The 72,089-nt window shown below is 40.8% G+C and overlaps 1 long non-coding RNA gene across 9 annotated transcripts; it reads right to left on the reverse strand.

Moving 5' to 3' along the window:
- Positions 1–20,044: 20,044 nt before the first annotated feature.
- LOC149125373 (uncharacterized) lies at positions 20,045–37,435 on the reverse strand. Of its 9 annotated transcripts, XR_016237032.1 has the most exons (6): positions 37,202–37,435; positions 36,198–36,299; positions 35,934–36,100; positions 35,355–35,521; positions 26,709–26,835; positions 20,591–22,093 (listed from the first exon to the last, which is right to left on the reverse strand). It is a non-coding gene; the product is annotated as an uncharacterized LOC149125373 (long non-coding RNA). The 9 variants fall into 9 exon arrangements; XR_016237035.1 differs by lacking the exon at positions 35,934–36,100 and having other exon boundaries at positions 37,202–37,433; XR_016237033.1 differs by lacking the exon at positions 35,355–35,521 and having other exon boundaries at positions 37,202–37,431.
- Positions 37,436–72,089: the final 34,654 nt, after the last annotated feature.

The raw sequence follows: 72,089 nt of genomic DNA on the forward strand, positions 1-72,089 counted from the left end.
GAACTGACACCCATATGGCTTGCCAGCACTGCAGGCAGCAACTTTATCTGCTATGCCACAGCACCTGCCCCACATTACATCACTTTAAGATGATATGGATTTAAGTTCATGAGAAATTATTAGCATAGTGGGAACTGATAGATATGAATGAAGCAGGATGGACTTGTTAGGAATGGTGATGTTAATTTTCTTATAAAATAAATAAATAAGAAATTAAATATGGTCAGACATAAATGAAGACTAAATTTTATTAGTGGTGATCCAGAAAACACTGATCTCAGGTCTTTTTCTTCCAGTGTCCAGTTTATATTTTTAAATGCATATTAAGTGAACAAACTTCATGTAATTTATATATACAGATTGAAGAGCAAACTGATAACATCCTACCCTATCTTCCCTTGGTCTCATATTTCCAACCCCCTCCTTCTTGTTTTATTTTCTTTTAATTTTTACAGCTGCATGCTTTGATTTTATTTTAGAATCACAAGCTTTACCCTCTACAAAATAAAGAATTCAGCAAGTAGTAGCAGAAATATCAATGAGTATATGTTGTATACTCTATCAAAGAGTTCAGAAAAGTGCTATGCACAATACTCAAATCTCAAAATATCAATTTAACTCATATGCTACTTTTTGTTGTCTATATATTAATTACCACCAGTCAGAGAAAACATATGGTATTTGTGTTTTGGGGGCTGGCTTCTTTCATGAAGCATACTTATTTCCAGTTAATCCATTTAGTTACAAAAGATAGGATTTCAATCTCAATTATGGCTGAATAGTATTTTACACTGTATATATACCTCATATTCTTTTTCCAGTCAGCAGTTGATGGTCTTCTGGGTTGATTCCATGTTAGCTATTGTGAATTGAGCTGTAATAAACATGAGGGTACAGATAACTCATGCCTATGCATATTCTATTTCATTTCATGTGGATAAATTCCCAGCAGTCAGATGGCAGGATCATATGGTACGTTTGTTTTCAGATTTCTGAGCAACTTTGATACTGCCTTCCATAATGGCTGTACTAGCTTCATTCCCACCAACAGTGGGTTAGGGTACCTTTTTCTCTCCTTCTCCACCAGCCTTTATTGTTTGTTGACTTTTTCAAAAGAATTATTTATTTGAAAGGTGGAGTTACAGAGAGGGAGAGGCAGAGGCAGAGAGACATAAGTATTTTATCTGCTTGTTTATTCTCCATATGGCCCAACAGGTGGTGCTGGTGCAATCGGAAGCCAGAGTTAGGAGCATCTCCCTGGTGACCCAAGTGGGTGCAAGGACCCAGGCACTTGGGCCATCCTCCACTGCCCTCCCAGTCCAGAGCAGAAAGCTGGACTGGAAGAGGAGCAACCGGGACCAGAACTGGCGCCCATAGGGGATGCCAGCTCCACGGGTGGTGGATCAACCCAGTGTGCCACAGCACTGGCCCCCATCAGGGATATTTTTCTATACTTCTCTCTCTCCACTGTATCTTTTTCTAGTTGAAGAATTAGGGTGATGCAGGATTAATTGAAGGAGTTTGAGAGGATTGTCTCTCTTTCAATTGTGTTGAATAGTTTGAGAAGCATTAGTTCTTTAAAAGACTTATAGAATTCAATAGTGAGTCTGTCTGATCCTGGAATTTTCTTTCTTGGGAGGGTCTTTATTACTCATCCAATCTCTGTCTTGGTTTTTGATTTGTTTAGCTTTTCTATGTGTCTTCATGACTCAGTTTTGGTATATTGTGTATGTCCAGGAATCTGTTGATTTTTCCTCTAGGATTTCCAATTTTTTAGCCATCACAACAGATGCCCACATCCTATATTGCAGTGCTAATCTGAGTTTTGGGTACTCCACTTCCAAACCAATTTCATGTTAATACCCCTAGGAAGCAACGGATAATAGCTCAAATTCTTTCCTTCCTGTCGTCAATTTGGAGAACTGTAACCTCAATGGGGACATGAGAACCTGGTCTTGCACAGTTGTAGCCATATAGAAAGTGAACCAGCAGATGGGAGATCTCTCTGCTTCTCTTTCCTTCTTTCTTTATCTCTGTGTCTCTCTGCCTTTTTTTATCATATTTAAATATTTAATTACTTATTTGAAAGAGTTACAGAGAGAGGGAGAGAGAGAAATCTTCCACCAGGTAATTCATTTTTGAGATGACTTTAATAGCCAGAGTGTGGCCAGGTTGAAGCCAGGAGCTTTTCCTCCGATATGTGTGGCAGCATGCCAGCACTTGGGCCATCTTTCCCTGCTTTTTCAGTCCATTGGTAAGGAGCTGGATCAGAAATGGAATAGCTGGTACTTGAACTGGTGCACGTAGAGGATGCCAATGTAACAGATAGCAGCTTTGTCCACTGCACCACAACCACCAGCTCCTCTTTCTGCCTTTCCAATAAATAAATCTTTTGAAAAAGAACTTAAGGTAGTAAAAGTCATCATGACTGAGCAATGGCAAATTTATTGATGTGATCGACTTTCTTAAAGATCTATTTATGAATTTGAAAGGCAGCACTAGAAAGAGAGAATGGGAGAGATGGATCTTCCTCCTGGTTTGTTCACTCCTCAAATGGCTGCAGTGACTGTGGCTAGGCCAGACTGATATCAGGAGCCAGGGGCTTCTTCCAGGTCTCTCACATGGGTGCAGGAGCCCCGATATTTGAGTCACCCTGTGCTGCTTTTACAGACACATTAGCAGGGAACTGGATCCGTTTGGAGCATTAATGTCTATGATACTCTCCTTGCAGTTGAAGGATTTAGAATCCATTTCAATTATGGGTGGCCCAAGTACAACAGCTCCCAATTGTCCAAGGTTTGGATTAGATGGGTTCTGAGAAATTTTGTTAAAATAGTTATTAAAAATATATATATTATATATATAATACTTATAATAAATTATATAATATTATCTCTCTATAATTAACATATATAATATATTATATATAAATTATAATATATTTATATATGAATATATTTATATACATAAATATATTTAAATAAATGTAAATATATATATAGAATTTATTTATGTAGTTGACAGGTGTACTTACAGATAGTGAGAGGAAGAGACAGAGAGAAAGTTCTTCCATATGCTCATTTACTCCCCTAATGACTGCAATGTCTGGAGCTGGGCCAATCTGAGCTAGGAGCTTCCAGGTCTCCCACATTTTGGCAGGGACCAAAGCACTTGGAACAGCTTCTACTGCTTTCCCAGGCTATTGCAGAGAGCTGGATGGGAAAAGGAGAAATGGGGACTAGAACTGGTGCACATATGGGGTGGCAGCACTGCAGGTAAAGGATTACACCACTGCACCACAGTGCTGGCCCCAGTCTATCCTTTATTAAGGAGATCTCAGTAATCATGTTCAGGTATTGCTGTCCTATATTTATGGCCAAAGTCCTAGCAGACAACATGGTTTGGAGAATCATAAGCACAAGGTGTGTAGGAGACTTCATTTCTCATACAACACAGTTAATCACAAGGTTCCAAGAGGGGAAATTACTTGCATTGTAGTCTTTGAGAACTAATGGACATCACAGGTGATCTAAAGAATTTAGAAGGTTTGTGAGCCCCTAGAGTGAAAAAGTCACTGGGAACACAAGGACAGTGCCTAGAGTTTATTTTGATGGATTTTAGCCCCTTTCATTGGAGGGAGGCCCGAAGAAGCTGGACTGATTAGTAAACCTCAGAAGTGTCTTTTCAAAGTGAAGGCAAACTGAGACTGAGGGGTTTTTGGAAAAACTTTGAACAAAACGCATTTGTCACACTTGGTTAAGACACATCATTTATCTATTGATTTTCATCAGATCTGTTAACATTAGGTATAAGGTACAGTGGACATGGTGGATGGCATATAGCAATATGATTTTAGTAATATATAATGAAGTGCTTTTTTTATTGGATTTAGCAGGTAAAATTGGGTTACCTAATGGGATATAGCTGGAATAATCACCTTTTTGTTAAATACATCTGAGGTAATAAATGTTAGTGTATGAAGACATTTAGTTTTCTTTTATTGGGCCTTCTTGGTTATTTTAATCTGGGATCTGCGAATTCTCATTTACTCTAGGCAAGTTGTAACTGAAAAACTAATTGTATTCCTCATCATGTTGGACCAACTCTGCTGCTTCTGGGATTTTTTTAGTACATCTGACAATTGGAAATTTAGATAATAGTATAGTTAAAAAGAGATGTACCAAGTAAAGTATTTGTTTTTATTCTGATACATATTTTTGAATTCTTCTAAAATACCTATTGAGTATCCTTGTTAAATTTAGTTGCAACCCAGGTTAAGAGTTATTGGAGGCTGGCGCCATGGCTCAATAGGCTAATCCTCCACCTGCAGCGCAGGCACACCGAGTTCTAGTCCTGCTGGGAGTGCGAGATTCTGTCCCAGTTGCTCCTCTTCAAGTCCAGCAAACTGGCCGCAGCAGCCACTGGGGGGTAATCCAACAGAAAAAAAGGAAGACCTTTCTCTCTGTCTCTCTCCCTCACTGTCCACTCTGTCTGTCAAAATAAAAAATAATTTTTATAAAAAGACTTATTGGAGTCACTCTAGTGATTATACCCATGTAACTTTGTTAATAAATGCAAATAGAACCTGGGAAAATTGATGTATATCTTATGCTGTAGAGACTTAAGATTGAACATCTTTTTTATCTTTTTTAATTATATAATTTAACGACAAATTTTTGATTTTTTTTGACTTTAATAAGCCACAGCTCTGGCCCCATTAATATGTCTTAACAATGTTTTTTCCTCTCAGACTTATCTCTATTGTTTCAGTTAACTGCATGCCTTTTCTTTACATTCAGATTCTCTCAGCTGTCAAAGCTTATTCATCTTAATTCTGTTGTTCCTATTTCCTCCATTTTATTCTGTCCCTAGGCTAATTGAGGTCATGATTCTCCATTTCTTCTGTGTGGTGTCACAGTAGCCTTGAAGTGTTCTTTTTCTCTTCTGATTTCTAAAGAAAGAAATTATGTATTCCCCCAGTTTAGATATTTTAATAATTCACTCTAAAACAAAGGTTAAATGTTCTTAATTTGACAAGAATTTTCAGGGCCAGCGGTGTGGCATAGTGGGTAGAGCCACCACTTGCAGTGCTGGCATCTCATATGGATCCAGATCTCTGCTATAGCCTGGGAAAGCAGTAGAAGATGGCCCAAGTCCTGGGCCCCTGCACCCACGTGGGAGACCTGGAAGAAGCTCTTTGCTCCTGGCTTTGGATCGGCGCAACTCTGGCCATTGCAGCCAACTGGGCAGTAAACCAGTGAATGCAAGACCCCTCTCTCTTCTCTGCCTCTCTCTATGTAACTCTGACTTTCAAATAAATAAATAAATCTTTAAGAAAAAGAATTTTTTCTAATTTTAGATTTGTTCTACTTCATTGCCACTTCAGGGTGTGTGTAAGGAGTGCATATCCAGTTTTTCTATTTTGGATTTTTGGGATTTTGTATTAGCTCTGCTGTCTATTCATTTTTCTTGAGCATTGGTGATATCTTCTCCTAGTTGTATTAAGAGAGAGAGAGCAATAGCCCTCATGTCTTTTTAGGTAAGTAAGACATATTAAAAACAGAGCATTCAGTATACATTCATAGTATTTTGACTTGTTCAATTGATTTTCCTGACCTCCCTTGGATATTCTTGGTTTTTGCTGTACAACTTCCTATACTGATTAATTCTTTGATATTCCCAAATCCAGAAAATGAATGATTCAACAGCTGTGTTCCTGTATTTGCTGGGACTCAGGGTAAGAAGCAAAGTGGAGGTGTTCAGGAATCTAAAGGTACATGCTACATAGCAAAGCACATCATTTCCTATACAAAGTGACTGGGAAATCCAGAATCTTTTGCACACTATATTGGATCCTGAACTATTACTGACCTATTCAGTAAGATTTTAATGTATTTATTTTCCGTGTGTGTGTTTGTATTTCTAAATAAACTCTGCTGGGCTACTTAACATTAACATGTATTGCAGAATTCTTTCATCAGTTTTTATTTTTAAAAAGTTTCTCTTTCAGTTTTATGGGAGAGGGTAGAAGTTTTCTGCTATGTAACTGAAAATTCATTCATTCATTAAAGTTAAAAATATTTGTTGGAAATGGGTGGAATACTATTAATTTTTGTGTGATTTTCATGAAACTAAATACATTCTCTATTTTGTTTTGCTTAAAATTTCTGCATGTGTGGACTTCTTTTTTCCTTCTTGCCCCAAATCCCTTTGTGTATTGGGATGGCAAACGGGTTTTACACTGGACAAAACATGTTATTTTGGCAAAGAAGTACTTAGCTTTCCTGCTTCAAGTATTCAAATATTGCATTTGAAATCAGTATTTGTTTACTGTACAAATGTCCTTCATACAATTTTGTAATATTCTGGGATATGGGAGGGAGCAGGAAATAGGAGGTTTATGGGTGGAAGGGAAGATATGGGGTAGGGGAAGCCACTGTAATCCAAAAGCTGTACTTTGGAAATTTATATTTATTAAATATAAAAGTTAAAGAATTTTATAATATTCATCTTCCTTTTCATTTAGTCCTTTTTTATAAAAAAAGATTCATTTATTTTCCTTGAAAGTCAGCGTTACACACACAGAGAAGGAGAGAGTGAGAGAGAGCAGTCTTCCAACCGCTGGTTCACTCCCCATTTGGCCACCATGGCTGGAGCTGTCCCGATCCATAGCCAGGAGCTAGCAGCATCTTTTGGGTCTCCTATGCAGGTGCATGAGCCCAAGGGCCTGGGCCATCCTCTACTGCTGGATAGTAAGTCTTACTTGCCTAAAAAGCTGGATAGTAATTTGAGTAGCCAGGACTTGAACTGGCACCCATGTGGGATGTCAGCACTGCAAGCCACAGCTTTACTTGCTACTCCACAGCATCGGATCCTTTATTCTTATGACTATTGCTATGCTATTGGAATTTATAATTGATAATGCTGAACAATTGAAACTGTCTTATTTACAATTGTAGGACTGGATATGGCAATTTTACTTGAAGTAAAGTATGTAGCCTGCTTATTTTATGATTTTCAGAAAAGCATGTATTTATATATAACAGCAGATCTGTTAATCATTTAAAAGTGAATTATCATGATTACCCAGATGCAAAGAATGCAATATGTGCTAATGAGTTAGCAGTCACAGACATTTAGAATTAGAGGGATTTTAGAACCTTTTCAATACTGCAGTTTTTATGAAAAACTAGTAATTTTTTATTTGACAGGTAGAGTTATAGACAGTGATTAAGACAGAAAGGTCTTCCTTCCATTGGTTCACTCCCCAAATGGCCACCACAGTTGGAGCTGTGCCCATCCAAAGCCAGGAGTCAGGTGCTTTCTCCTGGTCTCCCATGCAGGAGCAGGGCCCAAGCATTTGGGCCATCCTCCACTGCCTTCCTGGGCCATAGCAGAGAGCTGGACTGAAAGAGGAGCAACCAGGACTAGAACCCTTTACCCATATGGGATACCCACACCACAGGCAGAGAATTAACCAAGTGAGCCATGGCGCTGGCCCCCGATAAATTTACTCTTAACAAAATATCAAAATATCTTATTCAGTATAAAGTTAGTAGTGAAAAAGGGACTACCTTGTTGAACACAGAAATTTGAGATTATATTTCTTGGTATTAATTTGCATCTTAAGGCTTATTGCCTAGTTTATTTCAACATTTCAATCTAATATTACTAATAATATCTTGTACTTAGTGGTTCACTGTGTGCAAGACAATATTCTTTTAATTTTTTAAAAGATTTATTTATTTATTTATTTGGAAGTCAGAGTTACACAGATAGTGAACAAGAGGAAGAGAGAGAGCGAGAGGTCCTCCATCTGCTGGTTCACTCCCCAGATGGCCTAAAAGGTCAGAGATATGCCAATCTGAAGCCAGGAGCCAGGACCTCTTCAGGGTCTCCCATGCGGATTCAGGGGCCCAAGGACTTGGGCCAACTTCCTACTGCTCTCCCAGGCTATACCAGAGAGATGGATGGAAAGTGGAGCAGCTGGGACTTGAACCGGCCTACATATGGGATGCCCCCACTGCATGCAGTGGCTTTGCTAGCTACACCACAGCACTGGCCTCAAGACAATGCTCTAAAATGATGCATTAATTATTCCCAAATATTGAAAAGTGGCATGGTACACATTTGAATGTGTTGTTTTGTACTAGTTGTAGAAACAGTTTAATATATATTTATATTTAAAAATGTAAGCTTTGATCTAAAGGTTTACTTTCCCCTAAGGTGCCTGTTTGGTAACTGAGAGATCATTGAAGTCTCAAGATAGAGTACAACTGATCTTATCCAAGCCTCCTTTATCACATGAGGATGCTAAATGCCAAGGCCCAGAGAAGTAAAGTGAATTGTTCGAGGTCACATAGGTAAGTTGTAGCAGGGATAATTCTGTATTAGCATTAGGTATCCTGATACATAGGCCACTGTTCTGTCAATTTCATACTCCTTCTGGAGTTAAAGATTCTAAGTTGTGGAAAATTAAGTTTGGAAATTTACCGTCCCTCCCACCCACTACCCTCCCCTTTCCCACTCCCTCTCCCCTTCCATTCACATCAAGATTCATTTTCGATTATCTTAATATACAGATCAGCTTAGTATACATTAAGTAAGGATTTCAACAGTTTGCTCCCACACAGAAACATAAAGTGAAAAATAATAGATGATTTTTTTAAATGATGATGAAATCAGATCAGACCTATTGTGTTGTTTAATCCCAGTGAGAGTCAAGTTGGGAGTTGATAATTTCTTTCTTTTTTTTTTTTACAGAGGATCAGTTTAGTATACATTAAGTAAAGATTTCAACAGTTTGCACCCCCATAGAAACACAAAGTGAAATATATTGTTTGCGTACTCATTATAGCATTAAATCTCAATACACAGCACATTAAGGACAGAGATTCTACATGAGGAGTAAGTGCACAGTGTCTCCTGTTGTTGACTTTACCAATTGACACTCCTGTCTATGGCATCAGTAGTCTCCCTATGCTCCAATCATGAGTTTCCAAGGCTATGGAAGCCCTCTGAGTTCTCCGATTCTTATCTTGTTTAGACAAGGTCATAGTCAAAGTGGAGGTTCTCTCCTCCCTTCAGAGAAGGTCTTCTTTGAAGACCTGTTCTTTCCACTGGGATCTCACTCGCAGAGATCTTTTGTCAGAGTGTCTTGGCTTTCTATGCCTGAAATACTCTCATGGGCTTTTCAGCCAGATCGGAATGCCTTTAGGGCTGATTCTGAGTCCAGAGTGCTATTTAGGACATCTGCCATTCTATGAGTCTGCTAAGTATCTCACTTCCCATGTTGGATCACTCTCCCCTTTATTTATTCCATCGGTTAGTGTTAGCAGGTACTAGACTTGTTTATGTGCTCCCTTTGACTCTTAGTCCTTTCATTATGATCAATTGTGAACTGAAATTGATCACTTGGAATAGTGAGATGGCATTGGTACATGCCACCTTGATGGGATTGAATTGGAATCCCCTGGTATGTTTCTAACTCTACCATTTGGGGCAAGTCAGCTTGAGCATGTCCCAAATTATACATCTCTTCCCTCTCTTATTCCCACTCTTATGTTTAACAGGGATCACATTTCAGTTAATTTTTAACACTTAAGAATAACTGTGTATTAATTACAGAATTAAACCAGTCATATTAAGTAGAACAGACAAAAAATCTACTAAGAGGGATAATGTATTAAGTTGTTCATTAACAGTCAGGGCTATGCTGATCAAGTCACTGTTTCCCATAGTGTCCATTTCACTTCAGGAGGTTTCCTTTTTGGTGTTCAGTCAGTTGTCACTGATCAGGGAGAACATACGGTATTTGTCCCTTTGGGACTGGCTTATTTCACTCAGCATGATATGTTCCAGATTCCTCCATTTTGTTGCAAATGACTGGATTTCGTTGTTTCTTACTGCGGTATAGTATTCTAAAGAGTACATATCCCATAATTTCTTTATCCAGTCTACCGTTGATGGGCATTTAGGTTGGTTCCAGGTCTTAGTTATTGTGAATTGAGCTGCAATAAACATTAGGCTGCAGACCGCTTTTTTGTTTGCCAATTTAAATTCCTTTGGGTAAATTCCAAGGGTGGGATGGCTGGGTTGAACGGTAGGGTTATCTTCAGGTTTCTGAGGAATCTCCAGACTGACTTTCATAGTGGCTTGAACAGTTTGCATTCCCACCAACAGTGGGTTAGTGTCCCTTTTTCCCCACATCCTCGCCAGCATCTGTTGTTGGTAGATTTCTGCATGTGAGCCATTCTAACCGGGGTGAGGTGAAACCTCATTGTGGTTTTGATTTGCATTTCCCTGATTGCTAATGACCTTGAACATTTTTTCATGTGCCTGTTGGCCATTTGGATTTCCTCTTTTGAAAAATGTCTATTGAGGTCCTTGGCCCATCTCTTAAGTGGGTTGTTGGTTTTGTTGTTGTGGAGTTTCTTGATCTCTTTGTAGATTCTGGTTATCAACCCTTTATCAGTTGCATAGTTTGCAAATATTTTTTCCCATTCTGTCAGTTGTCTCTTCACTCTCCTGACTGTTTCTTTTGCAGTACAGAAACTTCTCAATTTGATGCAATCCTAATAGTTCATTTTGGCTTTGACTGCCTGTGCCTCCCGGGTCTTTTCCAGAAATTCTTTGCCTGTGCCAATATCTTGAAGGGTTTCTCCAATGTTCTCTAGTAACTTGATGGTGTCAGGTCGTAGATTTAGGTCTTTAATCCATGTTGAGTGGATTTTTGTGTAAGGTGTAAGGTAGGGGTCTTGCTTCATGATTCTGTACGTGGAAATCCAGTTTTCCCAGCACCATTTATTGAATAGACTGTCCTTGCTCCAGGAATTAGTTTTAGATCCTTGATCAAATATAAGTTGGCTGTGGATGTTTGGGTTGATTTCTGGTGTTTCAATTCTGTTCCATTGGTCTATCCATCTGTTTCTGTACCAGTACCATGCTGTTTTGATTACAACTGCCCTGTAGTATGTCCTGAAATTTGGTATTGTGATGCCTCCGGCTTTGTTTTTGTTGTACAAGATTGCTTTACCTATTCGAGGTCTCTTGTGCCTCCATATAAATTTCAGCACCAATTTTTCCAGATCTGAGAAGAAGGTCTTCGGTATCTTGATTGGTATTGCATTGAATTTATTAATTGCTTTTGGGAGAATGGACATTTTGATGATATTGATTCTTCCAATCCATGAGCATGGAAGATTTTTCCATTTCTTGGTATCCTCTTCTATTTCTTTCTTTAAGGTTTTGTAATTTTCATCGTAGAGATCTTTAACGTCCTTGGTTAAGTTTATTCCAAGGTATTTGATTGTTTTTGTAGCTATTGTGAATGGGATTGAACTTAGAAGTTCTTCCTCAGCCATGGCATTGTCTGTGTATACAAAGGCTGTTGATTTTTGTGCATTGATTTTATACCCTGCTACTTTGCCAAACTCTTCTATGAGTTCCAACAGTCTCTTAGTAGAATTCTTTGGGTCCCCTAAATAAAGAATCATGTCATCTGCAAAGAGGGATAGTTTGAGTTCTTCCTTCCCAATTTGTATCCCTTTAATTTCTTTTTCTTGCCTAATAGCTCTGGCTACAACCTCCAGAACTGTATTGAATAGCAGTGGTGAGAGTGGACATCCCTGTCTGATACCAGATCTCAGTGGAAATGCTTCCAACTTTTCCCCATTCAATAGGATGTTGGCTGTGAGTTTTTCATAGCTTGCTTTGATTGTATTGAGGAATGTTCCTTCCAAACCCAGTTTGCTTAGAGTTTTCATCATGAATGGGTGTTGTATTTTATCAAATGCTTTCTCGGCATCTATTGAGATAATCATATGGTTTTTCTTCTGCAGTCTGTTAATGTGGTGTATCACATTGATTGTTTTGCGCACATTGAACCATCCCTGCATACCAGGGATAAATCCCACTTGGTCTGGGTGGATGATCTTTCTGATGTGTTGTTGCATTCTATTGGCGAGAATTTTATTGAGGATTTTTGCATCTATGTTCATCAGGGATATTGGTCTGTAATTCTCTTTCAGTGCTGCATCTTTTTCTGGCTTAGGAATTAAGGTGATGCTGGCTTCATAGAAAGAATTTGGGAGGATTCCCTCTTCTTCGATTGTTCTGAATAGTTTGAGAAGAATTGGAGTTAGTTCTTCTTTAAATGTCTGGTAGAATTCAGCAGTGAATCCATCTGGTCCTGGGCTTTTCTTTGTTGGGAGGGCCTTTATTACTGTTTCAATTTCTGTCTCAGTTATGGGTCTGTTTAGGTTTTCGATGTCTTCCTGGTTCAATTTAGGTAGGTTGCATGTGTCCAGGAATCTATCCATTTCTGATAGGTTTCCCTGTTTGCAGGCATACAAGTCCTTGTAGTAATTTCTGATGATTCTTTTTATTTCTGTGGTGTCTGTTGTTACGTTTCCTTTTTCATCTCTGATTTTATTGATTTGGGTCTTTTCTCTTCTTTTTTTAGTTAGTTGGGCCAATGGGGTGTCAATTTTGTTTCTTTTTTCAAACAACCAGCTCCTTGTTTGGCTGATTTTTTGTAATGCTTTTTTGTATTCAATTCTGTTGATTTCTTCTCTGATTTTAATTATTTCTCTTCTCCTACTAGATTTGGGTCTGTTTTGCTGTAGGTTTTCTAGTTCCTTGAGGTGAATTGAAAGCTCATCTATTTGGTGCCTTTCCAATTTCTTGATGTAGGCACCTATTGATATAAACTTTCCTCTTAACACTGCTTTTGCTGCGTCCCATAAGTTTTGGTATGTTGTGCTGTTATCCTCATTTACTTCCAGAAAGTTTTTGATTTCTCTTTTGATTTCTTCTATGACCCATTGTTCATTCAGGAGCATGTTGTTCAATCTCCATGTGTTTGCGTATGCTCTAGGGATTCCTGAGTTGCTAATTTCCAACTTCATTCCTTTATGGTCTGAGAAGCTGCATGGTATGATTCTAATTCTTTTGAATTTGCTGAGACTTGCTTTATGGCCTAGTATGTGGTCAATCCTAGAGAAGGTTCCATGTACTGCTGAGAAGAATGTAAAATCTTTAGCTGTAGGATTGAAAGTTCTGTATATATCTGTTAGATCCATTTGGGCTATAGTGTCGTTTAAATCTACTGTCTCCTTGTTGATCTTCTGTCCTATTGATCTGTCTATTTCTGAGAGTGGAGTATTGAAGTCCCCCAGTACTATTGTTTTGGGGTCTAAGTCTCCCTTTATGTCCCTTAACAAATCTTTTAGATAAACCAGTGCCCTGTAGTTAGGTGCATATACATTGAAAATTGTTATATCTTCCTGTTGAATTGATCCCTTAATCATTATGTAGTGTCCCTCTTTGTCTCTCTTAACAGTTTTTGTGGTAAAGTTTATGGTGTCTGATATTAAGATGGCTACGCCCGCTCTTTTTTCATTTCTGTTGGCATGGTATATCTTTTTCCAGCCTTTCACTTTCAGTCTGTATGGATCTTTGTTGGAAAGATGTGTTTCTTGTAAGCAGCAAATAGATGGGTTTTGTTCCTTAACCCAATCAGCCAATCGGTGTCTTTTAACTGGACAGTTCAGGCCATTCACGTTCAATGTGTCTAATGATAAGTGGTAACTTTGCCCTGCCATTTGCCAAAGAGAAGTTCTAATATATGCTTTGAATTTCCTGTGATCTTTTGCTGTGAGCTTTCCTTCCTTGGTTTCCTTCCTTTACCTTCTTTCATATTGATGACCGTGTTTCTGTGTTTCTGTGTGTAACACATCTTTAAGCATCTTTTGCAGGGCTGGACGAGTGGCAACAAATTCTTTCAATTTCTGTTTGCTATGAAAAGTCTTTATTTCACCTTCATTCACAAATGAGAGCTTTGCAGGATATAATATTCTGGGCTGGCAGTTTTTCTCTCTTAGTACCTGGGCTATATCTCGCCATTCCCTCGTAGCTTGTAGAGTTTCTGATGAGAAGTCAGCTGTGAGTCTGATTGGAGATCCTCTGAGAGTAATCTGACGTTTCTCTCTTGCACATTTTAGGATCTTTTCTTTATGTTTCACTGTGGAGAGTTTAATTACAACGTGTCGTGGTGAGGATCTCTTTTGGTCATGTTTATTAGGGGTTCTGGGAGCTTCCTGTACTTGGATTTCTCTGTCCTTCTCCAAACCTGGGAAATTTTCTGCTAATATCTCACTAAAAAGGCCTTCTAATCCTTTCTCCCTCTCCATGCCTTCAGGAACTCCTAGAACCCGAATGTTGGGGTTTTTAATAGTATCCTGAAGATTCCCGACAATATATTTTAGATTTCTAATTTCCTCTTCTTTTCTTTTGTCTGACTGTATCCTTTCCTGTTCTCTGTCTTCTAAGTCTGATATTCTCTCTTCTGCTTCACCCATTCTGTTTGTTAGGCTCTCTATTGTGTTTTTCATTTGATCTATTGAATTCTTCCCTTCAGTCACTATCCCAGTTTCCTGTTGTACTAGTTGTTTTGTTTCATTTTGATTCCTCCTTAATATTTCATTTTCACGAGAGAGATTTTCTATCTTGTCCATTAAGGATTTCTGTAGTTCAAGAATTTGTTTTTGAGAACTTCTTAATGTTCTTATCAATTTTTTGAGATCTGCTTCTTGCATTTCTTCTATGTCATCATCCTCATAATCTTGAATTGGGGTGTCTTTTTCATTTGAGGGCTTCATGGTGACTTCCTTGTTTTTATTACCTTGGTTTTTGCGTTTGTTATTTGGCATATTGGAGATATTTGGTTTCTTCACTGTGGTGCTTTTTCTTGTTATACTATGACTCTAGATTAAGTGGACTATCTGTTTTTGATGGAGCCTTAGGGCTTGAGATGGGTGTGGCCTGATAGCTCTGTTTGGTGTGCCAAAGGTGACACTCCCAGGTTAGGCGTGGTAAACCTCTCTCTCTCTCTCTCTTTTTTTTTTTGATTCAAAAGGGAAGTTATTCTGCACAGCTGAATGAAGTTGGAGGTAGTTAGCAGGAAATTATATACCCACAGGAGCCAGAGATCGGAAGCTCTTTCCCAAGGACCACACAGGGAATCTGTTCGGCCCTCAGAGTGGGCTCAAATTCTCCTTCAGTCTCCCACTGGGTTGCCAAAGTTACAGAATTGTAGCATCTCTGGAGAGTGCTCACGTGAATTCCGTGAGTTCTCTTCCCCACCGTCTCTTTTTTCACAGTCTCAGTTCAGTAGCACCACAAATTTACTAGGTCCTAATCTCCTGTTAATTTGCCCCGCCCAGGGTCAGGTTTTTCTGCTAGGCTCAGGGCCGGTGCAGTCCTGAGGTCGCTCTGCTTATGATGTATGTCCAAGATGGTGCCTGCTCTTTGTCTTGCTTGCCCTTGAGAGGTGAGCGGAGAGAGAGAAACCCGTGTCCATACCAGTCACCTTTTTTTTTCCTCTCTCTCTCTTCCAGTTAGCCTGGTGAAGTTCCCCCCCCCAGGGGTCGTTCCCTCTAGTCTCCTCTCTCCACTTGCCTGCTGGTGTCTCAGGCTATTGAGGTTCGGCTCACCTCGCGTTCCAGCGCTGGTGTGTTGAGTCTGCCACTGGTGTCCCGAACTGTGGGCTCCCACGCTCTCCACGCAGGTCCACTCCCCTTCCAGCGCCAATGTGTGGACTCAGAGCCCTGGACGTCCCAAGTCTCCCCGCTGTTGTCTGTGTGGCACGCACTCCCCTTCGAGCACTGGCGCACAGAGCCTGCGGCTTGCGCAGCTCGGTCCCGCGGCTCGGTCCCGTGGCTCGGCTTCCATGCAGTGGGCGACCTTGTTCTCCCAGTAGGTCCTCCAATTCACGGCCACTCAATCCAGAAGAGTTTCCTCTGCAATATTTTCCTGGTTCTTTTTTCTGAGGCTACCATAACTCCCCTTTTATTAAACTAAATTTTCCCGGACTATCGGTGCGCGCCCTCACTATTCCGCCATCTTGGCTCCGCCCCTCATCATTTGGGTTTTAAGAATGTTATATTTTAGGTCTCTTAATATTTTTAGTGATGATGTTTTAAAGGCCCTTTCTGTTTTATGGAAAATGATAAGGATTTTGTTTTACAATGACCATAGTATTACCACTTGAAGCAATAGATTAAATAACTCTTTTAAACAAAGTCATTTAATACTGAATTCTAAAACACTGGTATATTTTAAGTGAGAAGCCGGATTTCTTTCAGATATTCTAAAGAAGAATGATAATCAAAATTGAAGACTTCTACAGTTTTTAATCACTTGTTTTAAATATTGGTCATAATGGTCCAATTTAGAGTTTTAATTTTAATTAGCTTTTAAAAGATTCAGTACAGTTTATAGAAAAAATTCAGAGAACATCATTATATACTCAACCTCCCTCCCTTCTTTTTCCTTCTTTGTTATTTTTTTTAAGCTTATGAAATGACATTTTCAGTTTACATTACATTAAAAAGGGTTGTTGAATCAAGGGACAAGTTTAACAGGCAAAAAGCAGAAAGATCGTAATTTAGAGGGAATACAGACAATGGCTCTAAACAATATTTGAATATCACATCTAAACAATATTTGAAGAAATTGATAAAATAAATATTTTAATTTCTCCTACTAAAATGCTCAGAGAAAATCTTTCATTATTTATCAAATATTAGTGCAAAAATATGGATTTAAATGATCCCAAAAAGTGATGAATTTTTGTGTAATAAAGTCCAATTTTTGTCAAGGCTTTTTGACAGTCTCACAGAAAACTTATGTTTGTGAATGGGAAGAATAATATCAAAATGTCCATACTACCAAAAGCAATTTGCAAATTCAATGCAATTCCAATCAACATACCAACGACGTTCTTCTCAGAGGTAGAAAAAATGATGCTAAAATTCATATAGAAACATGAGAGATGCTTAACATCTAAAGCAAAATTATAAAACAAAAAAAGCTGGAGACATCACACCATATTTTAAGACATATTACAGGGGTCAGCTCTATGACAAAGCAGGTAAAGTCACGATCTGCAGTGCTGGCATCTCACATGGGTGCCAGTATGTTTCCCAGCTGCTCCACTTCTTATACCCCTCTCTGGTATAGCCTGAGAAAAAAGTAGAAAATGGCCAAAGTCTTTGGGCCCCTGCACCTGCATAGAGACCTGGAAGAAGCTCCTGACACTTGGATTCAGATCAACACAGCTCCGGCCATTGTGGCCATTTGGGGAGTAAACCAGTGGATGGAAGACCTCTCTCTCTCTTTCTGCCTCTACCTCTCTGTGACTCTGCCTTTCAAATAAAGAAATAAACTGCAAATAAAAAAAACACAAAAAGAAGAAGTGTTAGCACTGATATAATAACAGACACATAGTTCAATGGAAAAGAATAGGTAGCATAGAAATAAACCCAAATTTCTACCAGCAACTCATATTTAACAAAGGAACTAAAATGAACTGGAGAAAGAAGAATCTCTTTCACAAGTGGTGCAGAGGAACTTGATTATCCAAATGTGGAAGCCTGAAAAGAGACTCCAACATCTCTTACACAATGTGAAAGTGAACTCACAGTGAATTAAAAATCTAATCATAAGACCAAACACATGTAAACATAGGGAAACTCTAAATATTGTCAACAGACAATAGCTTTTGGGTAAGATTCCAATAGCAATAATCACAAAAATAAAAACAGAGACATTTGAGTATATCCAACTAAGATACTACTTCACAACAAAGTAAACATCAGAGTGTAGATACAATGAACAGATGGCAGGAAAAATTAAAACTCTGAATGTTTACAGATTTCCAGAACATTTACATGAATTGGAAAAACTCCAAAAAATACAGTGAAGAAACAGGCAAGGATCTGAATAGACATTTCTCAGAAGAAATGTAAATGGTCAAAACATGTGAATATGCCCGATGTCACTAGCCATTATGTAAATATAAATCAGAACACCATATCAGTCTCCAACACCTGTGGGAGAATACAACACTCAGGTGTTTGTGTGTGCAGCAAGTGGGTTTAGAGGACCCTGTTCACCTCTGGAGAGCAGAGTCTACGGGGAGACAAAGAAACCTTACTGCTTTCCTAATGGGCTTATTAAGTTCTTGACCAGTGCCTGTTAGTCTTGCCACAAACTTTCTAGTCTCACTACTTTCCTTCTACTTCCTCTTCTCTGTGACTTGTAAAATAGTATACATTCTGTATACTGTGGATACTTTAGATTTATTTTATTCCTTCGGTCTCCTCTGAAGTTCCTCCACAAAAGCACAGCCCTCAAACTATTCATTCATTTATGCAGTCTGCAGATTTCATGAGCTCCTAAATTCCAAGTAGTATGTTAAAGGCAAGATCTAGGCCTAAGAGAAAAGTGGTCTGAATTCTGTGCCTAGAAGAGGATTTGGGACATAGTAGAATTTTGGTGAAGTGCTATGTGAATGACATGCACTCAGTAAATGAGTAATCTAAAGCATACACTGCATTTAAGCAACACAGCAGCCCTACTCACCTCAGGTAGACCAATTGAGAGGAATAATGTGAACAAAAATAAGACATCAATAAGTTGAATAATAACAGAGAAAACACAAAATGAGATAGATGCCAACATTGCTGACCTATTTTTGAGGAATTAAATTGATAGAGGGGCTGGCATTGTGGGCAAGTGTGGTATGCTGCAATCTGTGAGGCCAGCATATCATGTGAGTTCCACTTTGAGTTTAGGAATCTCCACTTCCAATTTAGCTCACTGCGAAACACCTGGGAAACCAGCAGAAGATGGACAAAGGACTTGGGTCCTTGCCACTCACATGGGAGACTTGGATGAAGCTCCTGACTTCAGCATGCCCCAGGCTCAACTGTTGAAACTCTCTGGGGTGTGAGCCAGCAGATGAAAGCTATCTCTGTCTTTCCCTCTCTCTCTAAATCCACCTTTCAAATAAACAAAGATTTAATAAACAAATTAACTGATTTCAAAATACACAAAAACATGAACAATACTATATCATCTTTATGCCAAAATGATCAAAAATAACAAATGCTAGAGAGCATATGGGAAAAGAAAACCTTTATATATGGTGGGTGAAAACACAAATTAGTACAGATGTTATGCAGAACAGTATGGTCATTCCTTAAAAAGGATAAAAATTGGGCCGGCGCTGTTGTGCAGCACCTGAGGGGCCAGCATCCCATTTGGGTGCCAGTTCTAGTTCCAGCTGCTCTTCTTCCAATCCAGCTCTCTGCTATCTCCTGGGATAGCAGTAGAAGATGGCCCAAGTCCTTGGGCCCATTCACCCATGTGGGAGACCCAGAGGAAGCTCCTGTCTCCAGGCTTCAGAATGGCATAGCTCTGGCCTTTGTAGTCATCTGTAGAGTGAACCAGCTAATATAGGAACTCTCTGTGTCCCTACCTCTATTGTAACTCTTTCAAATAAATAACAAAAATTTAAAATAAGATAAAAATTGACCTACCATGAGAGAGTTATCTTGCTCTTGGCTATATATAATAAGGAAATTTTATTAGAAGGAAAGGAGAAGAGCATATCAAAGATACAGCAATTTTCCCATAACACAGCCACTATAACACAGTTCACTGCAGCCAGGATTTGAAACCAATCTAGCTATCCATCAATGAAAAAAATGGACAGGGGAACTTCATTTAGATTCAAAAAAGAACAAAATATTATTAAATTAATTGAAATAAGCCAGAAGCAGGAACACAAATGTCACCTGGTCCTTGTCACATGTGGAAGTGAAAGAAAATAATGGATCTGAGCACAGAACTGTGATTACTAGAGGCTGAGAACGGAAGCAGCTAGGAATAGAGGGGGATTGGATAATAGGTAACAAAATACAAAGACGCAGCAAGAACTTCTGGTGTCCCATAATATAATGAGATGACTACATTCAACCATATTAGGTTCTGTGTAAAAACTGAAGGAGAGGAGCTGGTAGTCTCAAATCATGGAGAAGAATTAGAAACTGTAGTTGCTTGGGGGCCAGCATTGTGGCACAGTGGGCTAACGCCCTGGCCTGAAGCACCAGCATCCCCTGTGGGTACCAGTTCTAGTCCTGGCTGCTCCTCTTCTGATCCAACTCTCTGCTATGGCCTGGGAAAGCAGTAGAAGATGTCCCAAGTCCTTGGGTCCCTGCACCCAAGTGGGAGATCTGGAAGAAGCTCCTGGTTCCTTGCATCAGATTGGCAGAGCTCCGGCCATTGGGACCACCTGGGGAGTGAACCAGCAGAGGAAGACCTCTCTCTCTCTCTGCTGCTACTTCTCTCTGTAACTCTGTCTTTCAAATAAATAAATCTTTAAAAAATTAATAAAACTGTAGTTGCTTAGCTTGATCACTTTTTACTGCATAAATGTGTGCAAACATTGTACTACACCCTGTAATAATGCATGACTAGTACACATTAATCACAAATTATTTCAATGAAATTGTAAAAATTAGAAGCATTTCTTTATATTAACAATGAACTATTTGAAAATGAAATTAGAGAAACATTTCCATGCATAGCAGCATAAGAACCAGGAACCAATGTCTTCAGTGTTATCAGTGATGAATCAGATTCACAGCCCTCAGCACTGTTTTTGCCATAGACCTTACCAGGGCAATTGTGGGCATATAGTAGTAAATCAATGGACAGGAATCCTTTGTCTCTATATCTGTTAAATAAATAAACAAGGAATTCATCAAAGAAAAAGAGATATCAATTTGGATGCCAGGTCACAAAAACACATGCACTTGAGCTATCCTCCAGCTTGTGATGCCAACAAATCTTTCAGACATGTTACATTTTCAGAGACTTTTCTGTAATCTTGCTAAGCTTTCTGGAAATCTGCCTTATAGCAAAGCGATTCCCAATTCCATTACACTCATGATTTTTCTTTGGTGTGAGTTATTAGTTTACCATCTAGAGATAATTTATGGTACAAAACTTTTCTATGCATGCATGTTTTCTCATTTGTGAGTCTATTCATGGGAATTGAAGACTGATTTAAAGCAGAAATACATTTTCCAAATTCTTTGCATAGACTTTTGTTCCTTATGAATTCTCTGAAGTCTGTTGATGTCTAATTTCTGGCTAAAGGTTTTATCGTATTTACAGCATGTAAAGACTATCACCTTTTGTGAATTCTGTATCTATACAAGCCTGAAATAAAGAAAATGTTTTTACACAATCAGTATACTCCTAAGAAACCACCTGTGTCAATTTTCTGATGTAACATTGACTTCTGACAAAAAACCTTTTCACACTAATAATATTTATAAGCTTTCTCCTTTACATGAGTCTCTGTTGGATAGGATGTGATTTCTAGCAAAAGGCTTTGTCACAATACTTACATGAATTTTGGAGAAAAGCCCTTCCACATTCATTATATTGTTAAGGTCTCTCCCTTGTTCAAATTCCATGATGGATTATGAGGCATTACCTATGTGAAATGACTTTCTCACATTTATTTCATTCATTAGAGATATATGTTGTGCATTCTGATATAAGGAGAGATTTGGGCAGAGCTTTCCAACACTCATTACACCCATAAGGTTTCTCTCCCATGTGAATTCCCTGTTGTCTTATGAGGTATGGCTTCTAATTAAAGGGATTTTACTTTCAAAGGAGTTTTTCCCTATATGAATTTGATGATGTACAATGAGGGCTGAATTATGGTAAAAGGCTCTGAGTCATTACATTCATAAAATTGCTCCCCATGAGAATTCTTTTATGTTTGATGAGGTCTGATTTGCACCACAAAGTCTTATTCACATGTATTACATTCATGCATTTCTCCCCTTGGTGAATTCTCTAATATTTCATGAGATATAACTTGCACAAAAAGGTCATGTAGAAAATTCCCTGTGTGGATTCTCTGATATCTTATAGTTATGAAGTACAGCAAAGAGGCTTTCCACCATCCTTCCATCCGTAAAACCTACCTAAATTGAGCAACAAAGATATAGAAAACCTAAACACACACATAACTGGATGGAAATGATATCAGTAATAAAGACCCTCACCGCCAAGAAAACCCCAGGACTGGAAGGCTTCACTGCTGAATTCTAACAGACATTTAAAGCACTAACTGCAATTCTTCTCAAGTTATTCAAAGCAATTGAGAGAGAGGCGATTCTTCCAAATTCTTTCAATGAATCCAGCATCACCTTCATTCCTAAACCTGAAAAAAGTGCAACAAAGAAAGTAATTATAGACCAATTTCCCTGATGAACATACATGCAATGATCTGCAACAGAATCTGGCCAATTGAATCCAACAATGCATCAGAAAGATCATCCACCCAGACCAAGTGGGATTTATCCTTGGTATGCAAGGATGGGACCAAAGGCTTTTCCACAGTCATTTCATTTATAAGCTTTCTCCATGGTGTGAAGGCTCTGATACTTTCTGAGGTTTGTCTTCTCAGCAAAGGTTTTTCTACAGTCATTGCACTCATAAGGTTTCCCCCCAGTACAAATAATCTGATGCTTTGTGAGCTTTGATTTCTCAGCAAAGTCTTTTCCACAATGATTGCATTCATAAGGATTCTCCCCTGTGTGACTTCTCTGATGCATTTTGAGTTGTGTTTTCTGGCCAAAGCTTTTTCCACAGTCATTGCATTCCTAAGGTTTCTCCACTGTGTGAATTATCTGATGATTTATGAGGTGTGGCTTCTGGCCAAAGAGTTTTCCATAGTCATTGCACTCATAAACGCTTATCCCCTGTTTGACTTCTCTGATGATTTATGAGGTTTGACTTCTGGCCCAAGGTTTTCCACAGTCATTGCATTCATAAGGTTTCTCCGCTGCGTGACTTCTCTGATGATTTGTGAGTGTTGATTTCTGGCCAAAAGCTTTTCCACAATGATTACATTCATAAGATTTCTCACCTGTGTGAATTCTCTGATGATTTAGGAGGTTTGCCTTCTGGCCAAAGGATTTTCCACAGTCATAACATTCATAAGGTTTCTCACCTGTGTGAATTCTCTGATGATTTATGAGGTGTTTCTTCTGGCAAAGAACTTCCCACAGTCATTATATTTATAAGATTTCAACCCTGTGTGAATTCTCTGATGTCTAATGAGATCTGACTTCTGGTGAGTGGTTTCTCCACAATCATTACACACATGAGGGTTTTCCACTATATGAGTGCTGTGATGGAGGGTATGGCAGAATTTAATACTGAATGATTTCCCACAAGGTTTACATGCATAGGATTTCTTCCTTATATTTTGTCTATGATTCAGTCTAACATGTGATTGGTAAATAACAGGTTACACAGGCCCAATACACTTATAAACTTTCTCTCTTTTGGGACTTTGTTGATGTATACTGAGGTTAGAATTCTTATGGAAATCTTGTACTATTTGAGTTGTCTTGCTAATAGTGGCAGTTGACTTATTACAGGTTTCTACCATAAAAAGCTTCTCAGATTCACAGAATATATTCTTCCTTTTGAAGACTTTCCCTTGTCCAATTTGTTTAAGTGCCTGCTCCATGGTCTGAACTTTGTGCTGTTGATTAAGAGGTTCACAGAACTGGAGAGTGTTCCCAGGTACCTTAGTAGCACAAAATTTCTATCCAGCTTGTAGTTGATCATGCCCACAATGGGGACACACATTGTGACATATACTGCATTCTTCAGGTTTTATTCCTGAATAGTTTCTCTTTTTGATACTCAGTTTTGGAATATGGCTTATACTTAAATTAAGTGTTTTTCTGAATTCAACTCCCTTGGGAGTTAATATCTTATTATTTTTCATAACATCCTGATTCAGATTTTTCTCCAGACTTTCCTGGTTGGTCTTAATCAGTTCATCCAGTTTCATGGCAACTGAAGTGAGAAAAAAAATGATGTCACTACATCAAATATAATTGTTTCTTCTAGCATACTCGTGTAAAAGAAATGAAGTTACTTGTATTTAAGAGGGATAAGATGTTAGGAAAAGTTCTGCATTGGTGCCTCCTCACACAGGGCACCAAAATGTTAGGAAAAGAGTTGTAGAATAGATGAGAAAGTGTATGAATTTACAGCCAGACAGAATTTATTCAGAGAAAATTAATCCACAGAGGTGGGTGACCAACTGCCTGTCTGTACAAGATGGAGCATGAAGGCCCCAATTCCCAGGGGCCAGACCTTTTTAAGGAGGGCTAAGGCTGGGCATGAGGGTAGGGGGCAGCAGTGGAGGGGAATTCCAGGAACTGGGTGGGGGCCTTAGGAACCTGGAAAATAATGCAGGCTGGGGTATGAAGGCAATAGGCTGTGAGACCCAATTGAGTTTCAAGGGCAAGGAATACATTCCAAAGTTTATCTACTATGGGCAATGAGGGAGAATGGCTCAGGATTATATCCTCATTCCATCAAAAGATTTTCAAAAAAATGATTAGAAGATACATATTTATGAATATACAGGTTTTCTCCATTATACATTAATATATTAAATTATATCCATAGATTTTCCAATGTTCATCCATGATCCTGTTTACTACCAGAATTTTCTCCAAGTATGATTGAATGGTTTTTGTGGTAAGATGTCTTAAGTCACTGCTTGGGATGCTTGTATCTCAAAACAGTGCCAGTTTAAGCCGAGGCTACTCTGCTTCCAATACAGCTCTGAGATAATAGATACTGGAAAGCAGCAGAGAATGGTTCATGTGCTTGGGACCCTGTGATAGAGATGAGTAGGTGAAATTCCAGGCTTCTGGCTTCAGATTAGTCATAACTGTTGATAGTATTTGGGGAGAGAGTTAATAGAAAATCTATTCCTCACTGTTTCTCTCTCACTTTCTACTTTCACAAAAATGAATAAGACTTCACAGAATGGACTAATATTTAATAAATATATTCACCTGTAATCTAGAAACCAATTTTTCCCTGTTCATTTTTTCAGTTTGTCGCTCCCCCTCTTTGTGGGGGAACGACACAAGACCCTTCCTAGGCTTCATATCCGAGTCACGGCACCATTATGTCGCTCCCCCTCTTCGTGGAGGAATGACACAGGACCCTGCGCTGTTCTTTCGTCTGCTCGGCCCTCCCCGGGTTTGCTGCTGGTTCTTCCCGGGTTGGCTACTATCCCTTCCACCTCCGTGGAAGGGCAGTTCCCCCTGGCCACATTCCCCACTTCCGCAGGGGAGCGGCACACCGCCGGCCGGCTCTTCTCGGGGGCTGCACAGGTGTTCCCCTTAGATGTTCCTGGTGCATGCCGTCTCTCTCCTCCTTTATAGTCCTCCTCTGCCAATCCTAACTCGGCTGCCCACACGCCGAGTACGCCGCTCTCCAATCCGGAGCAAGTCCTACAGTTTATTGGTTGAACTGGAGGCAGCTGTGCGGAAGCTGTTTACTTCTCTCCCAGCGCCATATTGTGGGAGAGCAGATGCATAGAATAAGTCTTAATTCCAGTAACTCAGTCCAGTCCGGTTTGCTCCCCACACAGTTCATTTTTAATGTATTTTTATTTCTTTATTTATTTGTCAGAGTTAGACTGTGAGAGACAGAGACAAAGATCTTCCTTCCATTGGCTCAGCCCTCAAATGGCAAATATGCTTGGAACTATGCCAATCCAAATCCAGGAGCCAGGTGCTTCCTCCTTATCTCCATTGTAGGTGCAGGGGCCCAAGCATTTGGGCCATCCTCCACTGCCCTCCTGGGCCACAGCAGAGAGCTAGACTGGAAGAGGAGCAACCAGGACTAGAACCCGGGGCCCATATGGGATGTTGGCACTGCAGGGGGAGGATTAACCAAGTGAGCCATGGCGCCAGCCCCTTTTTCAATTCATTTTTAGAAAAATTGTGGGTTTTGTACTTCTGTGATATTTCAACCATAAATATGGGGAAGTTTTACTAGATCATTTCCTTGAAGGTAAAGAGTGAAATGTGTCTATACTCTAAGCAGGATCACATTCATGGGACAAGATTTGAATATGTGGTTGTCTTGTGTTCTGTCTTCCCAGGCAAACAGCATTTGTGGGATTTTTTGATGAAAATCTCTGTTTCATCTGCACTCTTACAGTTTCCCCATATTTCTAAGGAAACCTGACATCCTAATCTTCTTAGAACTACAACAGTTACAGAAAGTCCCAATATACCACCTTGGCTATACATTCTCACCAGTTGAAATAATTTGTTTCTGCAACCCAGAGTCTGCTCAATTATTGAAAATTGATTCCTAACTCATTGTGAAGATGTCAGCCCTGGTTACCTCCTCTTGTTTCTTTCTATAAACACTCCTCTGTGATAATTTGCATTTCTGGAGGTTTGTTGATTTTCACAGAAAACTTCATTTCCTTTGCCTTTACCAGAGATACTGATCTCCATAGATACTGTAGAATGTCTGTGTCTGAATCACAGGACCAGCTGTCTTCAGGAGTAAGACTTGGGAAAAACTCGTGGAAAGAACACCAGTCAACATCTGTTGCACTGCTTCTGCTTTGGCCTCCCTGCCGGTTATGTACACATTGACATGGAAGCCTCTAATGTAGGCATTCTTCCCCCATCCAGAGCTCTGCTCCTTGCTCCAACTTGAAGATCAAGTCAGGTTTGGTCATGCAGTGCCCTACTAATGGAAACAATATAGACTTTGTGAAATCACTATCTTGGGTTAATGAAAGGAGTACAGCTTGGTCCAGGAGCTATGCAACAAATGTTCCAATGTGAAATCCTTCCCAGGTGGTAGATATTCAGATTCTTCATGGACTCAAATTCTATACCTGTCCCTCATTCAACTTTATGAATAGTGCTCACTTATTTGTCAAATAGCAAGAAAATGTTACCATTGGGCATGTGATGAGTGTCACTCACCCAGGGAGAACAGGCTGCTGTAGGTCTCCAGCATCACATCCCTGTACAGGATTTTCTGAGCTTGGTTCATGTTCTGCCATTCCTCCCAGGTAAAGTACACAGCCAGGTCTTCAAATGCTATCATCACCTGTGACAGAACACTCCTGGTCAACATGTCAACTCTGTCACCTAACAAACAATGGCAATTGTATATCTTCTACATGGGTATGGATGAAGAAGCAAGAATGCCATTTCATTTCAGATTTGTGAGCATTTGGGCAGCCACACAGAAGCATTCAACAGGGGATCAAACCTATGGTATAAAGGCTGTGAAAATTGCCCAAGCTGGAGGGAAACAGGAATTTCTGTTCACAAAGGCCAGACTATGTCAAGGGCAATTGCACAGTAGGCTGAAAGGGGGACAAGAGTCACTCTGGAATGAGCAGTGTTCAGAAGAATGTAAAAGTATTCAGGGAAAAAGACAAGAAACCATCAGGGAAGTTATGAAGGGATTGAATAGTGAAGAATTTCCAGAAAAACACTATACACAGTCAATGCAATTATGGCAGAGAAAAAAATTTTTAAAAGAGACAGTAGGCATTTAACTTAGTGTTTATGATGCCAGCTCAGATACTCTCTCTCTGCATCAAATTTCCAAAGTTGGATTTCAGTGCCAGCTCCAGTTTCCAGCTCCCAGCTAATGCAGACCAGGGGAAGCAATGGTGATGCCAACCAAGAGGGAGGCCTAGATTCCATTCCTGACTCTTGGCTTCAGTTGTGCCCCACCTCTGCTTGATATTTTTATTTAGGCAGTGAAGAAGTGCATGGGAGCTTTCTAGCTTTCTCTCACTCCATCAATTTCTTTCTCTATCAGGCTCATAAATATTTTAAGTAAGGGAGGAGATTCAAGAAAGAATAGAAAGTAGCTTTTGCTTTTTCTATAATTATTCTACTTATAAACATTTGAAGAACTGAAATAACATGATAACAAATTAAAGTAAAAGCTATGGAGTTATTTACCCAAGAACAGAACCTGAGAAATTCTGTACTATAATCTGCATTTGTGACTGAGGGAAATACAGAGAGCTTTGCTTGAGAACCTGCAGTAGGCACCAGCATTGTGGTACAGCAGGTAAGTCTCCACCTGCAATTCAGGCATCCCCTGTGGACAGACAATTTGAGTCCTTGGTGCTCCACTTCCAATTGAGTTCCCTGCTAAAGTGCCTGAAAGAGCAGTGAAAGATGGCCTGAGTATTTGGGCCAATTCCACAAATATGGGAGACCCAGATAGAGTTCCAGACTCCTGGCTTTGGCCTGGCCAACCATTGTGGCCATTTCTTGAATCAACCAGCAGATGGAAGAGATCTCTTTCTCACTACCCATCTCTCCCTATCTCTATTACTCTGCCTTTCAAATAAGTTAATAAATAAACCTTGGGGCTGGCACTGTGGCACAGCGGGTTAATGTCCTGGCCTAAAGCACCAGCATCCCATATGGGCAACATTTCAAGACCCAGCTGCTCTACTTTTGATCCAGCTCTCTGCTATGACCTGGGAAAGCAGTAGAAGAAGTCCCAAGGATTTGGGCCTTTGAAGCCATGTGGGAGACCCAGAAAAAGCTCCTGGCTCCTGGCTTTAGATGGGTGCAGCCCAGCCAGTGCAGCCAATTGGAGGGTGAAATGTTGAATGAAAGATCTCTCCTCTCTCTCTTTCTCTCTGCCTCTCCTCTCTCTGTGCAACTCTTTCAAATAAATAAATAAATTGTTAAATACAATCTTAAAATGTAAAAGAACATACAGTAGATTATTTTCCCCACAGTGTTCTTACTCTAGCTGGGAATCAAGTTCATCTCCTCAAACTATTAAGGACTGCATTACTCTAACAATTAAAAAAATAAATGCAGCTGGCGCCACGTCTCACTAGGCTAATCCTCCGCCTTGTGGCACTGGCACACTTGGTTCTAGTCCCGGTCGGGGTGCCAGATTCTGTCCCAGTTGCCCCTCTTCCAGGCCAGCTCTCTGCTGTGACCAGGGAGTGCAGTGGAGGATGGCCCAAGTCCTTGGGACCTGCACCCCATGGGAGACCAGGATAAGTACCTGGTTCCTGCCATCAGATCAGCGCAGTGGGCCGGCTGCAGTGCACCGGCCATGGTGGCCATTGGAGGGTTATCCAATGGCAAAGGAAGACCTTTCTCTCTGTCTCTTTCTCTCTCTCTCACTGTCCACTCTGCCTGTCAAAAAAAATAATAAATGCAACTGATTTGTGGTTTAGCCCTAGGTAAATAATTCTCTTGCAGAATGCTAAGTGTTTATTTCCAGGGTGGAACTAAAACACTGCCCACTGCATCATCTGTATAACACTAAAGAATGTGTTGGACATTATGACCCCAAAATTTAGAATATTGTCCTTGACTTCAATTGAAATCATATAACAAATATATATTTTGCTATGGCAACAAAAAATGAGAGACGACATTGCCTTTTCTTGGATAAATGCAATGATTGATAGTCATGACAAATTCATCATACATCTTGTTTCTATATATTCCCTGAGAATAAAATTTACCTTCCTACATCCATTTTCATTAATAAATTATTATAAATCTAAAAACAAAACAGACAGAAAGCTGGGAATAATTAAGAAAACCACTTACAGGGGCCAGTGCTATCACATAGTGGGTTAAAGCCCCAGCCCGCAGAACCAGCACCAGATGTTAATTCCCACCAAATCAGGTGTGAGTGCGATTTTCAGGTGAATTCAATCAGAATTTCACAGCCAGTCAGCTGGGAGGGGTGGATGAATCCAGAAAGAGCTGGTTTCCTTGTGACTAAATCAAGCTGCTGCTCCCTGTGGACTTGTCCTCCTCAGCCTCTGACTAGAGCACAGCCACCTCTCCAATGCTGACATCCTCTGACACATGTTTCACTCTTCTGTTCTCTCTAAACTGCAGACTCTTGGGCAACCCAAGTAACTCTCATGCAGAAACTTGCATAGACACACACACCTGAGGACTCCAGAGTCTTGGATTTTAGGTTGTAATTAACTTTCCTTTTCAGAGGACTGGTGACAAAACAAGTCTGGAAGCCAGGGTGTAGCCTTGTGGTTCAAATGCCTATGTCCCACTTTGGAGTTTCTTGGTTTTATTCCTGGTTCCAGTACCTGCCTCCAAATTCCTGATAATGTAGACCCTGGGAGCTAGCAAGTGATGGCTCAGATGACTGGCTTCACTGCTCCTGGGCCAGCCCTGACCACTGGGGACATTTCAGCAGTGAACTAGAGGGTGAATACCACTTCTCTGTCTACTTGTTCATTTCTTTGCATCTCAAATTAAAAAACAAAACAAGTATGTTTGTATCATCCATTAAAATAACTTCCTCAATGGAAAAAAAGAATTTCATTGTTAAATTTGGGGAAAAATAATGCTTCTTGGTTGTGATATTAGAATAATGCATAACTGTACATCAGACTTCCATTGTGGACAAGGAAGAGAAAGATGGAAGCAATAATTTTTGCTTCTGGCTTTGGTACTTGTCATGTAACCTTGAAAAATTCATTTAAACTCATGGTGCCTGAATATCCTTAATACAGGCTCATCTAGTTGAGGCAGGTGGTGTAAGGGGAGGTGGCAGGAAACTGAGAGCTTTCCTTGTTTCTGTGCCAACAGAGCTAAGTGACAATAGCAAGTCATTTGACCCCTCTGGATCTTCCTCCCTTGTGAGATAAGATTGTCTTTATAGTTAAAGGATTTATTCTACACAGTCCTATCTTATGGTAAGGTTCACATGACTGTGAAGTGTTTTATAAACCAGCAGTGTAATAATCAAGTTGGCACTGAAGATGAAATGCTAAACAGCATAGAAATTCTAAAGCTTGTAGTTCTATTAGGAGCTACACAGAAACATTGAAGTTCATGGACATTTTTAAATTTAAAAACAGAATCATTGAATCACTGTTCAGAATCAGTATAGTTGCTAAAATTCTTATTTATAATCACTGAGATTGGTAGTGTAATTACTGATAGCATACTCCTAGTGTTGTATATTTTACTTTATACAATACTTAGACTATATAAAATATAGGTAGCATGGGAAGTGCGATACACAGCAGTCTTGTAGAATGGCAGATGTCCTAAACAGCACTCTGACCTAAGAATCAGCCCTTAAGGCACTCAGATCTAGCTGAAGAGCCCATAAGAGTATTTTAGGTATGGAAAGCCACTCTGGCAAAAAAGAAAAAAAGAAAAAAAAGGACCTAAATAAAAGATCTCTGTGAGTGAGATCCCAGTAGAAAGAACAGGCCATCAAAGAAGGAGGTACCTTTCTCTGAAGGGAGGAGAGAACTTCCACTTTAACTATGACCTTGTCTAAGTAAGATCAAAGTCAGTGAACTCAAGAGGCTTCCATAGCCTTGGCAACTCATGACTAGAGCCCAGGGAGATTTCTGATGCCATAAACAAGAGTGTCAGATTGTTAAGTCAACAACAGGAATCACTGTGTGCTTACTCCTTATGTGGGATCTCTGTCCTTAATGTGTTGTCCAATGTGAAGTAATGCTATAACTAGTACTCAAACAGTATTTTACACTTTATGTTCTGTGTGCTGCAAACTGATGAAAACTTATCTTAATATAAACTAAATCGATCTTCTGTGTATAAAGATAATTGAAAATGAATCTTGATGTAAATGGAATGGGAGAGGGAGTGGGAGATGGGAGGAGTGCTGGTGGGAGGGGAGTTATGGGGGGAAGCCTTTGTAATCCATACACTGTACTTTGGAAAATTATATTCACTAAATAAAAGTTTAAAAAAATAAAAAAATAAAAATAAATAAAAATATAGGTAGCAATATTTAATGCTTCTCTTACTGTTCCTGGATTGAATTAGGGATACATTAAGAAACCTTTTTTTAAAGATTTATTTATTTATTTATTTGAAAGACAGCATTATAGAGAGAGACACATACATAGAGATGATCTGTCTGCTGTTTTACTCCCCAAGTGGCTGCAAGTAGCTGGAGCTGGGCTAATCCAAAGCCAGGTGCTTCTTCCAGGTCTCCCACATGGATTCAGGGGCACAAGTATTTGGGCCATCTCCTGCTGCTTTCCCAGGCACATTAGCAGGGAGCTAGATTAGAAGCAGAGCAGCTGGGACATGAACCAGTGCCCATAGGGGATGCCAGCACTGCAGGTGGTGGCTTTACCTTATATGCCACAGCACCAGCTACAGCCTATTCATTTTAAATTAATAACTAAAGATTATCTGCTGTTCAGCTTCCAGGCTTTGCTTGGCCCAGCCTCTGCTGTTGTGGACATTTGGGGAGTGAACCAGAGGTTGAAAGATCTCTCTTCTTATGTCTCTCCCTCTCTAACATTGCCTTTCAAATAAATAAATGAGTCTTTGAAATAAAAATACATGAAATCCTTACTTAATGTATACTAAGCTGATCTTCTGTATATTAAGATAATCGAAAATGAATCTTGATGTGAATGGAAGGGGAGAGGGAGCGGGAAAGGGGAGGGTTGTGGGTGGGAGGGACGGTATGGGGGGGAAGCCATTGTAATCCATCAGTCGTACTTTGGAAATTTATATTCATTAAATAAAAGTTAAAAAAAAGAACAGCAAAAAAAATACATGCATACATACACAGACACACACACACACACACACACACACACACACGGTACCAACACAGTGGGTAAAGCCATGGCCTGCTGTGCCAGCATCCCATATGGGTGCTGATTCAAGTCCCAGCTGCTCCACATCCAATCTAGCTCCCTGCTAATGTGCCTGGGAAAGCATCAGAAGGTGGCCCAAGTGCTTGAACCACTGCATTCATTTGGGACACCTGGCAGAAGCGCCTGGCTTTAGATTGGCTCAGCTGAGGCCAATTTGGGAAGTGAACCAGCAGATGGAAGATCTGTCTCTACCCCTTCTCTGTAACTCTGCCTTTCAAATAAATAACAGATTTTTAAAATGGGGGAAAGTGGCAGTTTTGTTGCCTTCCCTTTCCCTAGAGTAACATAATCAAAATCTGTTAGGCAAATGAATAAGGGAAATTCTGAGATCATGTATTGACCACAGAAGAGAATGGATTCCTTGCGCATTTTCTGGAAGCCCATGCTAGTTGGAACCAAGGGAAGGATAACAAAAAAGGGGAGGCCTATATCCCTCTTATTTGTCTTCTTTTCATTGGAGCAGTGGAGAGTTGAGTAATGTAATATTGGTGTTTGTCTCCATACAGTTCACGTCTATTTAGCTGGTTCTTTTTATTTGCATTTCTTTTTTATTTATTTTAATAGATTTATTTGAAAGGCATAGAGACAGAGGTCTTCCATCTGCTGGTTTGATTCCCCAATGTTTGGGTAAGGCTGAAGGCCCATGAGCCCCCACCCATCTCCCACGTCGTGTGGGGTCCAAGCACCTGTCCATCACCACTGCACTCGTTGGCTGGAGTGGGAGAGGAAGTAGGGCATCAGGGAATGGAACTGGTGCCCATGATGCGGGCCCTGCAGGCTGTGGTTGCACCCCCATGCCACAGAGCCATCCTCGATAAACCTTTCTTTAAAGTGGAATTAGAGGTAAAAATGGTCTGAGGTGCATGCACGTTTCTGTTGTGAGAGAGGCTGAGGCCCCGCAGGTGCCTGGGGGCCAACAGGAACACCTGCAGCCTTGGCCCCCAGGTCCCGGTTTCTCCCCTCTGCTTCTGCCCTGTCTGCAGGCCCGGCCCAGACTCCAGTGCTGCCTCAGGGATTTTGGCACCAAACTGGTCACTTTAGGTCACTTTGTGATCCCTGACTTCTGCCCAAAGAAGGAAGCAAGAAGGGGCCCAGTAGGCTTCCCCCGACCTCTGGAGCCCCGAGCCATGGTGCCAGCCCACGAACCAGGGAGCCCGTGATGATTCTGGGCCAGCCATTGGGACCCACGACCCCTGACCCCAGGCTCCAACCCCTTCGAGGTCACCACTGCAGCCTCCTATTTAGCTGGTTCTTAATCCTCAAGAAGGGATTTAGGTCAATGTTCTATTCTCATCAAAGACCTTGATGTTTAATTAAAGATTCTGTTAGTAATTTTAACCCTGGGTCGTTCTAAAGATGTGCTGTGACTTAGGTTTAGAAAAGAGCATCTTCCTTGCCACCCTCATCTCAGCTCTGGGGGCTGTCAGTTCTCCCTGCACAGATTCAGTAATGCATGCTTCTTCTCTACTACAAAGATCTTATGTTGGTCATATTTCCAGTTACCAAAATCAAATCAACTCACACCTGGACTCTGAGTATTCAATGACATTAGTTATCAAAATAAATGTATTCAAATATTCAAAGACCACTTCAAAGCTTAACTGCCTTCAAGAGTGTTTGGCACTTGGAACAGCCACTGTGGTTTTCTACACATGAGCACTCACTATTTTATATACCATTTAACAATTCAAACATCACTTCAGGTTCAGCAATACACAACAATAGAATGGATGAGTCTACATAATAAACATGTTACATTAGTTTGGACTTAAAACCTAGAACTAAAACCATGTGGTAACATGGATGGATTTAAGGAAAGATGTAGAGCTAGGTAGCTAAGGCCACAGAATCCCAGACCTATTGATTTTAAGTGAGTCTAGAACAACAGCATTCCATTGCATTATCTTCCATCTCAGAGTCCTGCTTTTCCAGTGAGACCCACCCCACTCAGACCACGTATTTCCTGCCTGTGTCTTCACGGTGGTGGAAGCTGTTCTGATACAGGCATCTCATGGACAGTCACCAGCTTCCTGATTTACTACCTGAACTGGAATCCCCAGGTGCGAGGTATATTTCCCAAACACCCAGGCTGAACTGAATGTTTGTCTCTGGCAGTCAAAAACTTCTGCCTTAGGAAACAGAACATGTCCTCTACTCTGGGGCTCCTTTTTCTTCTCATGGGGTTCTGTGGTGACCTGTGGTTTTCAACACAAGTCCTGGTAGCATTCTGACTCAAAAGAAAGACCAGGGATAAGAGTTCTTTCTGGGGGCTGGTGCTGTGGCATAGCAAGTTACACTGCTGCCTGCAGCACTAACAACCCACATGGATGCCGGTTTGACTCCCAGCTGCTCTACTTCTTCCCCAGCTCCTTGCTGGGTAAAGCAGCAGAGAATGGCCCAAGCACTTGGCCCTCTGCACCCACATGGGAGACCTGGAGGAAGCTGCTGGCTTCAGCCTGGCCCAGCCCTGGCCATTGTGGCCATTTAGGGAGTGAACCAGCAGATGGACCTCTGTCTTTCCCTCTATTTTTCTCTCTGTAACTCTGCCTTGCAAATAAATACAACTTCAGAAATTTATTCTCTATGAAGCAATACACCCTTTTCCAGGCAGTTGTAAAGCTGGGAGTCATAGCTTCTTTTATATTTTGGATAATAAGAGTTTTGGTTTGAACGCATGTTCATCTGAAACAAAGATCACTCATTATCCTTTGTTAGAGAAGGGGGCTCTGCTCTTTGAAAGTGAAAATCAGAAGCTGTAATGTGTGATGAGCTCCACCTGCCAGGTCTGGGGAGACTTATTTGAAAGACAGGGCACTAGGAGAGGAAGCTTTTCAGATTCCCTGGCCCTTGCTTTAGTCTTATGTCTTTACTTCTTTTGTTGCTTCTTGATGTCAAGAATGTACACTTTATGCTGAAATGAGGAATTGTGTCTTACCTCTTTTGGGCCTTTTTCTAAGAAGAGTGTATATATTTTTCTTGCATATAAGGATAGCTTCTGGGGTGGGTGGATTTTTTTTTGGAAGTTTTCACAAGCTAGCCAGTAGCCTATATTTTCTTCACAGAATTCAGTTTTTAAAAAAGCCTACAATACAGCCAGACCATCTGTAGGTAGGGAAGAGCAGGCAGAAAAATAAAAAGAAACATGAGGAATATAGGAAGCTAATGATCAAATAATCCCTTGTGCTTTTCTAGTACTAGGATTAGCTATTCTCTTGTTTTTACTCAATCCTGTAATCCTGCGGATTTAGCTCTTTAAAGACAAAGATGCCAGTAGGCACAATACTTAAGTTGGTTCCATACCACTAAAACAGAAATACTTCAGTTTGTTTTAATGCCAAAAATGTATTTACAGGAGAGGCATAAATCCTCAGGGAACTAAGTCTCTTACAAACACTGCATGCAATGAAAAGCATCCTCAGCCTCAACCAAGAGCACTGCCATTGCAGAGCTGAAGGGTGATTTATCTTCCCCACCTGGTGTGAATATGCTGCGAAATAAGCGGAGATAAACAGACCTTCTAGGTTAAGTCGAATTCTCCTTAGTGAGCTGCTCATTTGAGGACACAGCCTTTCTGCACTCTTGTGATACTTCCAATGGATTCAATTCAAGCCTAATTCACAATTGCTGGCCAGCAGCTCCTGGAATGCTTCTGACCGCAACACTGCTTCCTTCGGGGAAGGTCTGCAAGAGCAGTTCTCTAATGAGTTGTGCTCAGAGCAGTTCCCTCCCAGCTCAGCAGTGAGCGCTTCAGATTGCAAACACAGGAATCTCAACTTACTTGATGAAAGCTTGCTACCTGCTTTTCTTGCCAATTGTGGCCTTCCCAGGAATGGTGGAGTTTTGCCATAGGTAGCTCAACCTGGTCTTCAATACTCTTATTCTTACAAAAAAAAAAAAAAGACAATTCACTAAGTGGTCATCCTTGAATACACTACTGAGCCTGAATGCATTTTTACCAAATAAAGTCACCCAATAGCTATAAACCAAAAGCCAACAACAGGCTTACCCACCTAATATTACACTCAGCCCCGAAGTACTGAGCAGTTTCATCAGTTCCTCAGAATGTAACTATGCTGTGAGGAGTAAAGATAGGACTGCCCAAATTTTAATTATCAATACACTGCACAGCTAATAAAGCAGATGCTGTCTCTGGCCCACAAAAGGAGACAGTTTCCCTGCAAGGTTAACCGCAATCGGGAGACATTTTGCACCTGAGGGAACCCGCAGCAGGACTGCTTTGAGCCAGCTCCTCTCCTTCCCTTTCCACCTTCGGTCCAGTTTGGGCCAGAGACCATGCACAGGAGGTGCCACCAGTCACCCGTTTCCCCCTGTCCACCTGCAATGCTCCTGGGAGGCAGATGCCACAGAACAGTGATTTGTTCCATGATTGTCACTGTGTGAGATCAGCCCATCATGAGAAAATGATCATGGACTCCAATGAGATATGAACCGCAGAAGCACTGCCCCCAGCAGCAGTGCAGGAGGGTGGATGATGGAAGGCACAGCATGTCCAGGATCTCTAGGGACCCCGCAGGACTCTTCTGCCCTGGATGCCTACAGCAGGCAGCTGCACGAGGGCCCAGTGCACCTCCAGCACCCTTCTACCAAACCCTTCCCCCTGTCTGCCCATGCAGACCACATAGATGCTGCATCAGTTAGCAAATCAGCACCTCGCACTTGGTTTTCCTGCTGAGAGTTGGCCTTCATTGCTTCCCCAAGTGCAGCACATGCTGCAAGCCTCAGCCAGCACGGCTGGCGGGAGAGGTGGGCGGTCGCACTCACCAGGTCTGTCTCTTCTTCTCCTGCACCTCCTGACTCAGGGGCCACAGCCGGATTTTAGCCCCAAGGCACGAAACGGGACGGCCAAGAACCTAACACCACACATGTCACGCGCACACACTGCAACTACCAGCTGCCCACCAATGACCATCAACTTTATAGCCAGCCTGGCATGGGGCGGGGCTTGCAGCACTGGTCCTGCCTCAGGGCAGCAATGATTGGCCTGAAGCCCCCTGCTGGACTGAGCCTGAACTACCCTGCAGCAGATTCTGGAAACAAGAGAGCTGCTGATGGCTGAGGCCCTGGCTCAGAGTACACTTAGAGAGACCCTATGCCTGGCAAGGGCACTGGGGCCCTGGACTTTCCCAGGCTGCAGTCCTAGGGTGGAGGCTGGCTCGGCCCTTCCTCCTCCAGCCATGCCCACAGGTGGAGCGGGGTTCCCACGGGGGAATCTTCCTTCATGGGAGCACGGGTGAACCCCAAATGCCATGCCTCCCAGTGCCGGGTGCTGGCCTGCAGCCTTCCGGGAGGGAGTAGGAGACAGTGACTTTGTGGGGAGGTGACACTTGAGCTGGGCCTGTATTTTGGGTTAGTTCTGGACGCACATCCCAGTGCACCTGGATCTTCGGGTCTGCTGCAGGCCTCCTGGAGGCTCTGGGAGCCGGGCATCCTGGTGGCAAGGGCAGGAGGGTGGAAGGTCGAGGTGCTGAGCTCCCACTGGGTGCACCAGGCACTTTGTAGCTGTTCAGAGTAAGGAGTTGAGGTCACCTCCTGAACCACTCCTGGTCCGAAACTCCTGATTTGGGATTTGCCAAAACCCAGAATTAGGGGTGTGGTGGGGGGTGGTAGTGGTTGGCTTCAATGCACTGTATTTGTGAATTCTTCAAACACAGCTTCTCCCTACTCCTGCAGGCTTTCAGGTGATTTTCCAGGACAGAGTCCCTCAGCTGTAAAGAGACTGAAGTTTGGAAACTACATCCAGAACTTCACAGTGTGTATTCAGGTGGTCATCCTTCAGGCCTGCAGGTGGACAGCAAGAGCAACAGTAAGATATTAATTACTGTAGATACTCTCCTTTCTTTCCGGTAGACCCACCAAAAGAGAATGGGAGATGAGTACTTGAACATTGGAACCAGTCAGCATGCTAGGTTGAGCTGCCAGTACTTGGAGCTCAGGAGAGGACATGGAGAGCAAAACATGCATTGTTACTAAAGAGGACAGTTAGGCATTTTACTGTGAAAAGGGAAATCATTTAGATGTGAACAAGACACCTTAAGAAAAGGTCTGTATATTTATTTTTGTTTATTTGCAAGGCAGAGAGAGCCCTTCCATTTACTGCTCATTCCTCAAATGTCTGCACCAACCAGAGCTGGGTCAGGCTGAAGCCAGGAACTCAGTGTGGGTCTCCCACACAGGTGTCAGGGACTCAAGTACTTGAGCCATCAGCTGCTGCCTCCCAGGGTTCTGTTAACAGGAAGCCAGAAGCAGAAGCAGGGCTAGGGCTTGAGCCCTGGGCATTCTGACTGGGATGTGGAAGGCTTTACCACTATGCCAAACACATGCTCCAGTAAAGTGTTTCAACACGTTTGTAAAATGTAAGAATGTGGTTTTAAATATATGCTCTTTATCTTAAAAATTTGCATAATCTTATATTCAGTTTCATATGATTCAATATTTATTATTAAATACAAGTAACATTTAGACACATGCTTTACTCACCAATACAAACCTCAGTAATTTTTTCACTTAGAACCTTGAATATTAGCATTCATTCAGACTGAAGTTCACTCATAGGCTGGGAATTCGGACAAAGAGACAGTAGGGAAAAAATAAATCTAGGTGTGTATCTGATACCTTGTAAGATTCTGAACCTGACTGACAGAATCTGAGTAACTGTTCGGAGAGTCACTTCATACCTCTCCCCTCTGTAATGAGAAGACTGTGTCCTTTGGCCACTTTCACATGATGTTATGTAAATCTTACCTGAAAAGCCTTTTATAAATTCTGAAGTACCATACAGAAGCATATTATGCATTTCCATATGTGTGAAAAAAGGCAATGTCATAGGCATAGCTATTCCAGAGAGAAGTTAGGATTAGCTCAGGTTGTAAGTGTGTAAGTACCATTAAATATCAACATATTTGAAATAGATTTATAGAGTGTGGAGTTCATGATAGATGTTTAATAAATGCACTCTGGATAATAAGCAAATATCAGAAATAATGCCACACCCATCAGTGTTTACACTCTTCAGACAGCTCCATGCCACGGAAGTGCAGTGATCCCTGTAAATTAACAAAAATCAATCTGTGTATACCCATGGAAGCCACTGGTTTATATGCAGCCTATACTAGAGGTTTTTGTGCTTAGTAAAATTACTTGATTTTTTAATGAATGCTTTGAGACTGATACCTGATGCTGAGTGGCGGACAATTTTTTCTGAAAAGTATGTGGTTGAGAAATATAAATATAAATCAGTTTATAATTTTTGTGTCTGAAAATTTTTCTGCATTGAGACAATACCTGCAATAATCAGAAGACTTTTCCTCAAAAAGTTGCTATATTGATGCATTTTCATTTATGTATGTAATGTATGTTTAGGTAAAAGGAATAGAGAGAGAGATCTCTATCTTTCATCTGCTGGCTCACTTCCAGATGGCCACAAAAGCTGGGGCTAGCCAGGCTGAAGCCAGGACCCTGGAACTCTGTCCCAGTCCCCCATGTGGGTGCAGGAACCCAAATTCTTGGGCAATCTTTGCTCCTTTCCCAAGCAAAGAGCTGGACGAGAAGTGAAGGAGGTGAGTCTCAAAGCAGTGCCATAAGCCATGCTGCTGTTGCAGATGGCAACTTACCTCTTTGTACCACAATACTGGCCCTAGATTGATGACATATTTAAGTGCTGCCACTGGCTTTTGGCTAAATAGGATGACTTAACATGTGTTCCACTCTGTGGAAGAGGAACAAATAAGGCAGTTGGTTGTAAAAGTTGCCCATGGAAACCATAGCCTGAGAAAAATGAATCAACTCACCTTGCATTTTCCACCTTGCATCTACACCACCCTTTTCTGGACAAACATCTGATTGTATGCCCTTGTGATGGAGGTTCTCAGGGTGCTGGAACTTTTTTTAACTTTTTTAAAAATATAGATTAAGAAGAAGGCAAATAAACAAAAAATGACAAACTGCTGCCAATACCAAGAAGAGATTATTGAGAGTAAAAGGTCACCTGTTGGAGCCAGCACTGTGGCACATCAGGTTAAAGCCCTGGCCTGAAATACAGGCATCCCATCTGAGTGCTGGTAGAGTTCCGGCTGCTCCACTTCCAGTCCAGCCTCCTGCTAATGCACCTGGGAAAGCAGTAGAGGATGGCCCAAGTCCTTGAGACCTTTTGCTCATGTGGGAGACCCAGAAGAAGCTCCTGGCTCCTGGCTTCAGATCAGCTCAGCTCTGTCCATTGTAGCCATTTGGGGAGTGAACCAGCAGACAGAAGATTCTCTCTCTCTCTCTCTCTCTCCCTATCTATATAACTTTTTTCAAATAAATAAAACAATTTTTTCTAAAAAAAGGTATCCTGCCATACTTCTTTCTTCCCTGTTAATTCCTAGGAATTATAAATTGTTATGGGGCCAGTACTGTGGCAAAATGGGTTATACCAACAGCTGCAGCACTAGCATCCTCTATGGGCACCAATTGCATGTTCTACTTCTGATCTAGCTCCCTGCTAACATACCTGGGAAAGCAGCAGAATATGGTACAAATCCTTGGGTCCTGCACCCAAGTGAGGGACCTGGATGAAATTTCTCTGACTCCTGGCTTTTTTTTTTAAAGATTTGCTTATTTCTTTGAAGGAGTTACACACACACACACACACACACACACAGAGAGAGAGAGAGAGGGAGGGAAGTCTTCCATCTGATGGTTTACTCCCCAACTGGTTGTAATGGCTGGAGCTGCACTGATCTGAAGCCAGGAATGAGGAACTTCTTCCAGGTCTTCCACTTAGGTGCAGGGGCCCAAGGACTTGGGCCATCTCCTACTGCTTTCCCAGGCCATAAGCTGAAAGCTTGATCAGAAGTGGAGCAGCCCGGTCTTGAACCAGCGCACTTATGGGATGCCAGTGCTTCAGGCCAGGGTGTTAATCTGCTGGGCCATAGTTCTGGCTGCCCATGCATGTGCATGGGCCCAAGCACTTGGGCCATTTTCTACTGCTTTCCCAGGCCATAGCAAGGAGCTGGATCCGAAGTGGAGCAGTAAGGACTCAAACCAGTTCCCATATGGGATGCCCATAGTGTTTTCTTTAATTGGAGAAATGTTCCTTTGATAGAATGAGCATATGACCCCACAATATTCTCTACTTACTAATAATAGGTTCTGAGATGTAAAAGTCATGATTAATTTCTTAGAAGAAAATTTTCATACCCAGAAGCAAAGAGAGAAAATTAACCTTTTGTTTTTCTCATGATTGAATCAGAGTTTAAAATCTAATGCTTAACTTGTATTTTAGAGGAGTTAATGACTTAACCATCTCTTCTATTAGAAATACTATGTTGTGGCCAGTGCTGTGGCACAGTAGGTTAAAGCACTGGCCTGAAGTGCCAGCATCCCGTATGGGCTCCGGTTCTCGTCCCGGCTGCTCCTCTTCTGATCCAGCTCTCTGCTATGGCCTGGGAAAGCAGTAGAAGATGGCCCAAGTCTTTGGGCTGTTCTGAGGCTCTTAGTGTAGTGAAGATATCTTAGATTCTCATTAGTGAAATCTTTAGAAATGTCAGAAAGCATGTAACTTTCTTTAACGATCTGAAACAGAGATGAGATCCATAAGGGCAGAATTGCTCAGCAGCCACACTGCAGGAATATGTATCTTTCTGACGATATCTTCATCTGCTTCTTGCAGTTGCAGCCAATCTGTGAGCTCTTGGTCTGTTTTCTGCCCTTGGGAGGGCCTAGGGTGCTCTATATTATGTGTAAGGATTCAAAATTTGTTGTATATTAGTGTCTAATCATAAAATTTCCAAAGTGACAAGCTGCATGTAATAAACTATGCAGGACTGCAAAAAAAAAAAAAAAAAGAAAATACAAACATGGTGTACTGTCTATAAAGTACAGCAGTAAATCTCTATTATAGAGATACACATCTCTACACAATTCTCTGTTTCTTTCCCTCTGAAAGTCTACATTCAGCTGTCGATGGTATGATTACTTAGGAATAGATTTCATATACTTACTTTCATAATCAGTGAACTCGGAATTATTATTGTAGTATTGAGGATTGTACTGACTAAAACACTATGTTTATTCCATGTTAAATAACATCATCGCATCTTTGGATTCCATTTGTCCTGCTACTGATGTATTCACAGGAGAGGGGAGGTGGGAGGAAAACCCAAGATCCATCAGGGTGGAGGAGGAATGTCAGAGGCTGTGGTTCTATTGTACTGCAGCTTGGGTTCTGGAAGAACACATTAATGGACCCAGATGGTTTGAAGCTAACTGAGGGCCTATGTTCTGTACACTTGTCTGTGGTACTGCATTTTAATTTATGTAAAATTTATTTTCTTCAAGCAGTATATTAATTTGGATGAAAATGAAGATGTTAAGGAATTTTCTGAATGGGTCTGTTTAACCCTCATTGGCTTTGTTTTTAGGCACTTAACTCAGAAAAGAAAAGATAGAAAAATACATTTTGGGTTCTCTTCATCTGTACCACGGCAGTCTCTGGTTAAGATTTGTCATTTTGTCATATTTGATTCTCTAGACTCCCTGAAAAATCCCCTACTTCATTAGATGGAGTCCGTGTCTCACCATGGCAGTGAAAAGTTTAAAATGTTCCAGCTTTGCATTTAGCTAGGTCATGGACACATGCCATGGCACTTGCCAGCCCATTGTGTCAGGGGCATCATCTGAATCAGAATTACTTGCATGAAAAAAAGGAGTTGCATATTCTTCCAGTGAAAGTGGAGAGGAGCAGGAGCTGCAGAACATTGCCAGGGATGAGTGTGCCATGGGATGCCATGTGGTGGCTGGTGTCTGGGGTGCTGGTTCTGCAGAAGATAGGGCTTATTGGGGCTGGTGCTGTGGTGTAGCAGGTAAGTCTGCCTCCTGCAGTGCCAGCATCCCATATGGTCACTGGTTCGAGTCCCGGCTGCTCCATTTCTGATCCAGCTGTACTATGGCCTGAGACAGCATTAGAAGATTGCCCACATCTTTGGACACCTGAACCCACATGGGAGACCTGGAAGAAGCTCCTAACTCCTGGCTTTGGATCAGCTCAGCTCTAGCCATTGCATCCAATTGGGGAGTAAACCAGCAGATGGAAGATTCTCTCTCTCTCTCTCTCTCTCTCTCTCTCTGCCTCTCCTCTCTCTGTGTAACTCTGACTTTCAAATAAATAAATCTTTCTTTTTTTTAAAAGAGCTTATGCTGATGGGTAGTGGTCATGGAAAATGTATGGGACATTTTTCAGCAAGCTTTTGGATGAATTTTCCAACGCCTGAACCTCATAGAGATTGGAATAGACTTCTAATGCGTAACTTCCTCTTATGCTTAATTAGGTTTTTGTTTTGAATTGCTTTTGATGAAACAGCAAGGAATTCTGAGTTATAGACTTCCTATTTCAGAGACAGGAGAACACTGATGCCTGCATTATAATTAAATAATGCCTATCACCCTTTCTTAAGCAACAAATGATCACAGATTCTCTCTTAGCTGCTAAGTAATGAGCATGGTGATTCTTCCCACCATAACCACCTTCCCACCTACACTCCCTCCCCTCTTCCTCCTTCCTCTCCTATTGACATGGAATGCCTTACATAGCTAGGGTGAACATTTAACCCGCTGGCCCTAGGTTTTCATACACTTCAACTCTGTGTTATTATTCATATGCCCTTTTTATGACCAAGCTTATGTCAGAACGACAAATTATATATTCACCTAATAGTGAGAGTCATCAAATTGATTTCTATTTTCTTCTCTATTAGGCAGTTCTTGAGGGGCAGAAATATTTAGTTTGTATATCATGTATTTATTCAACTAGAAGACTGACTGTCAAGATGCTGAGTTTTATTGTCAAAGCAAATATGTTTGTAGGCCCCATGAAGTTTACAGTCTGGCAAGAAAGAGCCATCTACCCAAAGAATATTGTTTAACATAGTAAATGCTGGTGTGAAGTCAGTGGATAAAGATTGAAGCATTCTTAATCTAGCACCAACTCTAATTCCATGATCTCTAATTGAGAGAAGTAATCAGAAACACAGAATTCCATGTTACCCCGTTATCTCTTTGAATTTCTGATTAAAAAATAAAACATATCAAACAACACAGAAATACCTAGGAGTGCATAATATTTATATACTATCTTGATATTAAAAATAAGAAAAAATAACCATGAAATAATAGCAACTTTGAATCTCCTTTGTTTTCTAGACAAGTTATAATTCTATGTGGTTCTTTACAGTAAATTATTACAGTAAATTAAAGTACAGCATTACAGTAAATAAGTACAGTAAATAGTTACAGTAAATTATTTTTGTAGGCACACTTCATCTCTCTCACATTTTTCCATTTGATAAATCAGATTTTAAAAACTGAGACCCAAGAGAAAAGAAAGATTTTTAAGCTAGTGTTATATGTTGATTGGCTCTCTAAAAAAGATTTATTTATTTATTTGAAAGTCAGAGTTACACAGAGTAGAAGGGGAGAGAGAGAGAGAGATCTCTTCCATCTTTTGGCTCACTCACCAATTGGTCACAATGGCTGGAGCTGTACTGCTCCAATGCCAGCAGCCAGGAGCTTCTTCTGGGTCTCCCACACAGATGCAGCTGCCCAAGGACTTGGGCCATCTTCCATTGCTTTCCCTGGCCATAGCAGAGAGTTGGATCAAAAGCAGAGTAGCTGGGACTCAACCTCCACCCATATGGAATGTCCATGCTGGCAGTAGTTTACCTGCTATGCCACAGAGCTGGCTCCTTGATTAGCCTTTATCTTAGACTTTTTAATGATATTAAAAAAACACCGTATTTTTCTAAGCTCTTTCCATTCAGTTTCTACTTTGTAAACTCCAGATAATACTGTCCCCAGAATTAATCTAAGGTATAAATGATATGATATAAGGCATTTAACCCCTTAGCCTATCTGCTTGAATACTCAGCTATGTTAGCTCTGTGTCCATTCTTCTGTCTCTGTACTAGATGAATAAAAAGACAGTGTAAAATGATTTGAAAAGAACTATAAGAGGTCAGCGCTGTGGTGCTGCTGCCCATTGGGGAGTGAACCAGCAGATGGAAAACACCTCTCTCTCTCTCTTCTCACTCTCTCTGTCTCTGCCTCTCCTTCTCTGTAACTCTGACTTCCAAATAAATCAATAAATCTTAAAAGAACTATAAACATCAATAAAACACAAATGAAAATTGTATTCTCAAAACTGGATATTAAACCATGCCTTCTACACCTCTGTTAAAAGTTACATTCTATCATAGTCATTTATGATTTCTAGGGCCAAAGTAGTAAATAAGATTTTTCTGGAAGAGACAGAGGTTATGAGGGAGCCAGGATTTGGGGTCAGTTAGCAGCAGTGAGTGTCACTCTTTCAGATTTGATGCAGGAAAGGAAGAACAGCAACTGATCCCTGAAATTTTGGTGTGGGAAGGAAAGGAAGGAGGGACTGAATAAAAGCAAATGCCCTCTGGTTGTGGGCACCCACCCCTGACTGCAGCCTTTGGGGAGGGCCAGCTGGTGTCTCTATGGATGCTGCGGCCTAGACTCAGTTTCCCTGAGTTCCCAGGAGCTCCAACATATTCTGCCTTCTGGATGGCTGTGCCCATTCGCCTGCTACAGCCAGTCCCTGGGGCCCTGAGTTGGACCAGAGGGAGTTCATTCCCTGATCAGGGTCAGCCCTGGGGGCTGTGCTGCTCCTTCTCTGGCATTTACTGCATCTCCTGCTCTGCACGTGCAATCCCAGGCAGTTTCTGAGTGCTCACCCTGAGCCTGCCTCCTGCTGCTTCTTCCCTCTTCATTGTCCACCTGTGGGTCCCAGATACCAGGGACTCTGTTCCCCACACTCCCTGCTTTGCTCCCCGTGTTTCTGGAAGAAAGCTTACCTGCTCTAGGACTTTCTGCTGCAGGTTTGGCATGCAGGAAGGGGCGGGGACACCTGTGGGAGAAGGGTGGGTGCCAGGGCACCAGTGATCCTGGCAACTTCCCCCGAGGTCAGGGCTGGGACCTGGGCTGTTCTGTCTCCCACCTCTGCTTCCCAGGCTCCCAGTGCCTGGACTCTCTCCTGCAGAACCTCACCCAAACTGCCCCTAATGTGCTTTATTTAGTGGTTACAGGAGAGAGAGTGCAGCGTTCTGGGAACCTGCACATGCAGAGAAGGAAGGCAGAAGGACTCCCACTCTCCAGAGTTAAATAAGCTGGGTTCCCACTGTGGGTGGTCTCAGAAGGCAGTAGGGCTGGGCCTCTTGATGTTTCCTGGGCTTTTGGTTCCTGCAGGGTGGGGCTGTATGGCCTTCAGCAGGGAGCCTGGGGCAGCAGAGGGGTGGGAAGGAGGATGTGAGTAAGATCTGCCCCACTGCTCTCATCCTGCACCTCATCTTCCTGGTGGGGAGCAGTGTGAAGCATGAATAGCTGCTTTGTGCATTGATCCCTCTCAAGTATTAATTATCAGATTTTTCCAATCTGGAATTTGAAGCTGTTCCAGAAACCTGGGGTGAGAAAACTCCCTTCTTTCTAACAGGCACAGAGACAATGGAGGATCCAAGGAGTTTCTATTAATGGCCCTAGGCTCAGCTGGAATGATTTCCTGAGAACTGAGCATCACATTCAAGTTTCTTAGCTGTTACAACATTGGTGGGTTTAAATGGCAGCCTACATGACTTAGGACCACATTTCCAATGGTCAATGGGTCTCTTTTATGTTTGTAAAAGAGATGCCAGGGACAGATTTATTAGCACAGATTTATGACTGGAGTTTAAAGAATTAGAACTTAGGACATCTTCCCTCCCTAGATAAGATTTCAGTGGGCAGCTGTTTCACTCGTTAATTGTGAGCATCCACTTTTAAAGGTTTGTGTTGGATGGGGTCCACTTCTCTTTCTTTGATGATGTATTTGGCTGCTTTTCATTTTCTGTCTTCAGCTATTTCTTCTCCTGTTAGCAAGGCTGTCAACTGTTTTGACCTGCCACTGATCCCTTTGCAAAGTGAGAAGGGAATTAAAATTAATGCAACTCTACTGGAGCTACTTTTTTAAAGATTTATTTATTCATTTGAAAGAGTTACACAAAGAGAGCAACAGCTGGAGCTGTGCCAGTCTGAAGCCAGTAGCCAGGAACTTCTTCTGGGATGAAGCTGTTTTTTGAAATAATTATTTATTTATTTGAAAGGCAGAGTTACAGAGTGGTAGAAGCAGAGATAGATGGCTGGAGCTGTTTGGATCCAAAACCAGAAGCCAGGAGCTTTGTCCAGGTCTCATAGGTGGGTGCAGGAGATGAGGGATTTGGGCCATCTTCTACTGTTTTCCCAGGCCACAGCAGAGAGCTGGATGGGAAGTGCAGCAGCCAGGATCCCAACCGGCACCCATATAGGTTGCTGACACTGCAGGCAGAAGCTTTACCCACTAACAGGAGCTCTTTTAATCTGAGTATGCATAAAGTGGAGAATTCCAGCATCACAAATACAGATATGTTACTGTTTTTCTCTCCCCAGTACTTTACAGTTACCCAGTGATCCACTGAGTATCTTACTTTCCACACTGTGTAATTAAGAAGGTCAGTTACTTGTCTTATTTTGGGTTCTGTGTTTAAACCCATGACATTTTTGAAATGGGAGGATATTAGTTCTACAATTTCATAGAGACTGGTCTGTGGAAGCATCAATAGAAGTTATAACTGTGAGAGTGGTAAGAAAGAAGAGGGGAAGAAATAAGTGCCCCTTACCCCCCACAGAGGTGTCCACAAATGGAGTAGAAGATGTGCCCTTGAAAACTATGGCTGACTTTCTGGGACAAACTGTGTTTGAGTGCTTCACATTTTCTGATAGAAAGGTGTTGCCACCAGGTTATTAGTATATTTAGTTAGTTTTTAAAGATTTATTTATGTATTTGAAAATCAAAGTTACACAGAGAGAGAAAAGAGGCATAGAGAGAGAGAGAGAGAGGTCTTCCATCAGGTTCATTTCCCCAATGGCTTCATCATTGTGAACTTTGCTCAGTTCCTGACCTATACCTTTCCTTTAACCTAGTACTTTGCCATGTGGTAGCCCATGAAAACTGCAGACTGCATAAATGAATGAATACTTGGAGGGTTGTGATTTCTTAGAGGAACATCATGAGACAGGAGGAATAAAACAAAACAAAAGTATCCTCCATATATAGAAGGTATACTGTTTTTGCAAGCCACAGAGAAGAGGAAGAAGAAGGAAAGTAGTGAGACTGGAAAGTTTGTGGCAAAAGTAATAGGCACTGGTCAAGAATTTAACAAGCCCATTAGGAAAACATTAAGGTTTCCTTACTTCCATGTAGACTCTGCCCTATAATGTTAAACGGCGTCCTCTAAACCCATTTGTTGCACAAATGAAAACCCAAGCATTGTCTTCTCCCACAGATGGAGTCTGCTATTGGTTTTGATTTACATTTCGCTAATGGCTAGTGATATTGGGCATGTTCATCTATGTCTTGACCATTGAGATTTCTTCTTCTGAGAAACATCTATTGTGATCATTGCCCATTTCTGAACTGTACATTTTGCTTCTTGTTTGGAGTTTCTCCAGTTCTATATAAGTATGTTTTGGCTATCAATCTTTTGTCATAGTCAGAGTTTTCAATGTTTCCTGCCATTCTGTCCATTGTATCTTCACTCTGTTGATTACTTTGTTGTGAAGATGTATCTTAATTTGATATGCTCAACTTTGTATATTTTATTTTTGTTACTTGTGCTTTTGGTATCTTACACAAACTGCTGTCTCTGCTAATGTTTTACAGTTTCTCATATGTTTACTTAGTTTTTGGTTTTATATTTAGACTTTTAATTCACCTTGAGTTGCTTTTACATAGTGTATGAGGTGTTGGGGTATCTTTTCAGGCTTCTACATATGGATAATCACTTTCCTTTAAACCATTTGCTAAAGGGATTCTTCTTTCTCCTGCTTGTTTTCTTTCCTTTGTTAAATAGGAGTTGCCTGTAGAAAAGTCGGTTTATTTCAGCTGCCTATTCTTTTCCATTGAACTATGTGTCTGTTTTTCCAACAGTGCTAACACTGCTTCTATGTTTTTAAAGATGTATTTATTTATTTGAAAGGCCAGATGCTTCTTCCAAGTCTCTCATGTGGGTGCCAGCACCATAGAACACGGTCCATCTTCCACCAATTTCCCTGGTGCATTAGTAGGGAGCTGGATTGGAAGTGGAGCACCTGGTCTCCTAGCAGCAACATATGGGATGCATGCACAGCAGGTCAAGACTTTAACCCACTACACCACAGCACCAAACCCTTCCTTATTTACTTCTGCTGTGATCGTTCATTATTCACTTTATTCTACTGCCCTGCATCTTGACTCATTCCTGTTTTTTTTTTTTTTTCTGGGTCCTGGAGGATGGTAGTAGGTTGCTTCTGGAATATCTTTTTTGTGGTAGTAGATACTTGGTAATCTAAAATCACAGTTTTTAGTTTCTATATTTCTCTGCTAATCACAAGGACCTTCTAGATGACAGCAGAAAATGCTGGCAGAAATGAGGATATATTAATTTGCTAAGAAAATACCACAGAGAATATGATGTAAATCATGGAATTTTACTTCTCACAGTTGTAGAGGTTGAAAATATCAGATCAAGGTGCTTAAATAGGCTTGATTTTTCCAGAAGCCTTTCTCCGATGTGACAGACACATCTATCATTTGATCTACTTAAAAGCACTTTCTTCAGGTAGAGTCATGTTGGTGGTTAGCACTTCAGTGTTTGAGTTTTAGGGAGGCACATTTCAGTCCACAACAGCAAAAGGGGCCCTGTGGTCTACTTCAATGACAGCCATCTCTGCGGAGGACAGAAAGTTTGGAATCAGCGTTAGGATTTCTCACAGTATTAGTGTCAGTGCTATCTCCATCAAATGTGCATTCATGTACACACAAAACTACCTGTACACATAAACACATTCAACAGTGGAAATGCCTGATGGTTGTGTACAGGTAACATCAATATAATAATCCATAAGATGGCCTATTAGCAGACATTAAAAAGAGAATTAGAAAGAATGACAACAAAATCTGCAGTTACCTATATTTATGTCTATATGTATGATATTCAGTATTTATGGTTGCTAAAAGATGAATACTGATTTGTGGGAATAAAAGCTAAACCTTACCTTGCGATATTGCAGCCTAGTCTACATGAAAGATGTCTTCCTGAAACCTTTCCCTGGGCCCACTCTGTGGCATAGTAGATTAAGCATCCACCTGCAGCACCAGCATCCCACATGGGCACTAGGTTGAGTCCCTGCTCCTGCACTTCCCATTCAGCTCTTTGCTAATGGCCTAGGAAAGCTGTGGAATATGCCCTGAGTGCTTGGGCCCCTGCACCCATGTGAGAGACCTGGAGGAAGCTGCTGACTCCTGGTTTCTGGCACCTGGCTTCAGATCGGCCCAGCTCCAGCCATTCTGGCCATTTAGGGGTTAACCAGTCTATAGAAGACCTCTCTTTCTCTTCCTCTCTATATCTGTAACTCTGCCTCTCAATAAAAAAATACATTTTTTAAAAACCTTTCACATTTTAAATTTGTTAATTGTTTTAAATATTCATTTATTTATTTATTTACAAATCGAGTTACAGACAGAGAGGAGAGTCAGAGAGAAAGAGAGAGGTGTTCCATCTGATGTTCACTCCCTAATTGATTGCAACTGCCAGAGCTGTGCTGATCTGAATCCAGGAGCCAGGAGCTAGTTCCAGGTCTCCCAGATGGGTACAGGGGCCCAAGGACTTGGGCCATCTTCTACTAGTTTGCCAGGCCATAGCAGAGAGCAGGATCAGAAGTGGAGCAGATGAGTATTGAACCGGCCCCCATATGGGATGTTGGCGCTTCAGGCCAGGGTGTTAACCTGCTCCACCACAGCACCAGTCCAACATTTTAAATTTCTGATACTCTAAAGTAGCACAGGACTGCATTACATCTAGGAAAGGTGCATTTAAAAATTATAAATCTAGTGCATTTTAGCAGAAGTTTTAACAAATACTTCTGATTTTCTCAGCATTATGTATAAATAAATGACATAATGAGTCATTGTCAGATTTTTAGCTTTTGACGGCCACTTATAATATTTCACAGCTTTTTGAAATGTATTGCTAGTGTGTTTTTCTCAACACATGCACTGGATTTTACCTATAAGATTTGCCTCTTATAGGATTTACATTTTAATGGGTTTCCATGGCACATGTAATCAGCATCTGGAAAGCCTCTAAAACACATAAATAATAACATGAATCAAGTTTTTTTTCTTAAAGATTTATTTATTTATTTGAAAGTGCTGCACAAATAGAGGAGAGGTAGAGAGAGAGAGAGACAGACAGACAGAGACAGAGAGGTCTTCCATCTGCTGGTTTACTCCCAGTTGGCCACAATGGCTGGTCTGTGTCGATCCGAGGCTAGGAGCTTCCTCCAGACCTCTCTCATCTGTGCAAGGTCCCAAGGACTTGGGCCACCTTCTACTGCTTTCCCAGGCCATAGCAGAGAGCTGGTTCAGAAGTGGAGCAGCCACGACTTGAACTGGCACCCATATGGCTTGCCAGCACTGCAGGAAGCAACTTTATCTGCTATGCCACAGCACCAGCCCCATATTGCATCTCTTTAAGAATATTTGGATTTAAGTTCATGAGAAATTATTAGCATAGTGGGAACTGATAGATATGGATGAAGCAGAATGGACTTGTTAGGAATGGTGATGTTAATTTTCTTATAAAATAAATAAATAAGAAATTAAATATGGTCAGACATAAATGAAGACTAAATTTTATTAGTGGTGATCCAGAAAACACTGATCTCAGGTCTTTTTCTTCCAGTGTCCAGTTTATATTTTTAAATGCATATTAAGTGAACAAATTTCATGTAATTTATATATACAGTTTGAAGAGCAAACTGATAACATCCTATCCTATCTTCCCTTGGTCTCATATTTCCAACTCCCTCCTTCTTTTTTATTTTCTTTTAATTTTGACAGCTGCATGCTTTGATTTTATTTTAGAATCACAAGCTTAACCCTCTACAAAATAAAGAATTCAGCAAACAGTAGAAGAAATATCAATGAGTATATGTTGTTTACTCTATCAAAGAGTACACAAAAGTGCTAAGAACAATACTCCAATCTCAAAATATCATATTAACTCATATGCTACTTTTCGTTGTCTATATATTAATCACCACCAGTCAGAGAAAACATATGGTATTTGTCTTTTGGGGACTGGCTTCTTTCATGAAGCACACTTGTTTCCAGTGCATCCATTTAGTTACAAAAGATAGGATTTCATTCTCAATTATGGCTGAAGAGTATTTTGCACTGTATATATAGCTCATATTCTTTTTCCAGTCACCAGTTGATGGACATCTGGGTTGATTCCATGTTATCTATTGTGAATTGAGCTGTAATAAACATGAGGGTACAGATAACTCATGCCTATGCATATTCTATTTCATTTCATGTGGATAAATTCCCAGGAGTCAGGTGGCAGGATCATATGGTATGTTTGTTTTCAGATTTCTGAGGAACTTTGATACTGCCTTCCATAATGTCTGTACTAGCTTCATTCCCACCAACAGTGGGTTAGGGTACCTTTTCCTCTCCCTCTCCACCAGCCTTTATTGTTTGTTGACTTTTTCAAAAGAATTATTTATTTGAAAGGTGGAGTTACAGAGAGGGAGAGGCAGAGGCAGAGGCAGAGAGACATAAGTATTTTATCTGCTTGTTTATTCTCCATATGGCCCAACAGGTGGTGCTGGTCCAATTGGAAGCCAGAGTTAGGAGCATCTCCCTGGTGACCCAAGTGGGTGCAGGGACCCAGGCACTTGGGCCATCCTCCACTGCCCTCCCAGTCCAGAGCAGAAAGCTGGACTGGAAGAGGAGCAACCGGGACCAGAACTGGCGCCCATAGGGGATGCCAGCTCCACGGGTGGTGGATCAACCCAGTGTGCCACAGCACTGGCCCCCATCAGGGATATTTTTCTATAGTACTCTCTCTCCACTGTATCTTTTTCTAGTTGAAGAATTAAGGTGATGCAGGATTAATCGAAGGAGTTTGAGAGGATTGTCTCTCTTTCAATTGTGTTGAATAGTTTGAGAAGCATTAGTTCTTTAAAAGTCCTGTAGAATTCAATAGTGAGGCTGTCTGATCCTGGATTTTTCCTTGTTGGGAGGGTCTTTATTACTCATCCAATCTCTGTCTTGGTTTTTGATTTGTTTAGCTTTTCTATGTGTCTTCATGACTCAATTTTGGTATATTGTGTATGTCCAGGAATCTGTTGATTTTTCCTCTAGGATTTCCAATTTTTTAGCCATCACAACAGATGCCCACATCCTATATTGCAGTGCTAATCTGAGTTTTGGGTACTCCACTTCCAAACCAATTTCATGTTAATACCCCTAGGAAGCAATGGATAATAGCTCAAATTCTTTCCTTCCTGTCATCAATTTGGAGAACTGTAACCTATATGGGAACTTGAGAACCTGGTCTTGCACAGTTGTAGCCATGTAGAAAGTGAACCAGCAGATGGGAGACCTCTCTGCTTCTCTTTCCTTCTCTCTTTGACTCTGTGTCTCTTTGCCTTTTTTTTATCATATTAAAATATTTAATTACTTATTTGAAAGAGTTACAGAGAGAGGGAGAGACAGAAATCTTCCACCAGGTAATTCATTTTTGAGATGACTTTAATAGCCAGAGTGTGGCCAGGTTGAAGCCAGGAGCTTTTCCTCTGATGTGCGTGGCAGCATCCCAGGCACTTGATCCATCTTTCCCTGCTTTTTCAGTCCATTGGTAAGGAGCTGGATCAGAAATGAAATAGCTGGTTCTTGAACTGGTGCACATACAGGATGCCAATGTAACAGATAGCAACTTTGTTCACTGCACCACAACCACCAGCTCCTCTTTCTGCCTTTCCAATAAATACATCTGTTGAAAAAGAACATCATGAAGTCATCATGACTGAGCAATGGCAAATTTATTGAAGTGATCGACTTTCTTAAAGATCTATTTATGAATTTGAAAGGCAGCACTAGAAAGAGAGAGTGGGAGAGATGGATCTTCCTCCTGGTTTGTTCACTCCTCAAATGGCTGCAATGACTGTGGCTAGGCCAGACTGATATCAGGAGCCGGGGGCTTCTTCCAGGTCTCTCACATGGGTGCAGGAGCCCCAATATTTGGGTCACCGTGTGCTGCTTTTCCGGACACATTAGCAGGGAACTGGATCCGTTTGGAGCGTTAATGTCTATGATACTCTCCTTGCAGTTGAAGGATCTAGAATCCATTTCAATTATGGGTGGGCCAAGAACAACAGCTTCCAATTGTCCAAGGTTTGGATTAGATGGGTTCTGAGAAATTTTGTTAAAATAGTTATTAATCATAACTCTGAGCTTAAGCTTTTCTTACCAAATTTTCATGTTTGCTGATGTTTATATCTATGGGAAAATTGGGTCTCTGGATTGCAACCAATGAAAGCATCCAGCCTAAGAGTAATAAGGTCAACAGTCAGCAGAATGATGTCCAGCTGAGCTGAAATAGCTTTTCTTATTTGGTAGAGGGGTTACCTCCTGCATTATGCTGACATACTGACATAGACAGTAGGTGTTGGAGCCTGTCCCTTCTGCCAAATGGAGAATACTACATTTTCATCCATCATATATATATTTACATATTATAATATATATTATGTTATATATTTGTATACATAATATAGAATTACATATAATTATTATAAATATATAATTATATATGAATTTATTATTTATATATAAATATATAATTATTTCTGATCCAGCTCCTTACCAATGGATTGAAAAAGCCATGAAAGATGGTCCAAGTGCCTGGGTTGCTGCAACACACAGCGGAGGAGAAGCTCCTGGTTTCAAACTGGACACACGCTGGCTTTTGAAGTCATCTCAATAATATATATGTATATTATATATAATATTAATAATAAATTATATAATATCTGTTTATAATTATTATATATTATATAATATATTGTATGATAAATTATAATATGTTTTATGCATGAATATATTTATATACATAAATATATAAATAAATGTATATATATACATTATGTATTTATGTATTTGACAGGTGTACTTACAGACAGTGAGAGGAAGAGACAGAGAAAGGTCTTCCATATGCTCATTTACTCCCCTAATGACTGCTGGGAGCACAAGGACAGTGCCTAGAGTTTATTTTGATGGATTTTAGCCCCTTTCATTAGAGGGAGGCCCAATGAAGCTAGACTGATTTGTAAACCTCAGAAGTGTCTTTTCAAGGTGAAGGCAAACTGAGACTGAGGGGTTTTTGGAAAAACTTGGAACAAAATGCATTTGCCACACTTGGTTAAGACACATCATTTATCTATTGATTTTCATCAGATCTGTTAACATTAAGTATAAGCTACAGGGGACATGGTGGATGGCATATAGCAATATGATTTTAGTAATATATCATGAGGTGCTTTTTCTTTTAATGGATTTAGCAGGTAAAATTGGGCTACCTAATGGGATGTAGCTGGGATAATCACCTTTTTGTTAAATAAATCTGAGGTAATAAATATTAGTGTATGAAGACATTGAGTTTTCTTTTATTGGGCCTTCTTGGGTATTTTAATCTGGGATTTGCGAATTCTCATTTTCTCTAGGCAAGTTGTAACTGAAAAATTTTATTTTATTCTTCATCATATTGGACCAACTCTGCTGCTTCTGGGATTTTTTTAGTACATCTGACAATTGGAAATTTAGACAATAGTATAGTTAATATGAGATGTACCAAGTAAAGTACTTATTTTTATTCTGATGCATATTTTGGGAATTCTTCTAAAATTCCTATTGAGTATCCTTGTTAAATTTAGTTGCATCCCAGGTTAAGACTTATTGGAGACAGGTGCCATGGCTCAATAGGCTAATCCTCCACCTGTGGTGTAGGCACACCGAGTTCTAGTCCTGGTGAGAGCGCCAGATTCTGTCCCAGTTGCTCCTCTTCCAGTCCAGCTCTCTGCTATGGCCCAGGAGTGCAGTGGAGGATGGCCCAAGTGCTTGGGCCGTGCACCTGTATGGGAGATCAGGAGGAAGCATCTGGCTCCTGCTTTTGGATCAGCGCAGTGTGTCGGCCGCAGCACACTGGCCGCAGCGGCCACTGGGGGGTAAACCAACAGAAAAAGGAAGACCTTTCTCTCTGTTTCTCTCTCTCACTGTCCACTCTGCCTGTCAAAATAAAAAAAATAATTTTTATAAAAAGACTTATTGGAGCCACTCTAGTGATTATACCCATGAAACTTTGTTAATTAATGCAAATAGAACCTGGGAAAATTGATGTATATCTTATGCTGTAGAGACTTAAGATTGAACATCTTTTTTATCTTTTTTAATTATATAATTTAAAAACAAATTTTAGATTTTTTTTGACTTTACTAAACCACAGCTCTGGCCCCATTAATATGTCTTAACAATGTTTTTTCCTCTCAGACTTATCTGTATTGTTTCAGTTAACTGCATGCCTTTTCTTTACATTCAGATTCTCTCAGCTGTCAAAGCTTATTCATCTTAATTCTGTTGTTCCTATTTCCCTCCCTTTTATTCTGTCCCTAGGCTAATTGAGGTCATGATTCTCCATTCCTTATGTGTGGTGTCACAGTAGCCTTGAAGTGTTCTTTTTCTCTTCTGATTTCTAAAGAAAGAAATTATGTATTCCCCTAGTTTAGATATTTTAATAATTCATTCTAAAACAAAGGTTAAATGTTCTTAATTTGACAAGAATTTTTGGGGCCAGTGGTGTGGGATAGTGGGTAGAGCCACCACTTGCAGTGCTGGCATCTCATATGGATCCAGATCTCTGCTATAGCCTGGGAAAGCAGTAGAAGATGGCCCAAGTCCTGGGCCCCTGCACCCATGTGGGAGACCTGGAAGAAGCTCCTTGCTCCTGGCTTTGGATTGGCACAACTCTGGCCATTGCAGCCAACTGGGGAGTGAACCAGTGGATGGAAGACCCCTCTCTCTTCTCTGCCTCTCTCTGTGTAACTCTGACTTTCAAATAAATAAATAAATCTTAAAAAAAAGAATTTTTTCTAATTTTAGATTTGTTCTACTTCATTGTCACTTCAGGGTGTGTGTAAAGAGTGCATATCCAGTTTTTCTATTTTGGATTTTTGGGATTTTGTATTAGCTCTGCTGTGTATTCATTTTTCTCAAGCATTGGTGATATCTTCTTAGTTGTATTAAGAGAGAGAGCAATAGCCCTCATGTCTTTTTAGGTAAGTAAGACATATTATAAACAGAGCATTCGGTATACATTCATAGTATTTTGACTTGTTCAATTGATTTTCCTGAATTCCCTTGGACATTCTTGGTCTCTGCTGTACAACTTTCTATACTCATTACTTCTTTGATATTCCCAAATCCAGAAAATGAATGATTCAACAGCGGTGTTCCTGTATTTGCTGGGACTCAGGGTAAGAAGCAAAGTGGAGGTGTTCAGGAATCTAAAGTTACATGCTACATAGCAAAGCACATCATTTCCTATACAAAGTGACTGGGAAATCCAGAATCTTTTGCATACTATATTGGATCCTGAACTATTACTGACCTATTCAGTAAGATGTTAATGTATTTATTTTCCGTGTGTGTGTTTGTATTTCTAAATAAACTCTGCTGGGCTACTTAACATTAACATGTATTGCAGAATTCTTTCATCAGTTTTTACTTTTAAAAAATTTCTCTTTCAGTTTTATGGGAGAGGGTAGAAGTTTTCTGCTATGTAACTGAAAATTCATTCATTCATTAAAGTTAAAAATATTTGTTGGAAATGGGTGGAATACTATTAATTTTTGTGTGATTTTCATGAAACTAAATACATTCTCTATTTTGTTTTGCTTAAAATTTCTGCATGTGTGGACTTCTTTTTTCCTTCTTGCCCCAAATCCCTTTGTGTATTGGGATGGCAAACGGGTTTTACACTGGACAAAACATGTTATTTTGGCAAAGAAGTACTTAGCCTTCCTGCTTCAAGTATTCAAATATTGCATTAGAAATCATTATATTTGTTTACTGTACAAATGTCCTTCATACAATTTTGTAATATTCTGGGATGGGAGAGGGAGCAGGAAATAGGAGGGTTATGGGTGGGTGGGAAATTATGATTGTCAGTATAAATTATTGCCCTACACTTTTTATAGACACTATTCAAAGCATATCCTCAAACTAATTTAATTAATTTAAAGGATTTATTAAATGATAGACTACATGAAATTTATCGATGTATTTTATCAAGCAATCATCCAATGTAAATGATTACCATATATTTGCACTTCAGGGAATCATTCTATTGTGAATATTTTGGCATCAATATAATTTTGTTTAAAATTTCTTTATGAAATAATATCTGGACTAGAAATGAATTGAATGCATTGCATGGTTTTGTTACCTAATGACAAATTGCCTTCACTGATGTTTATAATTATTTATTCTTTCAACACTAATGTTATGTGTTTACCAAATACAGTAATATTAATATACATTTGGGGTTGGCACTGTGGCATAGCGGGTAAAGCTGCAGCCTGGCAGTGCTAGCATCCCAAATGGATGCCGGTTTGAGTCCCAGCTGCTCCATTTCTGAGCCAGCTCTCTGCTAAGGCCTGGGAAAGCACTGGAAGATGGTCCAAGTCCATGAGACCCAGAACTCGCATGGGGGACCCAGAAGATGCTCCTGGCTCCTGGCTTTGGGTCAGTGCAGCTCTAGTCATTGCAGCCAATTGGGGAGTGAACCAGCAGATGGAAGACCTCTCTCTCTTCTTTCTGCCTCTTCTTCTCTCTCTGTGTAACTCTGGCTTTCAAATAAATAAGTAAATAGATAAATAATTTTTAAAAAGATACGTTTGTTTGCAAACAATATGTGACATCAATACAACTACTTAAATTTTCTCATACAAGTAGTTTAATTTGGAGGCCTGAATTATGGCTGATTGGATCTGTAGTCTAATGATATCTTTGAACCCAACTATTTTCCCCTTCTTTATGAATTTCAGTGTTGTATATTACTAGAATTCTGAAAAAAATTCACAGACACTTTAGGCATCATCTAAACATTATAATCTCCAAAGAGCAAAAATCATTGCAAACTATGATTTTCTAGAATTATTTCTTTGGATAATGCTATAATTTTATTGTAGCTTTAAATTGAGCACACACACACACACATACACACACATATACCCATGTACCATACATACATTCACAAATGTACATACACAATCAGCAAGTCTCCAATGCATTTACCAAAGTGCATCAATGTGCTAGTTTAAGATTACTGCCAAAGAATAGTCCCTTTCTTTAAATACCAATTTACTCTATTGATTTATTTTTGACCAAAAATGATGCAGTTTAGTTACTGTTTTGACAAAGAGGCAGGTATCATCACAAAGCACAAATGAGTGAATAAGTTACATTATCCAGGGAATTAGATAAGAAATGGCTCACTCATCAAATTAAAAGGAATTGAATCTAGTTTGAGTTACCATGTCAAGCAAAATATGAAGTTTTACAAAAATTGAATGTATATAATTTCAAATAAATTTTGAGTTGTATCTAAATGTGTACACTACAACATTAAGCATAAAGGCACAGATATTTAAATACCTTTATTTAGGAAAATGTGAATAGATAATAATAATAATTGCTAACATTTATTTTATACCAGGTGATGTTTCCTGAATTTTATGTTTCCAGAAACATGGAGGTAGCTCCTGTTATTTTAACTTTAAAGAAAATGCAACTGAGGCATGAAGAGGTAAGTAACTGGTTTGCCCAAGGATATATAATCATGAAGTGGCAAAGCCTTAGACTTGGCATGATCTGAATGGCAGCCATTTTTTTTTCACAAATTCAATGTTTGATCTATTTCATATATTCACTAAAAGGATTTACTATCAAATGATACTTTCTGATAAAACCTATGAAAACTGCAGATGAGTATTGCTCCAAAGCAAATACTTGAGGCTAGCATTACGTGTAGCAGGTAAAGCCATTGTCTTTAAATTTAGCAAAGATATGCCTTGTTAGATGAGTGTACTTTGTGTAATTCTTCTTGTCAGTGTATACACTTTAGAAATTGATTACAGGGGCCAGTGCTGTGGCACAGCATGTTAAAACCCCAACCTAGGGTGCCAGCATCCCATATGGGTGCTGGTTTGAGTTCCAGTTGCTCCACTTCTGATCTGGCTCCTTGCTAATGCACCTGGGAAAGCATCAGAGGATGGCTCAAGTCCTTGGGCCCCTGCACCCATGTGGGAGACCTGAGAAAAGCTCCTGGCTCCGGGCTTCAGATCAGCTCAGCTCTGGCTTTTGCAGCCAATTGGGAAGTGAACCAGCAGATTGAAGACTTTTCTCTCTGTCTCTACTTCTCTATGTAACTCTGTCTTTCAAATAAATAAAAATAAATCTAGAAAAAAAGAAATTGATTACATCAGGCAACACATATGAACTTTTTTATAGAAAGATTGACCTTTAGAAAAATTTTAGACCTACAGAAAAAAATGTGGTACAAATGTGAACTTTTGAATAAAAATCTATTTTTCATGAATGCATGGTGTTATAAAACACAGCAATACATCACGGAAAACCAAAAACAAATTGGACTATCTCATTCTGTGATTTGAAATCTAGGGACAAATGTCCTTTATTTTTCTTACAGAGAATGTGAATAGTGTTGTGATATCAAACTCATTCTAAGTTTAGGTACCCCATGGAAAGTTTGATCTAATGAAAACAAATCTGTTGGATCATTTACCTCATACATTCCACTACCATGAAAATAATATATGTCACAATACATCAAGAAGAAAACATATTTATGCCTAAAAATACAAATTCAACTATTACAAGCTGTTCAGCAAAATTTAAAATTGTATGTTTTTAATATTCTAAAATGGAACATTTTTCTTTGCTTCTCAATAAAAATGTGATACACTTTAACATCTTCAGAATAAGAACTGAGAGTGTACAAGGCAAAATTTATTTATTTATTTATTTTTTGCCAGGCAGAGTTAGACAGTGAGAGAGACAGAGAGAAAGGTCTTCCTTCCATTGGTTCACCCACCAAATGGCCACCATGGCCTCCCAATCTCCCATGTGGGTGCAGGGCCCAAGCACTTGGGCCATCCTCCACTGCTCTCCTGGGCCACAGCAGAGAGATGGACTGGAAGAGGAGCAGCCAGGACTAGAACCTGGGGTGCCAGCACTGCAGGCAGAGGATTAGCCTTGTGAGCCATGTCACCGGTGAAATATAGTTTAAGGAGAGAATTTATAACGTTCATTTTTAAAGTAACAAAAACATTTTTCCCTTCTTGGTTTGCATTTTAAATTTGTACATATATATATATATTAGCCATCCTTACTGGTTATTGCAAATTACCACATCCCAAAATTAATTGCTTTTCAACATTTACAATTTGTTTCTTCACTTTAAAGAAAAATATTTGTGTCTCTTGAGTAAACAAGTAAATATAATGATTTGGCATCATTTTATAAAACTCAAATCTGTAAGAACTCAAAACCACTGGAGAAATATTCTATAAGAATGTACTCATGCATATTGTTCTTACAATAGATTCACCCATGTCATAGGAGAGCAACTCCTTGCTCAACATTCAAAATGTTCACAGTCTTCTAAATATTCCTTTTAACATAGTGACCACAGTTGGACACAAGAGATTCTTTAAAATTAAAAGAAACAATTTGGGTATGCTGACTTTCCTAGTCTTCTTGTTTTCCTGGGACAGAGTATCTTTTTTGAATGTAGGCTGACAAGGATACAACCCCCTCCACAAAGTAAAATGCCTAAACATTAGAGCACTGCTCCTGACCCCTGCTCACTTGTTCCTCTATGTGGGATTTATGAATGACTTGCATGAATGGAGAGATGAAAGAGGCAATGAGCTACCACCCCCCCCCTTTTCTTTATTTAGCACTTCTCTAGGATGCCTATGAGAGAACATGGGTTCTTGTCTGCCCTTTTTTATACTGTAAATTTAGCAAAAAACCTGTGCTCTGTAAGTGACTAGGTAAGGATGCAATGTAATGTACTAGGGCAATGGAAAGGAATCTTTGTTGCTAAGCACCAAGGCCAACAACTCTGTGGGCTAGAAAGCTTACATTTTGACTTCTTTCCATGTCCAGCTTGAACCATTCAGAATTCAGAGAAAGTAGGAATGTAAGTTATGAACACACTTCACTGCCACAAATGTTATGATACTCATCAGTTGGTAATCAGGAATGACTTAAAATTTAACCAAAAATACCACAGTAAACTATGGCGGATTCATCAACACCTACACTTACAACTAACATCCACATTTATAATTGTATCTTTCTATGAAGGATCTGACAGGAATTATTATCTGGGATGGATAATTAACAACTCCTTTTACAATTTTTATAATGTACCAAAAAAGTGAACTTTGAATCCTTTGGGAATTGGATAAGCTAAATATATTTGTATTTGATGAATTCAGGCTGAGAACTTGTAAGTACAATACCAACCATAATACCTACTAAAAAATTAAATACCTTGGAATAAATTTAACTAAGAATTTGAAAGATCTTCACAATGAAAATTACAAAACATTAAAGGAAGAAATAGAAGAACACACACAAAAATGGAAAAAATATTTCATGTTTGTGCACTGGAAAAAATAATATCATCAAAATATTCATACTACCCAAAGCGATTTATAGATTCAATGAGATCCCAATCAAAACTCCAAGAACATTCTTCTCAGATCTAGAAAAAAGAATGCTTAAATTTGTGTAGAAACACAAAAGACCCCCAAATAACTAAAGCAACATTAAATAAGAAAAAGTTGGAAGTATCAGAAGACCAGATTTCAAGACATACTACAGGGCAGTTACAAACAAAACAGCCTGGGACTGGAACAGAAAAAGACATGTATACCAATGAAACAAAATATAAACCAAAAAAATTAATCCATGCAGCTACAACCAACTAGTCTTTGACAAACAAGCTAAAATCAATCCCTGGAGAAAGGACAGTCTCTTCAACAAATAGTGTTGGGAAAATTGGATCTCAACATGCAGACATATGAAACAAAACCTGTATTTACACCCATACAAAAATCAACTCACAACTGATCATGACTCTAAATCTATAGCCTGATATCAACAAATTACTAGAGGAAAATATTGGGAAAACTGCAAGACATTAGCATAGGAAAGACTTCTTGGAAAAGACCCCAGAAGCACAGGCAATGAAAGCAGAAAGAGACAAAAGGGATTACATCAAACTTAGAAGATTTGTGCTGCAAAGTAAACACTAAGCAAAGTGAAGAGTGGTAGAAAATATTTGCAAACTATATAACTGATAAAGGGTTAATATCTTGAAGTAACACCTTGACAGTAGGGACTCCATTTTGGAGCACTTGAGACTGCATTCTGGGAAGCTGCCCCCCACACACCATGAGACTCTGGTCTGAGACTATGATCTAAAACAGTTGAATAATAGCAGTCCACTACATCACACTTGGCAGAGCAGAGAAACCCCCTAGCATGATCGCTCAAGCTTGGAAGTGGATAGACTACACCTGGGTTAATGATAAAAAATGTAATTTGTCTATGTCCTACATATGATTAAAACCAATACCTGGATTAATGTCAAGATTATAATTGGAATTGTTAAGATTGTAACTGGTATTGTCAATATTATAATTGATACTAGCTTATTGATACTAGCTTATTGATACTAGATTATAATTGATACTAGTTTCACATAGGTTTTAGGTCAGTAACCAGTAACCAGTAACCATGTATTCCCCCCTATTCCTAGCAACCATGAATTCCCCTCCCGATTTTGTGGTTTTTGCCTTTATAAACCCTGTTGCTTTGGGCTTCAGGGTCGAGAGTTCTTTAGGGCATGAGCCCACTCTCCACCACGGGCAATAAAGGCCCACCAAATTTTATCAATCTGTGGAGCTCTTTTGTTTGCACTCACTCAGGTACAACAATCTGATGTTCATAAAGATCTTAAGAGACTCAACTTCAATAAAATAATGCAGTTAAGAAATGGGCAAAGGACATGCACAGAAAATTTTCAAAGGATGCAATCAATACAAATGGCCTACAGACACATGAAAAGATACTCAGCATCACTAACCATCAGGGAAATGCAAAGAAAACCATAAAGTTTCATCTCATCCCAGTTAGAATGTCTATCATCCAAAAATGAAAAAAATAATAAATGCTGGTAAGGATGTTGGAGAAAAGGCACACTTATATGCTGTTCATAGGAATGTAAAGTAGTACAACCATTATGGAAGACAGTAAGGATATTCCTCAGAAATCTGAAAATAGATCTACTATATGACCCAGCCATCCCACCCATGGGAATTTACCCAAACAAGATGAAATCAGGCTTTGGAAGAGTTATTTATAAGCCCCACATTTACTGCACCTCAATTGGCATTAATTAAGATAAGCAATCAAATCAGATTCCCATTAACTGATGTCTGGAAAAAGACAATGAGTAGTATGGAATACTGCTCAGTCATAAAAAAAGAATGAAATCCTGTCTTTGCAATAAATGAATGCAACTGGAAACCATTATGCTTATTGAAATGAGCAATTCAAGAAAGATAAATGTCATTTCTTCCCTGATATGTTCTGATGAATATAGGATACAAGAATAGATAAGAATGAAATGGATTTATGATTTGATTATTGTTTTTAGCCCTTGTGGATACTCTAGTCAAACTGTGGTTTTGGATTTTTTTTATTTGTTGAATAGTATGGTTAGTGGTGCACTAAACCCAAGATTCAAAAGAAAATTGTGACATCATGTTTTTTTGAATTTATGTTTTTGCAAAACTTATAGAGAAAAAGGAAAGGTGAATGGGGATTGATGGAGGGAGTGAGGGGACTATGGATATCTTCTTAGCATTGTATTTATAAAATACATGATATCTGTTCTCTTTATATTAATAAAAATATTTTGGAGAGCCTAAAGGTAAACATCTCCTACCAGCTGATCTTCAACAGAAATGCTAAGAATATTCACTGCAGAAAGGACAGTCTTTTCAATGAATGGTGCTTTGAATATTGAATATTCACACATAGAAGATTTAAACTTTATCTCTCATCATATACAAAACTGAACTCAAAGGTGTTCATTTACCCTAGGCATTAAGATGTCAGTTAAGAAGCTAGTGTCTCATATCAAAGTACCTAGTAGATACCCAGCTCTGACTCCTGACTCCAGTTTCCTGCTAATGCAGATGCTGGGAGGGAGTAGGGATAACTCAAGTACTGGGTTCCTTCCACCATGCAGGAAAGCTGGGTTGAATTCCACACTATTGGCTTTGTTTGGCCCAGTCCTGGCCTTTGTGGGCATTTGTGGAGTCAATCAACATGAGAGCTCTCTCTTTTTGTTTATCTGCTCTCAAATAAATAATTTTACACTCAATTCAAAATTATTTAAAGACTTAAATGTAAGATCTGAAAGTACTAGGAAAAAAATGCTTCAGGACATTGGATTGAGTAAGTATTTGGAGGATACAACAACAAAGCACTAGAAGAAAAAAGCAAAAATAGTCAAATGGACTTTTTTTTATTTATTTAACAGGTAGAGTTATAGACAGTGAGAGACAGAGACAAAGAGAAAGGTCTTCCTTCCATTGGTTCACTCCCCAAATGGCCACTATGGCTGGCACTGTGCCGATGCAAAGCCAAGAGCAAGGTGCTTCCTTGTGGTCTCCCATATGGGTGCAGGGCCCAAGCACTTGGGCCATCCTCCACTGCCATTCTGGGATGCAGCAGAGAGCTGGACTGGAAGAGGAGCAACTGGGACTAGAACCCAGTGCCCATATGGAATGCCGGCACTGCAGCAAGTGAGCCATGGCACTGGCCCTGGAATTTTACCAAATTAAAAACTTCTGCAAAGTAAACAAAATAATCAACATAAGAAAGAGACAATATGAAATTGGTGAAAATATTTAGAAAATATACACCTATTAAGGTGTATACACCCTTTAAGACATTTTAAAAACTCAATGAAAAATTAACAGATTTTAAAATTGGCATTAGATCTAAATGCTCATTTGTCAAAGAAAGGCATACAAATGGCCAAGAAGTACATGAAAAATGTTCAGCATCAATAATTAACAGTGAAATACAAATACAAATCAAAACCACAATTAGACACCAAGTTACTCCAGTTAGAATGCCTATTATCAAAGACAAAACAGTGGCTGGTATTGTCACACAGCAGGTTAAGCCATGCTCCGTGACACTGGCATCCCATATGAGCACTAGTTCAACTCCACATCCCATCCAGCTCCCTGCTAATGTGTCTGGGGAAGCAGCAGAAGGTGACCCAAGTGCTTGGGCCCCTGTCATCCACATGGGAGACCCAGATGGAGTTCCAGGCTTCTGGCTTCAGTCTGGCACAGAACCAGCCATTGTGGTCATTTGTAGAGTGAACCAGTGATGAAAGATCTGTCTCTCTGTCTCACTATGTGTCTCCCTCTTTGTAACTGTTCCTTTCAAATACATAAATTAATCTTATAAAAAAGAAAAATACACACTTGAAGAAATTGTATGCAAATTTAACAAAAACTTGGAGGACTCAGTAACAGGAAAATAAATGCCTGCAAATTTAAATACTGCCAGAATACATAGAGACACACGTAAAATGCATAATAAAATAAACATATACGGGGCTGGCACCATGGCTCACTTGGTTAATCCTCCACTTGTAGTGCTGGCATCCCATATGGGCACAGGGTTCTAGTCCCAGTTGCTCCTCTTCCAGTCCAGCTCTCTGTTGTGGCCTGGGAGTGCAGTGGAGGATGGCCCAAGTGCTTGAGCTCTGCACCCACATCAGAGACCAGGAGGAAGCACCTGGCTCCTGGCTTCGGATCAGCATAGTTCCAGCCATAGTGGCCATTGGGGGATGCACCAATGGAAGGAAGACCTTTCTCTCTGTTTCTCTCTTTCTTTCTCACTGTCTAACTCTATCTGTCAAATAAATAAAAAAGCATATAAACCAATCTGAATATTAGAGAATTCTGAGAAAAAGAAATGCACTGTACATAAAGGAAGAGCACATTTAGACAGCAACAAGATGGATACACTGTGTATCAGGATGGTTACACTTAAAAACACACATTACAAATGCTTTCAAGGATAGAGTAGCAGCACATCTCATTCATTCCTGGTGAGAATGCATCATGGGGCAGATGCTTTATCAGACATCTTGGCATGTTATTAGGAATCCAACACTGTGTCATACACCATACATGTTCTAATATATTTACAGAGCTGGTGTGAAAACGTATGCCTTGATAAAAGCTGACATGAAAATATATTTAGCAGCTTTATTCACAATGGCTAAAGCTCATAGAAAACCACATTGTTCCTCAACAGTTAAGCACATAACCAAACCTTCAAAGTGCGTGGAGACCCTGGGAAGAGAACAGGAGATGAAGACACATGAGATGCTTAGGGTGCAGGCATTTAGCAAGGGGACACAAGAGAAAAGCTGAGGCTGAAGTCATAGGGGATCTAGAAGCCCAAGGAAGACAACAACTTCAAGCAAAGGGCAGAGAGGTATCTGAAGGCTGCCATGAGCTGAAGGCTCAGGCTATGAAGTCACTCCAGGGTAGCAGGATAATACTCCGGAGTAGAGATGCAGATAACTGATGGGAGATCACGGCTTCATGCAGAGGGGCTGGAGGACCTGACAGCTGGCTTGGGATGCAGGCACAGATGGACACTCAAGGAAAGATGTGATGGAGGGTCTGGCATTGTGGTGCAGTGGGTTACACCACAGCCTATAATGTTGGCATTCCATATGGGTGCTGGTTTGTATGCTGGCTGTTCCCGTTCTGATCCAGCTCCCTGCCAAAGACCTGGGAAAGCAGTGGAAGATGGCCTTACTGTTTTGTCCTCTGCCACCAGAAGAAGCTCCAAAGGCCTGACTCCTGGCTTCAGATGGGCCCAACCCTGGCCATTGCAACCAATTGGGGAGTGAGCCAGAGGATGGAAGCTCTTTCTGTCTTTCTATGCCTCTTTCTCTCCCTCTATGTGATAAGGAAATAACTTGAGATATTAAATTTCATGGGTTTTTTTTGGACAGAGTTAGGCAGTGAGAGAGAGATAAAGATCTTCCTTCCATTGTTTCACACCCCAAATGGTTGCCAAGGCCAGTGCATAGTGGCAATCCAAAGCCAGGAGCCAGGTGTTCCCTCCTGGTCTCCATGCGGGTGCAGGGTCCAAGTAGTTGAGCCACCCTCCACTGCCTTCCCGGGCCACAGCAGAGAACTGGACTGGAAGTGGAGCAACCAGGACTAGAACCTAGAGTGCCAGTGCCACAGCCAGAGTATTACCCTAGTGAGCCATGGCACTGGCTCTCTATGTAATTTTCAAATAAATCTTTTTTAAAAAGAGGTGCTGGAGACACAGGGGATGGAGACTTATGAAGGCACATGGAATAAGACTGTGTCTAGGGAGGCCATTCATGCATCAGAATTCTACTTCTCCACTGTCTGTTTGTCATGATAAAGCCTCCCTTTGAGCAACCACCATTTAAAGATGCCACGTGACAGACTCCTTGTCTCTGAGGCCAATATGTGTCCGTAAAGCCTACTTTAGAAGTAAGAAGTACAGATAATCATAACAAAATTTGTGACTGCCTCTGGAAGACTGAGGGACAAGGGGGTGTGGAAAAACACAAAATTGGGGCCAGTGCCGTGGCTCACTTGGTTAATCCTCCACATGTAGTGCCAGCATCTTATATGGGCACCGGGTTCTAGTCCTGGCTGCTCCTCTTGCAGTCCAGCTCTCTGCTGTGGCCTGGGAAGGCAGTGGAAGATGGCTGAACTGCTTGGGCCCTGCACCCACATGGGAGACCATGAGGAGGTATCTGGCAGCTGGATTTGGATTAGTGCTGCACACCAGCCGTAGCAGCCATTTGGGGGGTGAACCAATGGAAGGAAGATCTTTCTGTCTCTCTCTCACTGTCTAACTTTGCCAAAAAATAAAAATAAAAAACACAAAATTTAATATCTCAATTTATTTCCTATCACTTCTTTTTTTTTTTTTAAATTTTCACAGCAATGTCTTGCAATCACTTGGAAACAGGTAACAACATAGGGACCTAACATATAGACTGAAAGGATTGCAGACTCAAAACACAAATCTTGTTATTCACATCGAATGTACCTTTGCTCTAGAATGACACTGACTGCTGACTGTGAGTTTCCGGCAGTTCTTAGGATGCCAAGTCTTCTGAAAACACTTTGAAACCTGTCTCCCCAGACTGAGAACCCATGGATAACAGGACTGGAGAGAGCAGTGCTCTAAGACTAGCTCAGCATCTGCTTCCATCCTTGGCAGGGAAGTGCCAGGGTCACCCCACACTGAGGGGGAGTAGCTGCATTCTCTGTGCCCTCCAGCAGGTGTGTGTACCAGGGTTCACTCCCAGCTCTGGGGCCTTCAGAATCCCTGCAGCCGGCCTTCCTCTACAGCCATGTGGTAGGGTCATGGGTGGGCTCCCACAGGGTGCACGGGGCACCTGGTGGCCCTCACCCCCCACCATTCCCAGACCTCTGGTCTGGTGCCCCCACCGCCGGGTTGGAAAAATCCCAGAATCAGTTGAGAGCCAGAGATAAGAAGGGAGGATTGGCATAGCACTGGCTGGGCAGGGAGCAGAGCTCCAGATCAGCCACCAGTGAGAGACCCTGAGGGGCACTGTGGCACCCATGGGGTTGGCTTCAAGGTCCCAGGGTGGCTGCAGCAGGGCCTGCGCAGGTCACCCCTGCACTCTCCCTAGACCCAGCTATCTGGAGTTCGCAAGTACAGAGATCCTGCATCCTTCAGTGCTGGGAGCACACTTCCCCAGGGTCTCCCACAGCCAGAAGTTCACAAAGGGCCACCACTTCCTCCTGTCCATCCATTTCCTCGCTCCTGAGTCAGCACCATCCATTTATGCTGAGTCATCATGAAATTTCTGCTCAGTCATCATTACCATACCTTATGAGTCATCATGAAATTTCTGCTGACTCATCATTACCACCTACCTGGTCCCCACATGTTCTCTTTAGAGACCTGAGCCCTGTCAAGGAGAGATAGGGTGGTCCCCAGCATCTCCATCCTGGTCTCTAGCAGGTGCACATTGCCCCATCTGGGTCACCAGGGCTCCATTCAGTCTCTAGGGCCTTCATACAGATCTCCTGGTCTCCATCTGGGTCTCCAGGCCTCCAGCCAGGTCCCCAGGGCCTCCATCCAGGTGCCTGGGCCTCCATCCAGGTCTCTAGGGCTCCATCTGGGTCTCTAGCCGGTGCACAGGGCTCCATACAGTCTCTAGGAGCCTCATCTGGGTTTCCATATCTCCATCTGGTTCTCCAGGGCTCCATCTGGGTCTCCAGAGCTCAATTCGGGTCCCCAGGGGCTCCATCCTGGTTTCCAGCAGGTGCATGAGGTCACCAGGACCTCCATCCGGTCCCAGCAGGTGCAAAGGGCCCCTCCTTCCTTCCTTGCAACCTTGGATTAGAGTTAGGGGTAGAAGCATGACTCATCTGGCCTGGTGCCATGACTCAGCAGGTTAGCTTTGATGTCAAGGTTAGGGTGGGGATGGGATTCGGGTTAGGGTTCATGTTTGAAGCATGACTCACCAAGTTTAGAAGCACAACTCAGGAGGTCTGGAAGCATGATTCCGCAATTTTAGAAGTGTGACTCAGGGGCCTAAGAGTATGACTTGGCAGGTGTAGTTGTCTGCTTTTGTGGGTAAGGACGCCTGGTAGGTAATGATGACTCAGCAGGTATAAAATGGTGACTCAGCAGAAGTTTCTCAATGACTCACCAGGTCTGGGATAATGAGGATTAAGTGGGTATGTATAATGATGGCTCACAAGGTGTGTGCTAGTGATGATTCAGCAGAATATCCTGATGACTCAGCAGGAATCTCAGCATGACTCATCCCTTCCTTCCTTCCATCTCCTCTGCATTCATTTCTGGTCCACTTTCAATTTCCTAAACCCACTTCTGGTCATTCTAGACCCACTTCCAGTCCACTTCTGCATTCCCAGACTCAATTCCAGTCAACTTCCCGATTCCTACAGTCACTTACTTCCAGCTAATTTATGTCACTTCGGGGTTCTCAGACTCACTTTAGTCTACTTCTGGGTTCCTAAGTCACTTCTGGCCCACTTCCAGACCTTGTATACCTATTTTCAGTCACTTCGGTTCTGTTTATACCCATTTTTGGGTACTTCTGGTGTAATTCCAGGTTCTTATAGTCACTTCCCAGGGGGTCTCTGTAGGTCCCTGGGGGTCTCTGTGGGTCCCAGTTGTCTCTGGGGTTCTCTCAGGGTCTTTCAGCATCTCTGGGGGTCTCTGAGGGTCTCTGGGGGGTCCCAGGGCTCTTGGTGGGGACACCTGTCCATCACCCAATCACCCTTGTCCATCACTCAGAAACCTGTCCATCACTCAGAATAGACCTGTCACTCAGGAAGAAATTTTAATTCTCATACAAGTTTCTGTCAGCAAATTGGTCCTGGGTCCGAAAGACACCTTTTCTTACAGGGACTCCCTTGAGGTTTTGTCAGAGAAATTTTGTCAGGATCCAATATGGCTATAGCTCCTGTCAAAACAATTGCCAGAATCCAAGATGGCCAC

Source organism: Oryctolagus cuniculus, chromosome 7, assembly GCF_051225735.1.
Source record: "Oryctolagus cuniculus isolate XC-2025 breed Fujian yellow rabbit chromosome 7, ASM5122573v1, whole genome shotgun sequence".
Lineage (NCBI taxonomy): Eukaryota > Metazoa > Chordata > Mammalia > Lagomorpha > Leporidae > Oryctolagus > Oryctolagus cuniculus.